Source organism: Bubalus bubalis, chromosome 8, assembly GCF_019923935.1.
Source record: "Bubalus bubalis isolate 160015118507 breed Murrah chromosome 8, NDDB_SH_1, whole genome shotgun sequence".
Taxonomy (NCBI): Eukaryota; Metazoa; Chordata; class Mammalia; order Artiodactyla; family Bovidae; genus Bubalus; species Bubalus bubalis.
Window position 1 is genome coordinate 99,633,516 of NC_059164.1, and position 72,089 is coordinate 99,705,604.

The following is a 72,089-nucleotide window of genomic DNA, read 5'->3' on the forward strand; positions in this document are numbered from 1 at the left end:
TCTATTTCTGCTTCTTATTTCCCACCCCTTAAGTTATAAGATTTTACTGAGCAAGACCATATCTTATTCATCTTTGAGCCCATAGTTCTTATTTCTAGGATATACACATTGCAATTTGCCTAAATCTTTTAGAGTTCCATCTAAAGAATTAAAACAATCTAGGTAATTATTGCAGTGCATTGTAACATTATGAAATAGAGACACTCAGCCATTAACCGCCTTGTAGTGAAGGTACATAAACCATTCTAAGGTGCTCCTAGGATTACCCACGTGGCGCTAGTAGTAATGAACCTGCCTGTCAATGCAGGAGACCTAAGAGATGTGGATTCGATCTTTGGGCCCGGAAGATCCTCTAGAGTAGGAAATGGCAACCCACTCCAGTATTCTTGCTGGGAAAATTCCATGGACAGAGGAGCCTGGTGAGCTACAGTCCATGGAGTCGGACATGACTGAGTACACACACACCCCAAGGTATTCTTTTCAAGAAAGGAACTTGAATCTAATCCATATACATGGGACAGAGAATCATGATGAATGAGCACAGGGATGAAATTTCAAAATCTAGGCTGGGCCAAGTACACAGGAAAAATACTCTCATTCTTTCAACAAACACATTAGAATGAAATAAGATGGAGAGTTGAATTTGTGATTCAGGGAGTCTTAAGAGATGTATCAACCAAGTGCAGAACATTTTGATCCTAATATGAGCAAATACATTAACAAATTGTGAGACAATTTGAGAAATTTGAAGACTAATTGGACATTTGATGGTACTAAACTTTTTTTTTGCTATTTTTGGATAATGTTATTATAGTTATGTTTTAAAAGAGTCATGGTGTTATGACTTTTTGGAGGTACAGTCTGATATGAAAATGATGAAATGATGAAATGATATAATAATTGGGATTTGTTTCAAAACAATTTGAGCTTGATAATTGTTGAAGCTGGTGATGGGTATGTAAGAATTATGGCACTGTTTTCTCAGCTTTTGTATGTGTTCAAAATTTTCTATGGTAAAAATAAAAATGTTTTTGGATATGGATAAATGAATATTAAAATTTACTTTTTAACTTATGTTGAAATGATTTTCTTCATTCTCACCTCTACCTATATTCTCTTCCTGAAGCCTGGCTATGCTAGAAGTGTTTCTAAAGTGAGTTTTAAGCTAGCAAAAATTCAGACACCATTTTAGTATGAGAAATAGGAGATATGTTGGTAGTAGATTCATCTTTTTAGTACAGAAATTCTTACCGGTTTTCAGATATCCAGTTTGAAGTCCAGACAATATGAGGCTTTTTTCCAGCCCCTTCTTACCCTAACTTTAGGATCTAAAATTCCTCCTCCCTCTGTGCCATGTGGAATCAAATGGAGGTATGACTGGTTGATACCCTCCACTGGATCCTGGACTTCAGAGGAGCTGGGGCTTTGGCATGAGAGGAAGAGTGGAATGAAAGCCCATGAGGATGAAGACAGCTGAGGGCTTTGTCATTGAAGAAACACTGTATCCCTGACTTGATCTTTCTCTGGAGGGTTGATCTGTGAAGAGGCTTCTAAGACATTCAGCTTATAAGCATTCTCTGACCCCTGGACGTAGGAGGGACCATTGCTTGCACCAAATTTTACCATGTTATCGGCATTGTACATTCTCCTACTGCAAGGAACTTCTATGAATTCAGGGAACCGTTGGTTCGAGTTTGTTATGTTACTTAGCTGTGCGTCAGTAAAAAGATCTCATTAAAAGCAAATGGAAGAGTAGGTCTTCAGGGAACACCTCTCAAATGCCAAGTATATTTATGTGACATGCAGTTTCCTTGGTAACCCACAGAATAGGGAGCAGCAAGGGCTTGTGAGCTTATTCCCATCACAAAGAGGGTGGCAGTGGTGGGAGTTTATGGTTTCTTCTCCATATGGTTGACTTCAGGGAAGAGTTGCTGCTACAAGCCTACTTTGTACCTGTGGGATACCGAGGATCATTAGGAGATAAGATTCTTTCAGCTGCATATTTCTGTATTAGAATATTTAGTAGAAGAAGTTGTATTAATGTTCACTAGTCAGAAACTAGTTAGAATCTTATTATCAGTTCCAGGAGCTTAGATACATGTGAACATTTTTAAGATTCTCTAAGAGACAAACCAAAATATGTAGTTAGAAAATAATGTTCTGTGTGGAGATTTATTGGGATGGGGATAATTTAACCTGCAAAAAATGGAAGTAGATTTTCTCAGGGTCTGAAGACATATTTGGTTGTTTCTTACTACCTGATGGGCTTCCCTGGTAGCTCAGTTGGTAAATAATCTGCCTGCAGTGCAGGAGACCCAGGTTTGATCCCTGGCTCAGGAAGATCCCCTGGAGAAGGAAATGGCAAAACACTCCAGTATCCTTGCCTGGAAAATCCCATAGACAGAGGAGCCTGGTGGGCTGCAGTCTGATAGGGTTTGAAATGTCATACATAATAAGATATTAAGTCAGGGTCACATGGTGTATACATATTGATACTAAATAATGAGAAAGAAATATTGATAATAAAGAGAAAAAAACTGAGGGTTTTTGAAGACCCAAAGAACCATAGAAAACTTATCATACTAGTTAGCTATAACTAGAAGGTCAGGATTGGTGCCTTGAAGATTTTCTTTCAAATCTCTAGTTTCCTTTATGATACAAGTGGAGAACTGCTAGATTTATCCCTTACCTGATGGAGTTAACATCTCAATTTTGGCTTAAATTTGAGAACTAGATAAAAAAAGAAAACCCTAACCTGAAAAGTTCCATGAGGTGGGAGATGCACAATATATTTTGCATTGAATCTCACCTTATGAATCACTGTTCATCAATATCATGCCTGCCTCAACTGACTGGTCACTGCAGAATTTCTAAAACTTAAGTGGTATTTCTTGTAAAATATCCACTTGTTGAGCATAATGCTGCCTCTTGTATTGACACTTGCTAGATTATACAGCACTTCAAAATTAATTTTGTTCGCTTCTGAGATTTTGTCCATTCTCTCCCGTCTGCCTTCCTTCCCACTCCTCCTGAATTAAATTCCTTCTTTGGCTAGCCAAATAGTTATATTAAAAGGCAGAAAGAAGAAATAAGAACTAGAGAGAATATTTCATGAAATCAGTGCCTGATTTAAGACATTCATTAACGAAAGTTATTTTCACAATGAAGAGCCATCATCAAAGGATATGGTGGATCTGAAGACTCCTGAAGCAATTTGTTTGGAAGTACTGAATCAGTACTTTTGCAAAGCCTTACAAATGCTTCTTCTACTGAGCCACTTAACTGAGCACAACAAAAACATTTCTCCCAGGGACATTAAATTCCCTTATTTAAAAAAAAATTAAAACTAATTTTATTTATTTATTTATTTTGGCTGTGCTGGGTCTTTGTTGCTACTCAGATTTTTCTCTAGTTGTGGAGAGCAGGAGCTACTCTCTAGTTGCAGGGCACAGGCTTCTTTCTCATTGTGGTATCTTTTGCTGTTCCAGAGCACGGCTCTGGGCACAATGGCTTCAGTAGTTGTGGCACATGGGCTCAATAGTTGTGGCTTCTGGGCTTTTGAGCACAAGCTCAATAGTTGTGGTGCACGGGCTTAGATGCTCTGAAGAGCATATGGGATCTTCCTGGATCGGGGATCCAACCTGGTGTCTCTGCATTGGCAGGTGGATTTTTAATCACTGAGCCACTGCGGCTGCTAAGTCGCTTCAGTCGTGTCCGACTCTGTGCGACCCCATAGACGGCAGCCCACCAGTCTCCCCCATCCCTGGGATTCTCCAGGCAAGAACACTGGAGTGGGTTGCCATTTCCTTCTCCAATGCAGGAAAGTGAAAAGTGAAAGTGAAGTCACTCAGTCGTGTCCAACTCTCAGCGACCCCATGGACTGCAGCCTTCCAGGCTCCTCCATCCATGGGATTTTCCAGGCAAGGGTACTGGAGTGGGGTGCCATTGCCTTCTCCGCACTGAGCCACTAGGGAAACCTTAAATTCCTTTGTTACAGGATGGTTTCACATATGGATTGAGTGGTGATTTTTATTAGAGACTGAAAAGCAGGGGGAAATGAAATCAAAATATGATACTATAGGTAGAATGACTTTTACTGAGAGGATAATGAAATATATCCTTTTGGTTTTGGGAGAAACAGTATAACACCATTACAAAGATGTGGACATTTTTGATGAAAATTCTCTTTTTGGTGGGAAGACACTCGGGGTGTTTTCAATGTAGGAGTTTTAAATTACTGCCGTATGTGCTAATGGGAGCATGTAAATGGGAGACCATCATTTTCACTTGAAAGATCTAGAATAGAAGAATAATAAATATTTGAGTGCTTGATTTGAAAATTGAGAACCATGAGTAAAGAAGAAGAAGAATATATTTTCAGAATTCTTAAAACATTGGGAATTATTAGATTAATTATTCCTTAATTAGGAGAGCTAGGCAAGGGGTGGCAGCCAGTTGGGGCCAGAAAGGAAATTGGGAGAAGGGGCCTTTTCAGTGGAGAGGAGGGCTGAGAAAGACTCTGTTTGAAAACAAGATGAGAAGTTGGTAGAACAAGCAAGATAATGTTTACTGTCTTAGGTAGAGAAGCAATTGATCGGGAATGTAACAAATTTAGGAAAGGAGAGAAAGATAGGGCTTTCCAGGAGGCACTAGTGGTAAAGAACCCACCTGCCACTGCAGGAGAGGTAAGAGACGTGTGTTCAATCCCTGCACTGGGAAGATCCCCTGGAGTAGGGCATGGCAACCCACTCCAGTATTGTTGCCTGGAGAATCCCATGGACAATGGAGCCTGGCAGGCTACAGTGTATAGGGTTGCAAAGAGTCGGACGCGGCTGAAGCTGCTTAGCAGAGAAAGATAAGCAGAGTTGAAAGATTGTTACATGCTATGGTTTAGAGATTATTTAGAGTTTAGAAACTGTTAAGTGCTGTGGTAAACTGTATGTCTGCATTAAACCCTCATAGCTGATTCTCTGCTTATTGTAGACTATGGTGAAAAAGAGACACTGATGTATAGAACAGTCTATGGACTCTGTGGGAGAGGGAGAGGGTGGGAAGATTTGGGAGAATGGCATTGAAACATATATACTATCATGTATGAAACAAGTCGCCAGTCCAGGTTTGATGCACGATACTGGATGCTTGGGGCTGGTGCACTGGGACGACCCAGAGGGATGGTATGGGGAGGGAGAAGGGAGGAGGGTTCAGGATGGGGAACACATGTATACCTGTGGCGGATTCATTTCGATATTTGGCAAAACCAATACAATATTGTAAAGTTAAAAAAAAAAAAAAGTGTTATTACCTAAATGGCTGGCATTAGAATTGCTCATACATAGTGAACTGTTTTTGGCTGGAATTTTATCTAAATGTTTGTAGAAGGCATACTGGCACCAAGACATCCAAGAAAAGGGCAAATATGTCAGTGGAAAAGATTTTTTTTTTGGCTCTTCATGAAGTGCAAAGAGAGCTGTGAAGGCAGAGAAGGGAGAAAGGTGGAAGAAGAAGGAGGCATAACATGATGTGTGCTGGATGCTATGTCATCAGGAAAGGTCCAGGGCACTCATTTAATAGCAGGCTGACCAGAAAGTTCTTTCCTGTAAAGACATTTCTTAGATCCAAATGCCTTCCTGATCCCTCAAAGAAAAATACAATCTAAACCAAAATAGTGAGCTGATCTGCAAAAGCATCTTCAAAACATGCCCCTACCTACCTCTTCTCCCAACCTGATTGCTGAATGTTCATATTTTCCTTCTAGGTAGAAATTTGAAGCTTCCCAGATGGCATTAGTGGTAAAGAACCCACCTTCCAATGCAAGAGACATAAGAGACGTGACTTTCATCCCTGGGTCAGGAAGATCCCCTGGAGGAGGGCATGGTAACCTGCTCCAGTATTTTTGCCTGGAGAATCCCAATGGACAGAGAAGCCTGGCAGGCTACAGTCCATAGGGTCGCAAAGAGTCAGACATGACTGAAGTGACTTAATATACATACATGCCGGTAGAAACTTGAAGCTGCAGCAGCCTCCAGCTTTTTAACAAGATCTACTATACACCCAAATTGTTTGTGTGGGTTGGGTTTGGTATAAGTGATATAGGGACTAAGTTCCATGTTTAGTTTGATGTTGTGCAGAAAAAAGTCATTCATTAAATCACTAACTCTAGTTAAGCTCATTAAAAAAAAAAATAAAGGCACTGAAATAGATTCATTTTAAAATTATGCCAGAAACATCATTATGGCAGGCTCAATCTATGGCTGTTTATCTAGCACTTACTAAATGGGATAGAGCCTAATTGTTTTTTCAGAGTTTGAAACTATCAAGCAAAAACCAATGTGGGTTTAACGTATACCTCCCACTCTAATGGGTTGACATCCTGGTCAGAGAAAATTTAATATTTTTCTGAAGTTGACATGTAAATGTCAATCTGAATATAAAAATGTGTTGTTTGTCATAATTTCTTTTTCCAATTTGGGAAAAAATTGTATGATGGAAAAATCCATATAAGTCAGTAAAAAAGACCCAGGATATTTGGGTTCAAATCTTAGATTTACCAATAACTTTCTCTGTAATATTGGTAAATCAGTTTTCCTTTCTGGATATTGGTTGTCAGATTTACAAAAAAGGAGTGTTGGATTTGACTCTCTCTCTCTCCTCCAATTATATCTGTAAGTGTTTATAGCTACAACTGAATCAAATGACCATTTTGAAGTTTTATAAAAATATTCTACCCCTAAAATAGCTGATGCTATCATTTAGTTCAGTTCAGTTGTGTCTGACTCTTTGCGACCCCATGAACCGCAGCACTCCAGGCCTCCCTGTCCATCACCAACTCCGGAGTCCACCCAAACCCATGTCCATTGAGTCGGTGATGCCATCCAACCATCTCATCCTCTGTTGTCCCCTTCTCCTCCTACCCTCAATCTTTCCCAGCATCAGGGTCTTTTCAAATGAGTCAGCTCTTCGCATCAGGTGGCCAAAGTATTGGAGTTTCAGCTTCAACATCAGTCCTTCCAATGAACACCCAGGACTGATCTCCTTTAGGATGGACTGGTTGGATCTCCTTGCAGTCCAAGGGACTCTCAAGAGTCTTCTCCAACACCACAGTTCAAAGGCATCATTTATTTGGCACTCAGCTTTCTTTATATAGTCCAACTCTCACATCCATACATGACTACTGGAAAAACCATAGCCTTGACTAGATGGACCTTTGTTGACAAAGTAATGTCTCTGCTTTTTAATGTGCTATCTAGGTTGGTCATAACTTTCCTTCCAAGGAGTACTGCTAAGTCACTTCGGTCGTGTCTGACTCTTGTGCGACCCCATAGACGGCAGCCCACCAGGCTCCCCTGTCCCTGGGATTCTCCAGGCAAGAACACTGGAGTGGGCTGCCATTTCCTTTTCCAATGCATGAAAGTGAAAAGTGAAAGGGAAGTCGCTCAGTCGTGTCCGACCCTCAGCGACCTCATGGACTGCAGCCTTCCAGGCTCCTCCATCCATGGGATTTTCCAGGCAAGAGTACTGGAGTAGGGTGCCATTGCCTTCTCCTCCAAGGAGTAAGCGTCTTTTAATTTCATGGCTACAATCACCATCTTCAGTGATTTTGGAGCCCTAGAAAATAAAATCAGCCACTGTTTCCACTGTTTCCCCATCTATTTGCCATGAAATGATGGGACCGGATGCCATCATTCAGGTACTTCAAATCATTCAGTTTATTTAGTTTGATCCCTAGATAATTAAAACAAATTAGCTAGAAAGAAACCATAAAAGAATTTGAGAAGCAAGGCACAAGGAATTAGATCTAATCACTTTGGAAAATAATCACATCATAGAAGTCAGTCAAAAAGCTGATAATATGAAAACTGGTAGTTAATTATTAAGTTAACCATAAACTGGCTGTAAGTCTGAAAAATAAGGTACATTTGAAAGGAGAATGACTTTTTGCTGGAATATCTTAGTCAGCTCTTCTAAGAACACAGATGAAATATTCAACAGCACTAGTCATAAAAATGTAAGTTAAAACAAGAATTTTTTTTTGCCTATTTAATTTGAAAAGCCTAAATAGAACAAAAATAACTAAAACCAATGTAAGTGTAAAGAGGAAGGGAAATACGAATTAGAGCAACCAGGTGCAGAATTACTTGAAAACAAAGGAAAATAATTATGACTCAAGCATATTTAATATCTTATACTATATATATGTATGTTTAATATCATATACTGTACATATTGAAGAAGGAAATGGCAACCCACTCCAGTATTCTTGCCTGGGAAATCCCACGGACAGAGAAGCCTGGAGGGCTAGAATCTATGGTATCACAAAGAGTAGGACATGACTTAGAGCCTAAACAACAACTATGCATATTGTACAAGATACTGTATCTTAAGCATATACTGTGTTCCAAGAAACAACTTATTCCTCTACCAGTGGAATGCCTTTACCCTTTTAGGTAAGAAGTTAAACAAAATGGCACAGAAATTTAGAATTTTGAAAGATACAGAAAAAATAACTGATCAAGCAGTATGGATATTATAGTATATAACAGGAAACAGGATTCTGAGACCTTTGAAGCTCTGGCTGTGAGGCTGAGGGAGCAGAGAAGACATGGTGGAGACCAGGCCAGGTGGAGGACCAAGACACGGAGCATCCAGAGTTTCCATTTCATTAAAGAAAGGGTTGTTTTCAATTTTTTAAAAAAGAGAGAAGGTTGTATATGTCCCTGTTAAACCAGGAAACAGCAACTGATGTTTAAAATCTGAGGACTAGTTTTCCATGTTTAAAATTTTGAATTTTGCCATTAGAAAAGACTATTTCGGGTTAGATGTATAAGAGGTATAAGATCTCACTGTGGAAAATTGTCCTTCCAGGGACAGAATCTGTTTTGACTATAAATCTAAAGGTCAGAATTTTTAATAAATTATGATAGACATTTTTCCCAAGCCAGCTTAAGTAAAAGTTGGAAAATTCTGGATGAGACATCTTTTTGTAGCAGAATAATGGGCTAGTAGCTCAGCCGATAAAGAATCTGCCTGCAATGTAGGAGAACTCGGTTCGATTCCTGGGTTGGGAACATCAGCTGAAGAAGGGATGGGCTACCCACTCCTGTATTCTTGGGCTTCACTGGTGGCTCAGCTGGTAAAGAATCTGCCTCCTATGCAGGAGACCTGAGTTCCATCCATGTGTTGGGAAGATCCCCTGGAGAAGGGAATGGCTACCCACTCCAGTATTCTGGCCTGGAGAATTCCATGGACTGTATGTCCATGGGGTCACAAAGACTTGGACATGACTGAGTGGCTTTCACTTCACTTCAATGGGCTACATAATCTAAGGGATTTTTTTTTGTTAAAATATAATGTGTAATTGGTAAATTACCAGTAATGTATTTAATTTATCACTGGGTTTGCTATAAAATAAGAGAAATATCCAATGGCAAAAATAAACAAACAAACAATAAACCCTAACAAAAATAAAAACTAAGTGATCTGAAAACTCACAGAGGGGGTAAGTTATGAAAAAGAAAGCCAACTACATGAAGGAAAACACCTATGAAGGCACAGAATACCTGGAGACTTTGGCTCCTGGCAAAGTGTTGAAGCCAAACCTGCTAATCCTGCATTAAGATCTAACCAAAGGGATTTTACACATTTTTTTCTCTATAGAAATCTGATGAGCTTATAGGTTCCTTCACATAATAGTAATTCCAAGGCAATGGCACCCCACTCCAGTACTCTTGCCTGGAAAATCCCATGGACGGAGGAACCTGGAAGGCTGCAGTCCACGGGGTCACTGAGGGTCGGACACGACTGAGCGACTTCACTTTCACTTTTCACTTTCATGCATTGGAGAAGGAAATGGCAACCCACTCCAGAGTTCTTGCCTGGAGAATTCCAGGGACGGCGGAGCTGGTGGGCTGCCGTCTATGGGGTCGCACAGAGTCGGACACGACTGAAGCGACTTAGCAGCAACAGCAACAGCAATGTATAAAATAAAATATGTAAAAGTATAATAAAATCCATTACATAAGAATAGTTATCAAAGTCTTTTTAAAAATGTATGATTTAGTAACAGACATGCCTTTATTAGTAGTAAGATTTAGTGGTGGTTCTAGTAACTGTAACTTTAATTATAAATGTAAATGATATTTTGAGATTTCAGCAACTATAAAAATACAATATAAAAACATCTGTTATTGTTAGTCACAAATACTTACTTGGTTTCTATTACAACTGTGAAAGGATTTAAAATTACTGAGCTAACTATCTTAAGAAGAGAGTAGAACAGCAGAATATACCCAAGAAAATATAGAAGAAAGATAATAATTATACCAGGAACCGAAACTAACAAAATAAGAAGTCAAAGATAAATAGTGAGAATGGCAAAACCAAAACTTGTTCTTTGACAAGATTAATAAAATAAATATCTGATGAGACCCATCCAAAGCCAAGGAGAAGGCAAAAATATCCCATGTTAGATAGAGAAAAGGGTCATAATTACAAATATGAAAGAGATTGACAAGGTAATCAGAAGCTACTACATACATTTATGTGAACAGATTTAAAAGCATCAATGAAACACAAATTCTGAGAAACACATAATTGGTCCAAACTGACTCCAGAAGAAATAGAAGGCAGGACAATTTCTGTAACATTTAAAAAACTGAGTAATCTCAGTTCTTCCCACAGTGAAAAAGGCTAGTTGCACAAAAGAACCCTATCAAACTTTCAAGCGGTAGTCCTAATGTTATACATTTTCCAAGAAATAGAAAAACAAAAGAATATTCTTGGAACACAGTTTTAGAAAGTGAATGTTATCCTACTTCTAAAATCACACAAGAAATCCTGAGCAAAATGCTCTGAACTAAATCTGCTATGAACAGTAAGATCATATATCCTTAATAAATAGTGCTTTTTCCAAAGAAATTTAAGATTATTTTATTTTCTATCTTCATTACATTAAGGGCAGCCAAGATATTACAAAAGAAAAATAATAAAAGATACAAAGCAGGAAGAAAGAAAATTATTATTTATAAAAAAATGATTACCTAAATAAAACCTTCAAAATGTTTTTAGACTTACTATTAGAATTAATTAGCAATGTTTCTGACTGTAAGATATAAAAAAGTTAATTGAATTTTTATGCACTATCAACAAACATACTTCAAAAATAATCTTTGCAATAGCACAAAAGTATAACAGTATATAAGAATAAATCTAACAAAAACTGCATAAGATTTTGTAGAGAAGATTATAAAACTTCTTCAAAGACATTAAGGAAGAATAGAATAAATAAAGATATTTAATTAGTGAATTAGAAAATTTAGCATCAGAAGATGCCTGTTCTCTACAAATTAAGCTAGAGATTCAACACAATTTTAATAAAAGTACCAGTAGAGATTTTTGAGAAGCTTGACAAGCTGATTCTAAAAATTTGAGGAAAAGAAAAATGGCCAAAACTTCCCTGAAGAAGAATGTGGTGTGGGAACTTACTCTCTATGATATTGACTTAGTCTGCATTTGCAGCATTTAATGAAGTGGTATTTATGCTTCATAGAGAAAGTAACTCCTGAATAAGGATCGAGAGCCCAGAGCAGAATCTACATTTATGACATGTTGATAATGCAACTGATATGGCATCATCAGTCAGTGAGAATATAGGTCTGACAATTTGTTATCATTCTTACAGAAATAGAATTTGAGTCTTACCTCACATGAGGCTTATTTCTGAAAGGCAAAGCTGTAAATGTTTTAGGAGAAAAATATCAAACGCTATTTTAAACGTTAGGATGGAAAATATTTCTTAAACAAATACATAAGAAACAAAATGTACAAGAAAAGATTAATAAAACTGAATGCATCAAATTAAGTGCTTATTTTTCGTGTAAATTAACCATGAAAGAAAGTGAAAGGATAAGACACTAATTGGAAGATATTTTAATAATATGTAACTGTCCAAAGATTAATAGCTGTGTTATGGATACAAATAGGGAAAATGAAGACAGCTAGCTTCCAAAACATTATTTTAAGAGCCCTAGAAACCACAGATACCCTTACTATTGGAAATTCGACAGCACATTAAATCAATATTTTAAAATGTCCAACTTCCATAGCAAATATATTTTTTCTCTAAAAATTGAAACAATTTATTTTGGTTTGAAATAAATGGGCATAATACATTCATTTGACTTATGATGGTAATATATCTTCGACACAGATTCAAGCATTTCAGACCAATTCTATAAAGACCAGTGATCTGTTCTTCTTTAAGGGGACCAAAAGGCCAGCAAACTGGAAAGGTGGTCTGCCTTTCTGTTTTCTTTTTTTTTTTTTAGCCTTTCTGTTTTCCACACAGGTTTCTGTTTCCTGTTTCGGCCACATTAGTACCACAGATTTGGGGGTTTCAGTGAAACTGTGTCGTTTTGACTGCTGACGTGGGCACTGATTATTTCTGACTTGGCCTGTCAGTGGGCAGGACCCACCAACTGCTCACCACACCAGCTAAACACAGCAGCTGCCTCTCAGGAGAGGTGCCAAATGTGATATTTCACTGCTTTAAATAATCAGATACTTGTGAGTCACGAATGATGCTTGGGACGCCAGCCCATTGGGTGTTTGTTGGTGCTGAGGATTACTAAGGAGAGAGCAGAACATGATAGCGAGAGTTAATAGCAGGGATGGGGTGAGAGATGCATTCCAAGCCACAGTTTTGCCATTCTGCATACAAGCCCAAATCCTTCTTGTTGTTTAGTTGCTAAGTCATGTCCGACCCTTTGCAACCCCATGGACTATAGTCCTCTGTCCATGGGATTTCCCAGGCAAACATATTGGAGTGGGTTGCCATTTCCTTCTCCAGAAGATCTTCTTGACCCAGGGATAGAACGCGTATCTCCTGCATTGGCAGACAGTTTCTTTACCACTGAGCCTCCAGGGAAACCAGGATCTTTCACTTTGTTATGTGTGAACTTGAGATGGGGGAAGAGAAAGCATTCCAGGTCATAGTTTTACTATTCTGCATGGGAGCCTAAATCCTTAGAGATTGGTTCAGTTTCACCAGTTACTTAAGCAGAGACCACTCGTCATTTGTTGAGGTTCTATAGCATGAATTCCCCACTGAATCAGAGGTTTGACCTGAATGACCTCCAGTGTGTTTTGCAACTGTAAATTCCCTCATTCTAAAAAAATCATATTTGCAGAAATGGGGTTGTGAGAGGCAGGGTGATTTTTTTTTTAATATATAGAAAAAATTTTTTTCAGATTAAAAATAGCTATTGCCTTTGAAAAGAGATAGAAATACAGTTAATACTCTTCTGGGAGCTGTAAAATATCAACTCCAATCTGTGCTCTCAAAATACACTAGGCTGACCTTGCAGGTAATGTTTTCTATCTGTGCAGTCACAAAATATTTGATCATCTCAGTCAGAAGATTAATCAACTGATTATTGGAAGGTATGGGTCTTTTCAGAGGGCTGTGTCAGCACCTTTGATTGCATGAAATGCCTAGTCAGTGTACCATTTTCATTAGCAAGATGAAAAAGTCTTGAATTGCAGCACTAAAAACCAGTTTGAAATTTGGGAAGTGATAGTCCTATTTCAGCTTTGTTTTTTTTTTTTTTTTTTTTTTACAAAGTAAAAGATATTTGAAGTTATTTTGAGTGAACATTGTTAAGTTGGGATGTCACAAAGCTTGTGCAATTCAAAGGTAAATAAGAATTATTTATTGCCCTTAAAAAATAGATGGTTTCTCCCTGTAATGTTCATTGTTTCTGAGCTTCTCTCATTCCTTTTGGGAGAAGAGGATGGTAAGGCCCAGTAGCCTGAGGAAAATTACAGAGATAGAAAATTAGGGCCCTGAGGACATGTTTTGATTGGCTTATACATAATTTTTTTAAAACTTAAAAAATTGTGTGGGTAACATAATGGTTTAATTTCTTCACACAAATGTTTTCTAGCTTTTCCTGAAAAAAATCAGACAGTATGGCAATGTGCATGTGGGCTAAGTCGCTTCAGTCGTGTCCAACTCTTTGCTACCCCATGGACTGTAGCCTGCCAGGCTCCTCTGTCCATGGGATTCTCCAGGCAAGAATACCAGAATGGGTTGCCATGCCCTTCTCTGGGGAATCATCCATATCCAGTGGTCGAACCCGTATCTCTTAAGTCTCCCGCATAGGCAGATGATTCTTTACCACTGCTGCCACCTGGGACGCCCCATGAGGGAAGCCCTGCAGCATGGCAATACTGGACCCAAATTCCTTAGAGGCAACTATTAGCTAAGCCAGCATGGCCCCTGCTGTCTTTAGGTGGGAGAACACCCTTAGCGCCTCAGTGTACTCACCATTCCTATCATCTGGTTGGCTTCAGGCAATGATGTCTTGTGTTTGGCTCTATAAGACTGTCAATAAAACATTTAATTGATAGTCAATCTAAGAAAGAAATGGAAAAACTTACCTGTGCCAACCTGGGGATCATAACCCAGAGAGCTCTGAAAACTGTTCCAAAGAGGTAAGGGAGAGGCCAGTATATATGTGATATTGGCCAAGGGGTGGATGCAATTCAAGCATACATCTTGATAGAAGGTCCTGCTATTTGTAGGAAATGGTATATCTGAGTTAATGGCTTTAGTGCTTCTCTGAATATAGGAAGATGCAAGAAACAGGATTCACAGAATTTTCTCCTGAGCATATTCTATCTAAAGTCAGTTCTACCAGTTTTACCAGAGCACAAAATGCCTCATCCTGATCCTCACCCTGAATTCCTTTCAGGGTGGGTGTGCTATAGGTCAGTGCCTGCTGTGGCTAATGACTTGATTCTTGTAGAGCTGGATGGTAGGCCATGTTCTTCATTTTATCGTCCCTCCCTTTCAGTCTTAATTTCGACCAGGGTTTGGGATGCATTTCATCATCAGTGTGTCCCATGATACTCAGAATGCTCATTCTCAGGTCAGGCAAGGATTTCATTGATAGGCCACTTATTGTGCTATTACTGAACCATCTCTGTTAACAGCATCCAGAAGCCTCTGGACTATCTGTCTTGCTAGTCTGTTATGGTCCTGCAAATGACCCCCTTGTTGCTTCTTCCCATATCCAGAGTTACACCATAACAACCATTGACCTTATAAGACTATATATTTGATCAGTCATTTCAAGTTGCCTAGTCATCAGTCATCATTATTTTTGTTAGAGGCTCAGTCACACATTTGGCAAGGCAAGAAATAATAACCTGGTAAAATAGGATACAAGTAATACAACTAGTAACATTAATAACGTCCTGTGTATTTAAGCTCAGAACTTCCATTAGGTGTGGACCAGTATCTCCTTAGGTCATCTGACTGAGTCTGTCCTGTACCAATTGCTATCTTTAAGGGAAAAAATACACTGGAATTACTCATAAAGTTCACCAAAGATATCTGCAGGTATATGGCAAGTGGTGGATCATCATGATCCCTTACACGATTGAGAAAGCAATATTATCTTCTAAGGAGTTATATGGCTGGCTCTGAAAGAAGAAAGATTAATCTTTATGGTTGAGCAGGTATTTATGCATTTGGGGAGGTCTGGTTGATGCATAATGCAGCCGCACAACACGCATGGGAGGGGAGGGAGGCAGCCCAAAGTGGCAGAGAGAAACTGGATGTTTACATTTTTCTTGTCTTGCCTTAAAATATGAATTATTATTTCATTAAGATATTTGAGTTTACTGATTAGGGTGGAGAGTCTTTATTGCTAGAATCTCCACCTGCCAGAAGTATTTGTTCCATTCAATGGAGCTCTGCTTACAGCCTATTTTCTCATATTGTCTATCTTCTCTGTCCCCAACACCACCTCATATTTTATTCCTTTAATTGTACTTGCTGTGAAGCTCAGATGAGGTCTGTAGCAGAGTTGCTTTCATATCAATATTCTATAAGATGGCTCCTCAGATAGTTTTTTTTGGGATCTTGTGTACCAGTAGTTTCTGTTGGCCAAGAATCTCTGTTCTGTTGAATCTCTCTTTGGTAAACAGTAGCTCTTTTATCTTTATACCAGCTGTTCTCTCAGGCGTTGGCTGATTTGTTTATAGTCTGTCACTGGGTATGTGGTTCCCTAGGTACAAACTAGGTTCATTATGTGTTTCCCTGGTCAGAGTCAAAACATTGACTAGTCATTTCAATTCCTCCAGGGCTTCCTCTACAAATGGCTTTATGTGGAATTCTCGAGTGAATTCCTCTATGCCATATGTTTTCTGAGGGATGCATCTTCAGGGGAAATTATTCAAGGCCTTATGACTGTCTAGAGGAAGGAAGACATCCCAACTCTCTTTCCTTCTTGAATTTCTACACTTGACTCAGAGATGACTTTATCCCTACTGGTGGCGTCTCAATGAGAACAGTGTAGAGTGCATTCATTTTCTTCAGAAAAGTCAAACTTCAGGTTTCTAAGGAACTTGGCAGTAGCTTCAAAGTTTTCTACATTTGTATCACAGGCAAAAGTGCATATGTAAAACAGGGAAAGACATGTCCTTATAACCCAAAGTAAATATTCACATTATATTTCAATAACTACTTAAATTGAAACAATCTCTGAAGATAAAATTCATTTGTATAACACCTTCAATCAAAACTTGCATTTATTTATTTACTCAGTTTGATAGAGCAAACTGTTCTCCATGTTATAGATATAAGAACCCAATGACATTTTTCCATGGTGGAGAATAGATTCATATATTAGAATAGTTTTATTTCTGTTTTAATACAGCCTTTTGATATCTGTAAATTTTGGTGTCTGTAAGATTTGAAAAAACTTTATGTTCAGGATGACAGAATGGTATTACTGAATGGTCAAATTCAGGATTATTCTATAGGCCATTAAATAGGACTTAAATCAATGAAGATAAAACATTAAACAAGTGTAAAAGTTTTAAACCAGAAATTTCACTTCTAGGAGCTTATTCTATAAAATAATTTAGGGTCTCTATCAGATCAGATCAGTCGCTCAGTCGTGTCCGACTCTTTGTGACCCCATGAATCGCAGCACGCCAGGCCTCCCTGTCCATCACCAACTCCTGGAGTTCACTCAGACTCATGTCCATTGAGTCAGTGATGCCATCCAGCCATCTCATCCTCTGTCATCCCCTTCTCCTCTTGCCCCCAATCCCTCCCAGCATCAGAGTCTTTTCCAATGAGTCAACTCTTCGCATGAGGTGGCCAAAGTATTGGAGTTTCAGCTTTAGCATCATTCCTTCCAAAGAACACCCAGGGCTGATCTCCTTTAGGATGGACTGGTTGGATCTCCTTGCAGTCCAAGGGACTCTCAAGAGTCTTCTCCAATACCACAGTTCAAAAGCATCAATTCTTTACCTCTCAGCCTTCTTCACAGTCCAACTCTCACTTCCATACATGACCACAGGCAAAACCATAGCCTTGACTAGACGGACCTTTGTTGGCAAAGTAATGTCTCTGCTTTTGAATATGCTATCTAGGTTGGTCATAACTTTCCTTCCCAGGAGTAAGCGTCTTTTAATTTCATGGCTGCAGTCACCATCTGCAGTGATTTTGGAGCCCCCCAAAATAAAGTCTGACACTGTTTCCACTGTTTCCCCATCTATTTCCCATGAAGTGGTGGGACCAGATGCCAAGATCTTCATTTTCTGAATGTTAAGCTTTAAGCCAACTTTTTCCACTCTCCATTTTCACCTTCATCAAGAGGCTTTTTAGTTCCTCTTCACTTTCTGCTATAAGGGTGGTGTCATCTGCATATCTGAGGTTATTGATATTTCTCCTGGCAATCTTGATTCCAGCTTGTGTTTCTTCCAGTCCAGCGTTTCTCATGATGTACTCTGCATATAAGTTAAATGGTGACAAGTTAAAGGGTGACAATATACAGCCTTGACGTGCTCCTTTTCCTATTTGGAACCAGTCTGTTGTTCCATGTCCAGTTCTAACTGTTGCTTCCTGACCTGCATACAGATTTCTCAAGAGGCAGATCAAGTGGTCTGGTATTCCCATCTCTTTCGGAATTTTCCACAGTTTATTGTGATCCACACAGTCAAAGGCTTTGGCATAGTCAATAAAGCAGAAATAGATGTTTTTCTGGAACTCTCTTGCTTTTTCCATGATCCAGCGGATGTTGGCAATTTGATCTCTGGTTCCTCTGCCTTTTCTAAAACCAGCTTGAACATCAGGAAGTTCACGGTTCACATATTGCTGAAGCCTGGCTTGGAGAATTTTGAGCATTACTTCACTAGCGTGTGAGATGAGTGCAACTGTGCAGTAGTTTGCTAAAGAATTATTGCTTGGAGGATTTTGTTTTTTTGGTAATGGGAAGATATTAGAAATAACTTACATGTTTAGAAATATGATACTAGCTAAATCAGTTCTGTTACATCCATATAATCCAACAATTAAAAATGCTTTATCCCATAAGCTTGGAAATGTTACAGATATCAATTCATAGGGTTCTGGCTGAATGTAAAATAGTTCATTCCTCTGGCTGAACATAAAATAGTTCATTCCCCCAATGGAATACTATGCAGTCCCAAAAAGCAATGAGGACACTATCAGCTGATATGGAGTGATCTTGAGGATGTATTGTTAAGTGAAAAAGGCAATATTCAGGGCTTCCCTGGTGACTCATTGGTCAAGAATTTGCCTGCCAATGCAGGAGACAAGAGTTCGATCCCTGATCTTGGAAGATCCCACATACCATGGGAGCAACTAAGCCCATGCACCACAACTACTGAGCCTGGGTTCTAGAGCCCATGCGCTCCAACTACTGAAGCCTGCGTGCCCTGGAGCCCATGTTCTGTAACAAAAGAGGCCACTGCAATGAGAAGCCCATGTGCCCCAAATAGAGAAAAGCCCACACACAGCATGGGAGACCCTGGACAACCAAATATAAATAGATAAGTTAAAAAGCAAGGTTCAGAAGAGTATATTAGACCCACAACATTTGTGTATATCTATGCAGATGTATTTAAAAAAACACTCAAAAAAGGGAACAAGTATTAAAGCAAGCTTTCTCTGAAAACACCTTTTAAAATAATGTTGACTTTGGAAACATAAATTGTTTACATTTTAAAAATTAAAATGAATTGAAAGGACACAGTAGAGTATCTACAAATTAAAAAGCAAAGTGAATGTACTTAACTATATATATAAAGTTGACGCTATTAACCATAGAGAAAATAAATTATTTCAAGTAGCTTAGAAGCAATCTTTGACTACATATATTTAGTGTAATATATTCTAAGAACAATAGAGTTGCAAACACATTTTAAAGATTATTCAGGCTTCTGGTTATTAGTAATGAAACTGGTATTATCATTTTAAAACTCTTTTACATCTATTGTTGGACAACATAAATATGTAGTTATTTTAACACTGTCAGTAACGGCAGTTTTCAATGTCATAGAAATCTCTATGACAGATGAACTCACTTCTGTAGCAGCTTCATTTCTTTATAACGTCTAAATCTTGCTCAAGCAGCTTCCCTCTTTCCTCTGAAAACATAGTTGACCTGCAGAGTTGACCTTGGTTTCCAAATTGCTGCTTTCGGGTTTTCTCCTTGTCTGTTTTCTGTGCACAAGCTGTAGGTTTCCATGCGTGCAAATGGGACTGCTCCCTGCTAGTCCCACCCGAGCACACTTTTTGAGCTGTAGGCCCTCCCTTCCTCCTCTGGTCTTTCTAAAGCTAGTGCTTCTCCCTTTACCAAGGCTCTCCGGAGGTGCTGGTGCTCAGTCATGCCTGACTGTCTGCAACCCCACAGACTGTAGCCCACCAGGCTCTTCTGTCCATGGGATTCCCCAGGCAAGAATACTGGAGCAGCTTGCCCTTTCCTTCTCCAGGGGATCTCCCAACCCAGGGATCGAACCCATGTCTCTTGTGTCAGAAGTCGGATTCTTTACCACTGCACCCACCGGGAAAACCCTGGCTGTCTGGGTATGGTGTATATTAGGCAACTATTTTAAAAAAAGTGAATGAATTTACCAAGGCTAGCTTTATGGCCCAGGATGTGATCTATCCTGGAGAAGGTTCCATGTGCGCTTGAGAAGAAGGTGAAATTCATTGTTTTGGGATGAAATGTCCTATAGATATCAATTAGGTCTAACTGGTCTATTGTATCGTTTAAAGTTTGTGTTTCCTTGTTAATTTTCTGTTTAGTTGATCTATCCATAGGTGTGAGTGGGGTATTAAAGTCTCCCACTATTATTGTGTTATTGTTAATTTCTTCTTTCATACTTGTTAGCATTTGTCTTACATACTGCGGTGCTCCCGTGTTGGGTGCATATATATTTATAATTGTTATATCTTCTTCTTGGATTGATCCTTTGATCATTATGTAGTGTCCTTCTTTGTCTCTTTTCACAGTCTTTGTTTTAAAGTCTATTTTATCTGATATGAGTATTGCTACTCCTGCTTTCTTTTGGTCCCTATTTGCATGGAAAATCTTTTTCCAGCCCTTCACTTTTAGTCTGTATGTGTCCCCTGGTTTGAGGTGGGTCTCTTGTAGACAACATATGTAGGGGTCTTGTTTTTGTATCCATTCAGCCAGTCTTTGTCTTTTGGTTGGGGCATTCAACCCATTTACGTTTAAGGTAATTACTGATAAGTATGACCCCGTTGCCATTTACTTTATAGTTTTGGGTTGGAATTTATACACCATTTTTGTGTTTCCTGTCTAGAGAATATCCTTTAGTATTTGTTGGAGAGCTGGTTTGGTGGTGCAGAATTCTCTCAGCTTTTGCTTGTCTGAAAAGCTTTTGATTTCTCCTTCATACTTGAATGAGATCCTTGCTGGGTACAATAGTCTGGGCTGTAGGTTATTTTCTTTCATCATTTTAAGTATGTCTTGCCATTCCCTCCTGGCTTGAAGAGTTTCTATTGAAAGATCAGCTGTTATCCTTATGGGTATTCCCTTGTGTGTTATTTGTTGTTTTTCCCTTGCTGCTTTTAATATTTGTTCTTTGTGTTTGATCTTTGTTAATTTGATTACTATGTGTCTTGGGGTGTTTCACCTTGGGTTTATCCTGTTTGGGACTCTCTGGGTTTCTTGGACTTGGATGATTATTTCCTTCCCCATTTTAGGGAAGTTTTCAACTATTATCTCCTCAAGTATTTTCTCATGGTCTTTCTTTTTGTCTTCTTCTTCTGGGACCCCTATGATTCGAATGTTGTAGCGTTTAATATTGTCCTGGAGGTCTCTGAGATTGTCCTCATTTCTTTTAATTCGTTTTTCTTTTGTCCTCTCTGATTCATTTATTTCTACCATTCTATCTTCTAATTCACTAATCCTATATTCTGCCTCTGTTATTCTACTATTTGTTGCCTCCAGAGTGTTTTTAATTTCACTTATTGCATTATTCATTATATATTGACTCTTTTTTATTTCTTCTAAGTCCTTGTTAAACCTTTCTTGCATCTTCTCAATCCTTGCCTCCAGGCTATTTATCTGTGATTCCATTTTAATTTCAAGATTTTGGATCAATTTCACTATCATTATTCGGAATTCTTTATCAGGTAGATTCCCTATCTCTTCCTCTTTGGTTTGGTTTGGTGGGCATTTATCCTGTTCCTTTATCTGCTGGGTATTCCTCTGTCTCTTCATCTTGTTTAAATTGCTGAGTTTGGGGTGTCCTTTCTGTATTCTGGCAGTTTGTGGAGTTCTGTTTATTGTGGCGTTTCCTCACTGTGTGTGGGTTTGTACAGGTGGCTTGTCAAGGTTTCCTGGTTAGGGAAGCTTGTGTCGATGTTCTGGTGGATGGAGCTGTATTTCTTCTCTCTGGAGTGTAATGAAATGTCCAGTAATGAGTTATGAGATGTCTATGGTTTTGGGGTGACTTTGGGCAGCCTGTATCTTGAAGCTCAGGGCTGTGTTCCTTTGTTGCTGGAGAATTTGCTTGTTATGTCTTTCCCTGGAACTTGTTGGCCCTTGTGTGGTGCTTGGTTTCAGTGTCGGTATGGAGGCGTTTGATGAGCTCCTGTCAATTAATGTTCCTTGGAGTCAGGAGTTCCCTGGAGTCAGGGTTTGGACTTAAGCCTCCTACTTCCAGTTATCGGTCTTAATTTTACAGTAGTTTCAAAACTTCTCCTTCTATACAGCACCACTGATAAAACATCTACGTTAAAGATGAAAAGTTTCTCTATTGTGAGGGTCACTCAGAGAGGTTCACAGCGTTACATGGAGAAGAGAAGAGGGAGGAGGGAGTTAGCCGTGACCCAAATGAGATGAGGTGGAATCAATAGTGGAGAGAATGGGCTAGCCAGTAGTCACTTCCTTATGTGCACTCCACAACTGGACTGCTCAGAGATGTTCACGGAGTTATACAGAGAAGAGAAGAAGGAGGCAGGAGACAGAGGTGGCCAGAAGGATAAAAGGGGGAAATGAAAAGGAGGCAGACAGATCCAGCCAGTAATCAGTTCCTTAAGTGTTCTCCACCGTCTGGAACACATAGAAATTCACAGAGTTGGGTAGAGTAGAGAGGGGTTAGGGAGGAGATACAGGTGACCTGGTGGAGAAAATGGAGAGTCCAAAGGGAGAGAGAGCAGTCAAGCCAGTAATCTCGTACACTAGTGAAAAATGGGTCCTGAAGATTGGGTTCTTAAAGGTACAAAACTGGTAACAAATACATAAAAGCAAAAATTAGAAATCTAGAGTAGAGTTTGGAATTTCAAAAATGCGATGTTAATGAAAAGAAGGAGGAAAAGAAAGAGAGAAAAAACGAACAAAGAAAAACAAACAAGGTCGTGAAAATTATAAAGAAACTACAGGTACAAAATTGATAACTAATACCAAAAAGCAAAAATTAAAAATCTAGAGTAGAGTTTGGAATTTCAAAAATACAACGTTAAAAAAAAAAAAAAGAAGAAGAAGAAAAATAAAGAGAGAAAACAAACAAACCAACAAAAACAATGTCGCAAAAATTATAAAGAAAATACAGGTACAAAATTGATATCAAATATCAAAAAGCATAAATTAAAAATCTTGAGTAGAGTTTGGAATTGCAGATATACGGCATCTTTTCTGACCACAATGCAGTAAGATTAGATCTCAATTACAGGAGAAAAACTATTAAAAAATCCAACATATGGAGGCTGAACAACACGCTGCTGAATAACCAACAAATCACAGAAGAAATCAAAAAAGAAATCAAAATTTGCATAGAAACGAATGAAAATGAAAACACAACAACCCAAAACCTGTGGGACACGGTAAAAGCAGTCCTAAGGGGAAAGTTCATAGCAATACAGGCACACCTCAAGAAACAAGAAAAAAGTCAAATAAATAACCTAACTCTACACCTAAAGCAACTAGAAAAGGAAGAAATGAAGAACCCCAGGGTTAGTAGACGGAAAGAAATCTTAAAAATTAGAGCAGAAATAAATGCAAAAGAAACAAAAGAGACCATAGCAAAAATCAACAAAACCAAAAGCTGGTTCTTTGAAAGGATAAATAAAATTGACAAACCATTAGCCAGACTCATCAAGAAACAAAGGGAGAAAAATCAAATCAATAAAATTAGAAATGAAAATGGAGAGATCACAACAGACAACACAGAAATACAAAGGATCATAAGAGACTACTATCAACAATTATATGCCAATAAAATGGACAACAAGGAAGAAATGGACAAATTCTTAGAAAAGTACAACTTTCCAAAACTCGACCAGGAAGAAATAGAAAATCTTAACAGACCCATCACAAGCACGGAAATTGAAACTGTAATAAAAAATCTTCCGGCAAACAAAAGCCTAGGTCCAGATGGCTTCACAGCTGAATTCTACCAAAAATTTAGAGAAGAGCTAACACCTATCCTGCTCAAACTCTTCCAGAAAATTGCAGAGGATGGTAAACTTCCCAACTCATTCTATGAGGCCACCATCACCCTAATACCAAAACCTGACAAAGATCCCACAAAAAAAGAAAACTACAGGCCAATATCACTGATGAACATAGATGCAAAAATCCTTAACAAAATTCTAGCAATCAGAATCCAACAACACATTAAAAAGATCATACACCATGACCAAGTGGGCTTTATCCCAGGGATGCAAGGATTCTTCAATATCCGCAAATCAATCAATGTAATACACCACATTAACAAATTGAAAAATAAAAACCATATGATTATCTCAATAGATGCAGAGAAAGCCTTTGACAAAATTCAACATCTATTTATGATCAAAACTCTCCAGAAAGCAGGAATAGAAGGAACATACCTCAACATAATCAAAGCTATATATGACAAACCCACAGCAAACATTATCCTCAATGGTGAAAAATTGAAAGCATTTCCTCTAAAGTCAGGAACAAGACAAGGGTGCCCACTTTCACCATTACTATTCAACATAGTTTTGGAAGTTTTGGCCACAGCAATCAGAACAGAAAAAGAAATAAAAGGAATCCAAATTGGAAAAGAAGAAGTAAAGCTCTCACTGTTTGCAGATGACATGATCCTCTACATAGAAAACCCTAAAGACTCCACCAGAAAATTACTAGAACTAATCAATGACTATAGTAAAGTTGCAGGATATAAAATCAACACACAGAAATCCCTTGCATTCATATACACTAATAATGAGAAAACAGAAAGAGAAATTAAGGAAACAATTCCATTCACCATTGCAACGGAAAGAATAAAATACTTAGGAATATATCTACCTAAAGAATCTAAAGACCTATATATAGAAAACTATAAAACACTGGTGAAAGAAATCAAAGAGGACACTAACAGATGGAGAAATATACCATGTTCATGGATTGGAAGAATCAATATAGTGAAAATGAGTATACTACCCAAAGCAATCTATAGATTCAATGCAATCCCTATCAAGCTACCAACAGCATTCTTCACAGAGCTAGAACAAATAATTTCACAATTTGTATGGAAAAACAAAAAACCTCGAATAGCCAAAGCGATCTTGAGAAAGAAGAATGGAACTGGAGGAATCAACCTACCTGACTTCAGGCTCTACTACAAAGCCACAGTTATCAAGACAGTATGGTACTGGCACAAAGACAGAAATATAGATCAATGGAACAGAATAGAAAGCCCAGAGATAAATCCACGCACATATGGACACCTTATCTTTGACAAAGGAGGCAAGAATATACAATGGATTAAAGACAATCTCTTTAACAAGTGGTGCTGGGAACTCTGGTCAACCACTTGTAAAAGAATGAAACTAGAACACTTTCTAACACCATACACAAAAATAAACTCAAAATGGATTAAAGATCTAAATGTAAGACCAGAAACTATAAAACTCCTAGAGGAGAACATAGGCAAAACACTCTCTGACATACATCACAGCAGGATCCTCTATGACCCACCTCCCAGAATATTGGAAATAAAAGCAAAAATAAACAAATGGGACCTAATTAACCTTAAAACCTTCTGCACATCAAAGGAAACTATTAGCAAGGTGAAAAGACAGCCTTCAGAATGGGAGAAGATAATAGCAAATGAAGCAACTGACAAACAACTAATCTTGCGAATATACAAGCAACTCCTACAGCTCAACTCCAGAAAAATAAATGACCCAATTAAAAAATGGGCCAAAGAAATAAATAGACATTTCTCCAAAGAAGACATACAGATGGCTAACAAACACATGAAAAGATGCTCAACATCACTCATTATCAGAGAAATGCAAATCAAAACCACTATGAGGTACCATTTCACACCAGTCAGAATGGCTGCGATCCAAAAGTCTACAAGTAATAAATGCTGGAGAGGGTGTGGAGAAAAGGGAACCCTCTTACACTGTTGGTGGGAATGCAAACTAGTACAGCCACTATGGAGAACAGTGTGGAGATTCCTTAAAAAACTGGAAATAGACCTGCCTTATGACCAGCAATCCCACTGCTGGGCATACACACTGAGGAAACCAGAAGGGAAAGAGACACGAGTACCCCAATGCTCATTGCAGCACTGTTTATAATAGCCAGGACATGGAAGCAACCTAGATGTCCATCAGCAGATGAATGGATAAGAAAGCAGTGGTACATATACACAACGGAGTATTATTCAGCCATTAAAAAGAATACATTTGAATCAGTTCTAATGAGGTGGATGAAACTGGAGCCTATTATACAGAGTGAAGTAAGCCAGAAAGAAAAACACCAATACAGTATACTAACGCATATATATGGAATTTAGAAAGATGGTAACAATAACCCTGTGTACGAGACAGCAAAAGAGACACTGATATAGAACAGTCTTATGGACTCTGTGGGAGAGGGAGAGGGTGGGAAGATTTGGGAGAATGGCATTGAAACATGTAAAATATCATGTATGAAATGAGTTGCCAGTCCAGGTTCAATGCACGATACTGGATGCTTGGGGCTGGTGCACTGGGATGACCCAGAGGGATGGAATGGGGAGGGAGGAGGGAGGAGGGTTCAGGATGGGGAACACATGTATACCTGTGGCGGATTCATTTTGATATTTGGCAAAACTAATACAGTTATGTAAAGTTTAAAAATAAAATAAAAAAAAAATAAAATAAAAAAATAAAAAAAGTGAATGAAGGAACATATGATATATAAACGGGATTTTTAAAATATTTCTCACAGCATTTCAGATCCAATGTTAAAATCATTGGTTAAGCCGGTCCTAGTGCTATGAATTGCCTTTCCGTAAAGAACCCCTTAAAATACAGTAGAATTCTAAAATAGACAAGCTATAGAGTAATCCTTTTCAAGACGGGCCTAATGTTTCAGAAATAAGTTCATTCAATACGTTTAAACTGGAACGTGACCAAATGTTGTTTAATGCAGTAGAAGTTGAAGTGACAAGCCATGCATAGAGTTAAATATCCAAGCTAGAATGGATTCCCTCATGGCTCAGACAGTAAGGAATCTGCTTGTAGTGCAGAGGACCTGGGTTTGATTCCTGGTTTGGGATAATCCCCTGGAGAAGGGAATGGCTACCCACTCCAGTATTCTTGCCTGCAAAATCCCATGGACAGAGGAGCCTGGCGAGTTACAGTCCATGGGGTTGAAAACAGTCACACACGACTAAGCGACCAACACTAGAATGGATTAATGGGAAAAGAATATCAAGGGATGATGAGTTAACGAATATATTGTCAGACAATTATTTTATTAAAAATCAGTGTTATGTGCTATTTTGAAGATTAAATTAATAGAGAGAGATATGTATACATCAGAGCGTGTCCTATATATCCTCAGCCTTACACATATAAACAAACATGTACTTTCTGGGAGGATTCAGGAGAAATAAAAGTGGCTAAAACTCAGAAGAGGTATTGAAAATGGGGTGAACTGAGTCAAATTAATATCCTTTTATGTTATTTGAAATGTTAATATGTGTATGTTTTATTCTTCTGATAAGAAAACAATGCATTAAAACTTTTGCTGAGCCTACCCAGAGCCTAACATAAAACTAAGTGTGTAAGAGGTACCTAATGAATATTCGATATCTTGCTACACACGTGAAATAACATTTAAAATGTTAAATAGGATAATGATAAGCTCAAATTAAAACCATACAGAATAAGAATAGAGTGAAGGATGAGTAGGAGAAGCTGATTAAATGGCAAGAGTTGCTTCAGTTGCAAGATCCTGGTGATAGTTTTTGTTTTGGCAAGGAGGGTATTGCAGATAAACAAATTTGTAAACCCGTTTTGTAAATGCTTCCCTAGGGGCTTTGGTGTGCCTGTCAGCAAGAGTGTGGATCCTGTGGAGAACTCCAGAGAAGAAAGCTAAACAGCAATTCACTTTAATCTTGTGCTTTGCATTCAGATGAATATGCAAATAGGTTCAGTGAAGTGAACCTGGTTACAATATCACTTTGAAACTCATGTTAAATTATTTTAAATGGGCAGAATACAGACCAGCTCATGAGTTTAATTTATCTCCTTTTTGAATCATGTGGTTTTTGCCTTCATTTTAAAGTGTTCCTGATTAGTCCCTTCTAAGGACATGCATGAGGGATAAAAATATTTGCTTTCTTACACGTATTTCCTATGATATATACATATATATTTACATGCATATACATATATTTATGGGCTTCTCTGGTGGCTCAGATGGTAAAGAATCTGCCTGCAATGCAGGGGTCCTCGGTTCCATCTCTGGGTAGGGAAGATTCCCTGGAGAAGGCTATGGCAACCCACTCCAGTATTCTTGCCTGAAGAATTCCATGGACAGAGAAGCCTGAGGAGCTGCAGTCCATGGGAGTCACAGAGTCAGATAAGACAGAGTGACTCTTTCACACATACATGCACATTTATATACATATATTAGTTCATCTATATACATCTATATGTGTATATCAGTTCAGTTCAGTTGCTCAGTCGTGTCCGACTCTTTGTGACCCCATGAATCGCAGCACGCCAGGCCTCCCTGTCCATCACCAGCTCCTGGAGTCCACCCAAACTCATGTCCATGGAGTCAGTGATGCCATCCAGCCATCTCATCCTCTGTCATCCCCTTCTCCTCTTGCCCCCAGTCCCTCCCAGCATCAGGGTCTTTTCCAGTGAGTCAACTCTTCGCATGAGGTGGCCAAAGTACTGGAGTTTCAGCCTCAGCATCAGTCCTTCCAATGAACACCCAGGACTGGTCTCCTTTAGGATGGACTGGTTGGATCTCCTTGCAGTCCAAGGGACTCTCAAGAGTCTTCTCCAGCACCACAGTTCAAAAATCATCAGTTCTTCGGCACTCAGCTTTCTTCACAATCCAACTCTCATATCCATACATGACCACTGGAAAAACCATAGCCTTGACTAGATGGACCTTTGTTGGCAAAGTAAAGTATCTGCTTTTGAATATGCTATCTAGGTTGGTCATAACTTTCCTTCCAAGGAGTAAGCATCTTTTAATTTCATGGCTACAATCACCATCTGCAGTGATTTTGGAGCCCTAAAAAATAAATTCTGACACTGTTTCCACTGTTTCCCCATCTATTTCCCATGAAGTGATGGGACCAGACACCATGAGCTTAGTTTTCTGAATGTTGAGCTTTAAGCCAACTTTTTCACTCTCCTCTTTCACTTTCTTTTCTTTTTTTTTTTTTAAATTTTATTTTATTTTTAAACTTTACATAATTGTATTAGTTTTGCCAAATATCAAAATGAATCCGCCACAGGTATACATGTGTTCCCCACCCTGAACCCTCCTCCCTCCTCCCTCCCCATACCATCCCTCTGGGTCGTCCCAGTGCACTAGCCCCAAGCATCCAGTATGGCTTTTTAGATCCTCTTCACTTTCTACATACATACATATGTACATCTGTATTTCCTATGTTATATACATATCTATTATATACATTTCACACAAATTTAAACGTAAACATATGATACTGAATAGTAAGAAACATATTTGTATGTGTGTATATGTATGCATATATATGCGTGTTTCTTCTGCTGGGTTTCACAGAGGAGGATAACATTATTCAACCTTTGGACCTCACATGGGAATCTCATTTATTTATCTATACTTTATTCATTCTTTTATCCTTTTCTTTTATGCATGAGGTGCCAAGGGGTTTATGAAAAATAAGAAGAAAGAAAAACATAAAAAGTTACACAAGTACCAGGCTGGTGGCTGCCTAGTCGTTTGTCAAGTTAACTGTAGCTGCCGTCTACTAAAGTATAGCAATGCAGGTCTGGTGGCTCAGATGGTCAAGAATCTGCCTGCAGTGAAGGAAACCTGGGTTCGATCCCTGGGTCAGGAAGATCCCCTGGAGAAGGGAATGGCTGCCCACTGCAGTATTCTTGCTTGGAGAATTCATGAACAGAGGAGCCTGGCAAGCTACAGTTCCTTGGCTCACAAAAATTCGGACGTGACTGAACAACCAAAAGGCACACACACAGGTCTGAGAAAGACAGTGAATTGATTGGTGAGTTGTCATTCACATCAAAGTCCAGGATCCTTCTACATAGTTTCCCAGAATTCACTTCTATAATCATATGGTGAGTTATAATCTTTCAGGATAAAGTCAGCAAATCTGTAGAGAAAGAGAACAAACTTCTATATAGCTTGCTTTGCCAATCCAAAGAAGCGCATAAATGCAAGATCAGAGAAGATACTGAGACTGGACACAAAGTGTTCCTTCATAGGGAAGTGTGGGGAGAGTTGAATATTCATACCCTCTCCAGCAACACAGGCAACGATGGTTACCTGTGTCAGAAATAAGACCAAGTACAAATAATTTGCTTCACTTTGTGCCACTCAAATGAGATTTTAGCAAAAGATGCATTAAATAAGTCATTATTTATTATAGAAATGAAGTGAGGTAGCTAGCTTATAGAAAAAAGAATTTTGTGGTATCTCACAGTGCCGGGGACCAGCCCCAGCTGATCCAGGGTATTCGAAGGAGAGACGGCTAGGCGAGGGTCAGGGAACAACTGCTTAATTAAACGTTAATTAAGGAATAGAATAAGGATAGCTCAGTAGGAAAATTCAGTGGAGAAAAGAGGCTGAGTAGCTTGGTTTACGCGGGGGACCAATAAAACTTCAAGACAAGAAGCTTGCACCACTTACGTAGGCCGCAGGCGTCCTTCCATTCTCCCGAAGGAGAGGAGACACTGAGGCCTCCCCGGTTGGATCTTAGAAGCCCAGGCATAATTAGTAAGCATGGTGGGTTCCGCGCTCCAGATGGAGACTCAACCAGAGTGAGAGAGAGAGAGAGAGACATGGGGAGACCAGTCTTTCGAGGAACTGATCCCCATTCTTTATTTTCCATGGTCTACTTTTATACACTGAGGTGTTATGCAAAAGTCACGCGGGGTCAGCAGTCCTGAGTTTATCAAAGTCAGGTGCTTCATACAAATGTATACAGAGGTCTTAGGGGTGTTACATCATCTTCTGGCCAGGGGGCCTGCTGACAATTTACGACCCTCTCCTTGTGACAGCGGTCAGTCAGCCAGGACACTTATTTCTCCAGGGGTGATTATTCTTAAAACAGACGCCACCCAAATAAAGTTACATTCCTATAGGGTGAGGGTGTAGTGGGTTTTAGTTAAGGAAAGAATTTACTTAGCCTAAGGTCTAACGTGATTAATATCAAAGGTTAATACTTATTTCTTCTATATATTCATTAATGTGTATAAGGGCAGGGGATGTGGAGACTTAGCAGTAAACATTGGCTCAACAAATGAAAAACCCTTCACCAATATGATTTCTAATCAGCCCATTATACTTATACTAATAATTTTCTAACTTTTCTAAGGAACCTGTTTTTAGAAGGTTTAAAGCATCTTGTGCCTCTCATGGTTGGGAGGCTGTGAGCAATCACATGTGGCCAGACAAGCCTGTCAGGCAGGCTAGAGAACCTTCAGAGGAGTTTGTAGGTTAAAACACTCTTGTCACGCCCAGGGGTTTTTATCAACTGGAGCTTTAAGTTAACTCCTTCTCCGAAAGAGGTGGTGGGGGACAGCCCCCCGTAAAGTCAGAGGTGTAGGTGAGAGCACAAAGTAGTAAAGTAGGTAGGCTCTGGTTATGGGGGTAGATGCTCGAGGATTTCCAGGGGGACTCCTGAGGCTCGATCCCGCCTTTGCGTATGTCGAGCCTCCTTCCTCATGACCTTTGCCATGGGCGGAGTGCCTCATGCCGGCCCCAGGCAGTGATAGAATTCCAGTTGAGCTATTACAGATCCTCACTCAATATGCAATATGCCGGCTCCCGGCATCGGAGCTGGGAAAAAATGAAGAGCTGTGCTTTGAGATGACTGGGAACTAGGGATAGTTAATGGGTTTCTGCAGTAGAAGCTTGGAGGCCTCCCTTCTGGATTGTGGACACTACAATGTTTCTACTCCCACCATTATCCATCACAACCCAGGAACTGACTGGACATCTCAGAACTCCGCCCAGATTTCTGAAGGTGCACACTTACTTGATCCAGCTTCCTTCAGATACCAACTTCTGGCCAATCAGTTATAGCCACATCACAGCACTATGACAATGTTGTCATTACAGGGGAAAAAAGAAAAAAGATACTCTCAGGGGAGTGTCCCAAAGAAAGCAGGATCATTGTGAGTGAACAGACCGTAAAATGCATAGAGTGTACTACAAACACCTTTTAGTCTCTTTTCTTTTTGGTGAGTCATGACAAGAGTAGTTTTTGTTTTAGTTTCCCCAGGATGTAAAGCTTTTAGCGAAATGGGGATTATCTTCATAAAGAAGCTTGTTCATCATAAGGTTTCAGCCTCATGACCTACTTAATGGTATCGATCTCTTTAGTACTTCACAGTGGGAATGAGGATGAACAGTGGGAGAAGGGATGAAAGTGCCTGTGGGGAGATCCTTTCAAAGAACAGGTGGTTAAGCTTCCCTATGAAGTGAGGCAGAGTAAACAAGGGGTTGTCTACAGGGGCCGCTCACCCCTTCAGGGAGACCCTCAAAGCTCGCCTTTCCTACCCTTGTGTGCTCTATTGACAGAGATGACGATGGAATGAAAACCAATGCTCCATGATAAACATTTTGGGTAAGGACACTCCTTCGGGGTAAATACTTCTTTCTCTCTTTTTCAAGATTTGCTTTTTTGAAAGAGTACTTTTAGATTTACGGGAAAATTGAGAGAGAGGTACAGAAGTTTTCTATATACTCGCTGCCCCTCACATGCACAATTCCCGCATTATCAACATTCCTCATCAGAGTGGTGCATTTGTTACAACTGGTGAACCTCCCTTGACAGGTCGGAATCACCCAAGGTCCATCGTTTACTTAGGTTCGCTCTTAGTGTCATGAGGACTTGGACAAATGTATAAGGACATGTATCTGCCATTATAATATCATACATTGTATTTTTATCTTATTTATTTCATCAAAGTATAGTTGACTTACAATATTATATTAGTTTCAGGTGTAACAATATAGTGATTTGATTTTTTTATGTGTCGTATACCGTACACATCATTACTGACTATATTCCCTGTGCTGTATGTTACAACCCTGTGACTTATTTATTTTATATCTAGTGTTTTGAAACTCTCAATCCATTCACCTACTTTGTCCATCACCCCCACCCCTTCTGGCGATCACTAGTTTGTTCTGTGTATCTGTGGATCTATTTCTGTTTTGTTAGATTTGTTCATTTGTTTTTTGTTTTTTTTTTTTTTTTGGCTTCACAGTACTGTATGTTTTCACTTATATGGGGTTCTTTTTAAAGGCATTCTTGACTTAAATTCTCTTCTAAAAGAAGGAGCATAACCTGCTTTGGTTTCTAGGACCAAAAATACTTCATAAGAATAAAAGTTGTTGGAAAACAGAAGAGGGCTGATCAAGGTATTAGACCAAAGGAGCAATTCCTCACAGCCTGTGCACACACTTCTGGTAGGAGCCCCGTTAAGGCTTTGGTGATGGATTAGCACAAGTCAGAAATTCATTTTGATATCTTTAGAGAGAAATCCTATTTTCGAGACTCCTGAGAGATTAACTGATTTTTTTTTTAACAATCACCTCTCTGTTCTTTATTTTTTCTTTAACTCATAATTAGATTGGTCGGGAGGGTTCTATCTAGCTACTGTTTTGATTGCTGGAAGCTGAACTCAGATGGGCCATCAAAGGGACATTCAGATGTTTGAGGAGGAAGAGCAAATTGAGAAGAAGCATACAGTTTTAGGACAGTTGCTTTATGGTTCTCATGGTGAGTGAGACTGTGTGCTGAATAGATTAGTTGGTTAATGCTGTGAGGATTAAGGGTTAAAGTGGGCCCATTTATAGTTAGATAATTAGTTTCCAGTTCACAGATTATGCAGAGCAGACAGAATAGCGTTGACTGAGCAGTGCAGGTCCACTCCTACAAGTAATTTCATTATTTTTGATTATGGGGTTGCTCTAGATCCATAATCAAAGGTATTTAATAAGGAGAAATATGTCTTCTCTCTTATGCTCTGCTTTGTTTCTTGTGGTTCAGGGCACTAATTATAAAATCTATTATAAAAGTTAAAGAGGTTGATGAGATGATTTACAGTAATTCTGAACCTGAATGATAATAACTGAGACTTGTGAGATTTTACACATACTTGTCCAATCCAGGACTGACTTTTGGAGAGGTTTGGAAATGCTAACCAGGCTAGCAGTTTTGAGGGTCTATCCACAGAGTCCTTCTGAGTTTGGTGATCATCTATAAATTGGGACCATTTTAACCCTTCTATCAGAATCCTATTGATTATAAGGTTCACTACTCACAAAAATAAATTTATGCTTAAATTGTTGTAAGTCCTGTGAAGGAAAGTTCAGGGTGTTCTGAGAAAAGTAGAACTAAAAGCCTTGATTTGGCTGGTAGGGGTTTCAGGAAAACAATCCAGTGTCTTCAGGAAACTAGAACTTTCCCGTGGCTCACAGCATAGCAGTTCTGTAGTCTAGGGTTTCCCGGAGGTTTAAGTTGGCCTCAGAACCTACGCAGGAGGACAGAGTGCGCTTGGAGGGGCCGGGCTGAACACTAATTCCTCCCTCTCCTTCCCACATTGTACTTTGCTTCTGCCTCCTGATTCAGACTCTCACATCTGCCCCAGTTAAGCCCTACCTTCCCGCTTTTAGTGTCATTGCCCTGCTCCTGGCATCTCCTCTCCATCTGTCTTCCTGGCTAATCTTGAACATGGCTTTTCTCTCTGATTCTGTGGTATTACCATAGAGGCAGACCTGGAAAGATCAATTACTTTGCTTAGTTATAGTAGAATTTTAATTGATTAGTTTCAGACAAAAAAGTGTTATATTACATAATTACTGACTGTGCTTTTAATTTTAAAAGTTCTTAGTCTTAAAACCATGTGATGGAGAGCAGGAGGAAGGACAGATAGAGTGTGTGGACTGGGGTGATACATAAAGACATCTGGGAAAACAGGAGGAACGCTTTGCCAGTGCATAGCCTGCCGCTGTCTGCATGAAACAAGGGACATGTGTGCTACCTGGAGACAGCACCAGGGAGCGAGGAAGGGCGGTTTCCACCCTCTTAGGTAGTTAAAATGGTAAACATCTATGTCAATTTCACGTCCCACAGAATTACCTGTTACTTTGAATTCATTTAAGATAGTGCTTTTACCCCTAAAAAAGATAATTTTGGTGATATGTTGTTAACATATACAAGAATAAAAAGAAGGAAAAAATGACAGATAATCTTACCACCCATAGATAATCACTCATACATTTTAGGTGCTTCTGCTGTAGAGAAGTAGCTTGTTGAAAAGCTCTTTGGGAAGGAATTTCATCTTCAACTGGACTAATGTTAAAGTGTCATATTCCTATCATACTTTTACTCTCTATATATTTATTTAAAGTGGGATTTCTGAGAAGTGAAAGTGCAAGTCACTCGGTCATGTCCAACTCTTTGCAACCCCATGGACTATACAGTTCATGGAAGTCTACAGGCCAGAATACTGGAGTGGCTAGCCTTTCCCTTCCCTAGGGGATCGTCCCAACCCAGGGATCAAACCCAGGTCTCCTGCATTGCAGGTGGATTCTTTACCAACTGAGCCACAAGGGAAGCCTGGGATTTCTATAGGTGACATTTTTAGTTAAATTATTTGATTTTGTTAACTTATAATTTTTGTGTTTATTTAAGTCTAGGAACTTGGCAGATCTCTTATTAACTCTTCAGTTGATTTGAGATAATTCTTAAATAAATTATTTAAATTTCATAAAAGATTTTTTTACTTGAATAATGCAATTATGAGTTCAGAGAAGATGCTGGGTAAGTATGAGAGGAGATTCAAAAAGATGATAAATATGAAAAAAACAATTCAAATATATGCTGATTTCCTAGTATTCAGAGATGTACTTTATTAATATTGATTTAATCATTGAAAGGTCTCAGTATTATTTTTAACTTTACTTATAATAAAAATGGATACTTTACATTTTAAAAAGCACATGTGGATATATTACTTCATTTAATTAATACTACAACCCATCTTGGAAGGTAACACTCACATAACTGATGGAAACTCTGGGACTTTCAGAAATTAACTCCGAAATTTACATAGTTATGTGATGGGCAACCCAGGACTCAGACTTGGGACTCTTTAACCAAGTCTTGTGTGCTCTTTATACAGTATCACAGATAAGAATAAAGACATAAATCACTTGAAATGGTGCCCCCATCACACAAAAAATCCCAAATGGTTGTAGCTGTGATGATTCTCCTCCCAGGAAAAGGAACTTGCAACCGAGTGTTTCTCCACTAGAGGGCACCACTCTGAATTCACCGTTGTGCAGTAGAGCCCAGGGAGATAAAAATGTAAAGTGTCATCTAACGCTCTAAGCTCTCTTTCATCAGCTTTATAGCACCTGGTTGAAACTCTAAAGAAGTAGGCATAAAATGCAATGAAAAACACTTTTAATTCCAAGTGGAAAAAATTAAAGTTTTGCTTTTCCCTGCTTGGCAGTGCTTTCCCTGTGATGTATATTGTACATTGTGGTGCCAGTTAGAACATGTTGTTTCACTCTAAAGCAAAGCTTTTCCCTGTCTCTGATGTTTGTTAAATTGGCACGAAGAAGGAACACATCAGTTCTATTTTTTAACCACATTATTTTTGTTGACCTAGCAGACTCCAGGCGAATTAATATACCTTGAATGAGTCAATGGTTCTCATTTACTAGTGAAAGTGAAAAGTGAAAGAAGTCGCTCAGTCGTTTCCGACTCTTTTCGACCCCATGGACTGTAGCCCACCAGGCTTCTCCATCCATGGGATTTTCCAGGCAAGAGTACAGGAGTGGGTTGCCATTTTCTTCTACAGAGGATCTTTCCGACCCAGGGATCGAACCCAGGTCTCCCCCATTGTAAGCAAGATGCTTTACCATCTGAGCCACCAGGGATGCAAATTAAAGCATGAAATAATAATTTATAGAAATTCCCTGAGGCACAGAAGATCAACCCTGGAAAAGACAAATTCCTCACTTTATAGGTAATTAAACCAAGTCACAGAATAGGAAATGACATGCGCTTAATTACCCAGCTAACCTGAACCGAGGCCAACCGGGAACCCAGATCCTAGGTTTTCAGGGTCCCAGCCTATTAACACACCTGAGCATGAAGTGTTTCGGTGACACTCGTCCCAGAATGCTTTGGTGCTCTGATTCTGTCAGAATACGTCCTTCTCCTCTTCCCCTTCTCATTTGCTTTCCCACCTGGGAAACTTCCTCTCTGACTTTCCCTTGCTGAAATTAAATTTCTTTGTGGTAAGAGAGTTTAGAAGCTGAGGAAGGATTTCAGGAAGGAACTTTGCCTTAGCTTCATGAAGCCAAAAAAAAAAAAAGTGGTATTTTAAGTTACAGCAGCAGAGGCCTGCACAACATAGCGAATCAAAAGATTCTAAAAGATTACACCTCCAAGAGAAAAACAGTGTGCATACACTGGCATATGTGTATGTATCTGTACTGAACAGCCACGAAGCTCCTGATGTGACTTGACCCATATTCCTCGTCCCCTGGGGAACCGGCCAGTCTTGTGCAGCGTCCTTTCTCACCTCGTCTTGTCAGGCTGCGTTGCCTCTGAACATTTATATTCCACCTCCTTTTATTTGTGGTTATTTTATACGTGACAGCTACTAACAAACTAAGGGAAAATGATAGAGGGTCTTATTTAAATGAAAAATGCCAGACTGTTGTATAAACAAGTAAGCAGTATAGCATTCTCAGCTAAAAATTTAAGGTAGGAGGTATTTAATAATAAGGATTTTTAAAACATAAGAAACTGGACTTCATCTCATTTTGGATTCCTCACGAACACCGCTTAGAGATTCATTCAGTCACATTTTTAAATTCATATCCCAGACATTTCCTCCACCCTCTACCATATATAAGAGATGATGAGAGAATTTTTCTGATTTTCCTCTAGTGCAGAAATTTGCAACAATTCTGAGGTCATGCACTAATGCATTCATTCAATGCAGAGGTATTACATCGCTCCCAGAGTACAACACCTTGGTAGGTTTTGTGGCTGGAGATCCACAGATGGTTGATAATAGAGTCCTGTTCTCTATAACCTTGCATTGAGGGGAGGGTGTTTTTCTGGGAAACTGACATGCAAAAAAATATGCCCATGGTGTGTTATATGTTATAATTTAGAAGCACATGGAAAGTGCTATTGGACCAGGGTGAGAGAAAACTGAACACTGCATATGACAAGTGAAGCAGACTTCCTGGAGAAGATGAGCCTCGCACTCGCAGAGACTCCAATGTGAAGGAGGCAGGCGATGCCACTCAGGAAGAGGGGTAGCATGGCCTAGAGTACTGGCCTTGGCCACCATGTGGAGTCCCTGAGGGTGGGATCTGATTGGCCGTGGTTTTTTAAGGGGAAATTTTGGAAACTGATGCACTTCAGGAAGCTGATCAGACAGGTACTTTAATGTTATCGAGGTCACATTCTCTTTGCAAATTATTTATTAGGCTCTTTTAAAGTATTTGCTATTGTTATGTTATTTGATCTTAATTATTAAATATAAAGTGGCAGGGGATCAGTCTATTTGGTCAGGTAACAGATCATTGTTGTATCCAGTTGACAGAATATCTACCTTAGCATTATGCTGGGTCTCCGCCTTATGTGATATCAGGACTGGTTGAAGGTAGAGATGTGAAAGAAAAGAAGGTTCAACAAAATTTAAATGTCCCTTATATGTACTTGCATCATCAGCTGTGATGAAACATTAAAGCTAAAATATTTCTCGTGTGATAAAGATCTTGACCACAGAAGTATGAGTTCAAGAAAACACAGAACACTCCTTTTGTCAGTCAATTCTAGAGTCATGTGTGTGCTGCTGCTGCTGCTAAGTCACTTTAGTCGTGTCCGACTCTGTGCGACCCCATAGATGGCAGCCTACCAGGCTCCGCCGTCCCTGGGATTCTCCAAGCAAGAATACTGGAGTGGGTTGCCATTTCCTTCTCCAATGCATGAAAGTGAAAAGTGAAAGTGAAGTCACTCAGTCTGAAGCTCCCTAAAGGCTACTTCATGTCCAAGCAGAGCAAGACTGCTTGGAACACCTTTGGTGAAATACCATGACCTAATGTCAGTTTGTGACTTGCAACTCAGGAAGTAGACATTTATTTGGATATCTGTTAAATAGAAGTCTGCTTATGAGTTTTTGTTGTTGTTTTGTTTGTTTTTTGTTTACTAAAATAGTTTACCACATGCCAGAGAGTTTTTGATGATACAGTGGCACTAAAATAAGACTTGTTTCTTGACATAATCATACTGATTAAAGAGGAAATAAGTTTTGCTATGGAAGTTGATGCTATTTAACAGAAGTAGAAGATATTAAGAAGAGGTGGCAAGAATACACAGAAGAACTGTAAAAAAAAGATCTTCACAATCCAGATAATCATGATGGTGTGATCACTCACCTAAAGCCAGACGTCCTGGAATGTGAAGTCAAGTGGGCCTTAGAAAGCATCACTACGAACAAAGCTAGTGGAGGTGATGGAATTCCAGTTGAGCTATTCCAAATCCTGAAAGATGATGCTGTGAAAGTGCTGCACTCAATATGCCAGCAAATTTGGAAAACTCAGCAGTGGCCACAGGACTGGAAAAGGTCCGTTTTCATTCCAATCCCAAAGAAAGGCAATGCCAAAGAATGCTCAAACTAGCGCACAATTGCACTCATCTCACACGCTAGTAAAGTAATGCTCAAAATTCTCCAAGCCAAGCTTCAACAATACGTGGACCATGAACTTCCAGATGTTCAAGCTGGTTTTAGAAAAGGCAGAGGAACCAGAGATCAAATTGCCAACATCCGCTGGATCATGGAAAAAACAAGAGTTCCAGAAAAACATCTATTTCTGCTTTATTGACTATGCCAAAGCCTTTGACTGTGTGGATCACAATAAACTGTGGAAAATTCCAAAAGAGATGGGAGATATATATACCAGACCACCTGACCTGCCTCTTGAGAAACCTATATGCAGGTCAGGAAGCAACAGTTAGAACTGGACATGGAGCAATACACTGGTTCCAAAAGGAAAAGGAATATGTCAAGGCTGTATATTATTACCCTGCTTATTTAACTTAAATGCAGAGTACATCATGAGAAACACTGGGCTGGAAGAAGCACAAGATAGAATCAAGATTGCCGGGAGAAATCTCAATAACCTCAGATATGCAGATGACACCACCCTTATGGCAGAAAGTGAAGAGGAACTAAAAAGCCTCTTGATGAAAGTGAAAGAGGAGAGTGGAAAAGTTGGCTTAAATCTCAACATTCAGAAAACAAAGATCATGGCATCTGGTCCCATCACTTCATGGCAAATAGATGGGGAAACAGTGGAAACACTGTCAGACTTTATTTTTGGGGGCTCCAAAATCACTGCAGATGGTGACTGCAGCCATGAAATTAAAAGATGCTTACTCCTTGGAAGGAAAGTTATGACCAACCTAGATAGCATATTCAAAAGCAGATACTTTACTTTGCCAACAAAGGTCCATCTAGTCAAAGCTATGGTTTTTCCAGTGGTCATGTATGGATGTGAGAGTTGGACTGTGAAGAAAGCTGAGCACCAAAGAATTGATGCTTTTGAACTGTGGTGTTGGATAAGACTCTTGAGAGTCCCTTGGACTGCAAGGAGATCCAACCAGTCCATTCTGAAGGAGATCAGCCCTGGGTGTTCATTGGAAGGACTGATGCTGAAGCTGAAATTCCAGTACTTTGGCCACCTCATGCAAAGAGTTGACTCACTGGAAAAGACCTTGATGCTGGGAGGGATTGGGGGCAGGAGGAGAAGGGGATGACAGAGGATGAGATGGCTGGTTGGCATCACTGACTCCATGGACATGAGTTTGAGTAAACTCCGGGAGTTGGTGATGAACAGGGAGGCCTGGCGTGCTGCAATTCATGGGGTCGCAAAGAGTTGGACACGACTGAGCGACTGAACTGAACTGAATGTCTATATGCCTTTTGAAACCATTTGTGGAACCTTTGAAAGTATGCACTGTGTTCTTCAGGAGACATTGGCCCTATGTATATGTAGTATGTACCCAGTCCAATTTAGGAATCTTATTGATTCCAAATATTTATGCTGGATCCTTCTCTTAGAGCTGCCCCAAAATACATGCCAAAGGTCAATTTTATAATGAGATTTTCAGGTGTCAGTATCAGATTAATCTTTTCACAAGGATTGTGAAATGCCTTATGTTGATACTTGTTGAGCCCTATCTATCTATCTATCTATCTGTAAATCAGTTTATTGATTTACAGTGAATTGACTTGCAAGATTTACCTTGTCTTTCTGTATATTGTTGGGAGCCACTCACCCTTCCTTCCACCTGCTTCTATTCATTGTATTCTCTTATGGGTAGATCTATGAGTTTAAAAAAAAAAAAACTAGCTTATTTCTTTGTTTAAAATATGACATATAGAAGTTGGTGGCAGATTTAAAATATTAGAAATTTAGCATTTAAAGCCCTTTAAAGACTGTAGTCGTCTACCATTGCAAAGTGGTTTAACTAATGCTTTTCCAGCAAAAATAAAAAAAGGAAAAAGGGGGGAAAGGTATAAATATGACTGTTTAATTGAATCTTTAAAAACCTCTAAAAGACTTTCCCTTTTTTCACTATTTGCACCCTCATATTCCTGTCATTACAGATAATTTAAAAAATAAAACTATGAAATTTAAGTATTTGACATTTGAAGAATTAACATTTAAATAATTAAAATACTAGAATTTACAAAATAGGTTTAATAAGAATTTTAAGTCATTATGAATGTTTACATTACATAGTGCATTCTGGTTTTCTCCTTTCTTGGAGGCCAATGATTGTTTATTGCCCTGTAAGTGACTACACATTTTTTTTTTTTCATTTAAAATGGAAGCAGTTTACAATGGCCAACTGGTTCATTTTGGAGTGGGCATTGTGTTATATTTTGATTGCTGTTACTGTAGTTTATATGCATGGTGCAGAATTCTAGGTGGGTGTAAAATACCTGAAAAATAAAACTTAAATAGCTGGATACTTACTAATACATTGTATCATGGAAGCATAATGAACACTTTACATTTTTCAGTGGGGCCTTGCAAAATGAAAACATTTATTTATTTGCATATATACAAGACAGTATTCCTTGATAAAAACATCTCTCTCCCTCTCTTTTCCTCTCCCATGGTAGAGCAGTTTGTAAGCTGGTGAAATGGTTGCTCTGTAGACTTTTGGCAGCAAATCGATCCACTGTGTATAAAAATTGGAAAAATAACATATGTCCATGACAGATACATTCAGATATTATTTATATAGCACACCTAAGACAACTATTCTGTCATTAATTTCTGTTTCAGCTATCATGATTGACAGTGGACAAATAATGAAGCAGATAACTGCCCAGTGTATCTGACTCTGCTTTTACAATGAGAGGAATAATTCTCTCAGATATCTTATGGTTTAGCTTTTTCAGTAACCCTCAAGAACAAATCAAATCCTCCATATTTCAATCCAAGTGATGTTGCAAGAAGCAGTGATTATTTAAGTTAAGAAAATGAATTGACTGTGACTCAGGACTGTCACTCTTTACCTATCATTCTAGAATAATTTAGCTGTTCCTCCATGGATTGTCATGAAATCAAAGAGAAGACAAGTATAATTAAGTGTAGAAGATTTGGAAAATGATCCAAGGCAGATTCAATGACTGAATCATTGATACCTCTCAGCCTGCTACTGGACCCATAGGGGAGTGATTTTGATTTGCTCCTCCAAGGATTTGAGGAAGTTTTGGAGTAGGATAAAATGTTTATCCATTTTGAATGATGAAATACAAGCGAATGCCAAGGAAGTACAATAGAGTGAAAATGTCTCTGCAAAGTTGTCTTGTTCACACCCCCAAATAAGAGCTTCTGGCATTTCAGAGCTCTTCAGCCAAACTCAACCCATTGGAGCCATTTTGTTGCTGAAGAAGGACATTTTTGTCCAAATGGGCTAACAACTGATCCAGAATAATTGAGTTACCATTCCCCCATTGAATATGTAATGAACAACTAATAATCTAAGGATATTTTTCCTTCCCACCCTTTTAATTTCTAATTGTGCTCTCCTGAGATACTGATTTGAGAAAGATGAAGGTATCTCAAATGAGGGTGACTGGCAGTGTCTTCAGTAATTCAGTTTAAAGTAATATAGCCATACATATGGTCTTCCCTTGTGGCTCAGCTGGTAAAGAATCCACCTGCATTGTGGGAGACCCGGATACCTGGGTTGGGAGGATTCCTCTGGAGAAGGAAAGGCTACCCACTCCAGTATTCTGGACTGGAGAATTCCCAGCCCTGGGATTGAACCCATGTCTCCTGCATTGGCAGGTGTTTTTTTTTTTTTTTTTTTTTTTTTTTTTTTTTTTTTTTAATTTTAATCACTGAGCCACCTGGGAAGCCCCACAAAAAAAGGTAAATAGTATAGTAAAAATTAATACCTCTATCAGTTTAACTGAGACTTCTACCCTGTTCCATGGTTAAAATACCACTCTACGCTGTGCTCTGACTTCTCATAGGTTAATTCTCATATCCATATCCAGGGGAAGGAATGCATAAACTGATTTTAGTTTTAAACTAATGGTGGGTAGTGGTAGGCACGGAAGGAGGAGTGAAAGAAGAGGTGTAGGCAAGTTCATTGATAGAATTTTCTGAGCAGGTGTGTGATGACTGTCCATATGGCTCACCCCAGGGTATTTTCTCAAGGGAGGTAAAGAGGTTATGTGCCTTCTCTCAGCTCAGCATGCTCACTGTCCCTAGGAGGAATAGGTTCGTGAAAAAGTAATTGCAGTTTTGGACCATGAATTTTAAATCATTGTGACTAGGCTCAGCTACATCTTTACTAATCAAAATAGGAACCATCACAAACTACACATTTTTTTCCAATGAGAAATAAGTTTGCTTATTCCTGTAGTGTTAAAATCCATGGTTCGGGATTCGACGAAGTCTTGGGAAGCATTTTCTGCCTCCTGCTGGCTGTGGAAGCATTTTTCCTGCAAAAAGTCGAGATGCTTGAAGAAGTAGTAGTCAGGTGGTGAGAAGTTAGGTGAATATGGCAGATGAGGCAGAACTTTGTAGCCCAGTTCCTTGAACTTTTGAAGCACTGGTTGTGCTGTGTGTGGTTGGGCGTTGTCATAGAGAAGAATTGGGCCCTTTCTGTTGATGAGTGCTGGCATCTTATCAATTTGCTGAGCATATATGTCACATGTAATGAGTTCACCAGGATTCAGGAAGCTATAGTGGATCAGATGGGCAGCAGACCATCAAACAGTGACCATGACCTTTTTTTGGTGCAAATTTGGCTTTCAGAAGTGCTATGGAGCTTTTAGGTATAACCACTGAGCTGGTTGTCACTGGTTATTGTATAAAATCCACTTTTTGTCATACGTCACAATCCGATAGAGAAATGGTTCATTGTTGTTCTGCAGAATAAGAGAAGATGACTTCAAAACAGCAGTTTTTTTGATTTGCTGTCAGCTTATGGGGCACCCATTTATCAAGTCTTTTCACCTCTCCAATTTGCTTCAAATGTTGAACGACTGTAGAATGGTTGACATTGAGTTCTTTGGCAACTTCTTGTGTAGCTGTAAGAGGACCAGCTTCGTTGATCCTCTCAAATGGTCGTTATCAAGTTCCGATGGCTGAACACTGCACTTCTCATCTTCAAGGCTCTTGTCTCTTTTGCAAAACTTCTTGAACTGCCACTGCACTGTATGTTCGTTAGCAGTTCCTGGGCCAAATGCATTGTTGATGTGAGTGGTCTCTGCTGCTTTACAACTCATTTTGAACTCGAATAAGAAAATCGCTCAAATTTGCTTTTTGTCTAACATCATTTCTCTAGTCTGAAATAAATGTAAAATGAACAGCTAGGAATAAGTCACTAGCAAAAAAAAAAAAAAAAATGAAGCAAGAAATATGTGTTAAAATGATGTATAACATAACCACATTTATTTAAGAATGTGTTCCAGTATCAAACAGCAAAGTTCAACAATGCAAAACCAAAATTATGTTTGCACCAACCTTTTAGATTCTCCCAAACCTTTCTCTGTAAAGGCAATGCCTTAGTAGAAGGTAGAAGAAAGGGGAGCTTGCTTTTGAATGGTTGGAGCCCCACTTCTCTCTTGCAATGGCAGGACTACTAGCCTCTCCTCCCACCTGAGAGGGTGCTTCTTCAAAAGTTGGCTCCTCCAAGGCTGGGTCTCTCTCCCTGCCCCACAGCTGGGGTTGCTTCCTGTGGGCTAAGGCTGAATCTCTGACAGACTCTTATGGACCCCCTAGAAACTGAGGTGAATTCCAGCCCTGCTTCTGCCCCTGCTGGCCACCCTCATTACCCAGGCTAATTTTTTTTTTTTTTTTGGTAATACAATTATAAATTATATCTTGGCCTGAGTCTGGGGGAGTATAAAGCAGACTTTTATCATTATGGTCATAATGTCACCATCAGGCAGCTGGGCCACCCACCTTTTCTGGTGCTGTCCTCCTCCCTGGACCAGCACGTTCACTTATCCTGTGCTCTCCGTCTCCTGGTGTGTAAAGGTGCTGGCAGAGGCAGAGGCCAGCCTGCATACAGTCTCAGTACACGTTTACATTTCTCTACAGAGCAGAATTCTCTCTTCAATAGGATGTAAATCCTCATGGCTGTCTTAACAACTTGCCATCAATCTTAGGCACCAATGTCTCCCAGAGCATACAGTCATGGGTTTGCAAATCTATTTTTCTGGAATTGTCTTTTACAACCATCCTCTCCCCCCTTTATCTAAATAAACTCAGGAAAAAAAGCTTCACCAGCCTTACACTCTCACCAGTAAATAGCCCAGTAGATGACTGCATAGACACAACAGAATATAGATTTATGCCTGATTCCTGCTATCCTAGTTGTAATGCATGTGTGCTCAATCGTGTCCAACTCTTTTGTGACCCCATGGACTGTATGTAGTCTGCCAGGTTCCTCTGTCCATGGGAATTTTCCAAGCAAGAATACTGGAGTGGGTTGCCATTTCCTACTTCAGGGGATCTTCCCAGCACAGGGATTGAACCTGCATCTCCTGCATTGGCAGGCGAATTCTTTACCACTGAGCCACCTGGGAGGCCCATCCTAGCTGTAAAGCCACCTCTAATCCCACCAGTTATGTTTGTGTAATCTCTGTTGAAAATCTATGTTGTAGAGCAGTATTTCTCAAACTTTAATATAATTATGAATCACCTAGGGGAACTTGTTAAAATGTAACTTATGATTCAGTAAGTAAGTTTCAGATTTATCTTTCAAGAAAGCTCCCAGGTGATGCTAAGGCTGATGGCCCATATGCCAAACTCTGAGTAGCAAGAGTTTAGAGGATGATAAAGTCTTATCCTTAATCTGGCATTTCTGGCTTTTAGGATGTATTCATGTATTGACATTTACATCTTTATATATTTAGTATTTGGGCATATTCAAAACTGCCATTCATATTTCATTGTTCCTAATTTCTGCAGGCTAGCCCTTATAATAGGAACCTTATTGTCATCAGTATCCTTGGTTACCATCCAGAAGAAAACATCCATACAAGCTATCTGGTCATGAACTTTTATCTCCATTTCACTATCTGCTTTTTTCTTCATTCAGTAAAGACCTTTCCCGCTGTGTTTTCTATAAGCATTAAATTATTATTTAAGAACAAATGCACTAACTGGCATGTAGTTGTTGTTCAGTCACTAAATCGTGTCCGACTCTTTGCAACCGCATGGATTACAGCATGCCAGGTTTCCCTGTCTGTCACTGTCTCCCAGAGTTTGCTCAAACTCATGTCCAAGGAGTCAGTGATGCTATTCAGCCATCTCATCACCATTCTCATCCTCCTTTTCCTCCTGCACTCAGTCTTTCCCAGCAACAGGGTCTTTTCCAATGAGTCAGCTCTTCACATCAGGTGGCCAAAGTATTGGAGCTTCAGCATCAGTCCTCCTAATGAATTCAGGGTTGATTTCCTTTAGGATTGACTGGTTTAATACTTTGCAGACCAAGGGACTCTCAAGAGTCTTTTCCAGTACCACAACTTGAAAGCATCAATTCTTTGGCACTAAGCCTTCCTTATGGTCCAACTTTCACATCCGAATATGACTACTGGAAAAACCATAGTTTGACTATATGGACCTTTGTTGGCAAAGCTATGTCTCTGTTTATAAAATGCTGTCTAGGTTTATCATAGCTTTCCTTCCAAGGAGCAAGTGTCTTGATTTTGGGCAGCAGTAACTGTCCTCAGTGATTTTGGAGCCCAAGAAAATAAAATCTGTCACTTTTTTCACTTTTTCCACTTTTCCCCCTTCTATTTACCATGAAGTGATGGGACTGGATGCCATAATCTTCATGTTTTGAATGTTGAGTTTTAGGTGAACTTCTTTACTCTCCTCTTTCAACCCTCATCAAGAGGCTCTTTAGTTCCTCTTCACTTTCTGCCATTAGGGTGATATGATCTGTGTGTATATCTGAGGTTGCAGATATTTCTCCTGGAAATCTTGATTCCAGTTGTACTTCATCCGGCCCAGCATTTAGTATGATGTACTCTGCATATAAGTTAAATAAAGAGGATGACAATATATAGCCTTGACGTACTCTTTACCCAGTTTTGAACCGATCCATTGTTTCATGTCTGGTTCTAACTGTTGCTTCTTGACTTGTATGTAGGTTTCCCAGGAGACAGGTAATGTGGTCTGGCATTTCCATCTCTTTAATAAGTTTTCATAGTTTGTTGTAATCTGCACAGTCAAAGGCTTTAGCATAGTTAATAAAGCAGAAGTAGATGTTTCTCTGGAAATCCCTTGCTTTTTCTATGATCCAATGGATGTTGACAATTTGATCTCTGGTTCCTGTGCCTTTTCTAAATCCAGCTTATACATCTAGAAGTTCTTGTTTCATGTACTGTTGAAGCCTAGCTTGAAGGATTTTGAGCATTACCTTGTGAAATGAGTGCAACTGTATGGTAGTTTGAATGTTCTTTGGCACTGCCCTTCTTTAGGATTGGAATAAAAATTGCCTTTTTCCAGCCCTGTGGCCATTGCTGAGTTTTACAAATTTGTTGACATATTAAGTGTAGCTTTTTAACAGCATCATCTTTTAGGATTTGAAATAGCTCAGCTGGAATTCCATCACCTCCACTAGCTTTGTTCATAGTAATGCTTCGTAAGGCCCACTTGACTTCACACTCCAGAATATCTGGCTCTAGGTGAGTGACCACACCATCATGGTTATCTGGGTCATTAAGATCTTTTTTGTATAGTTCTGTGTATTCTTGCCACCTCTTCTTAATTAATGACTTCTGTTTCTATTAGGTCATCACTGTTTCTGTCCTTTATCTTGCCCACGCTTGCATGAAATGTTCCCTTGATATCTCCAATTTTCTTGAAAAGATATCTAGTCTTTCCCATTCTATTGTTTTCCTCTGTTTCTTTGCATTGTTCACTTAAGAAGTCTTTCTTATAACTTCTTGCTATTCTCTGGAACTCTGCATTCAGTTGCGTAAATCTTTCCCTTTCTCCCTTGCCTTTCACTTCTCTTCTTTTCTCAGATATTTGTAAAGCCTCCTCAGATAACCACTTTGCCTTCTTTCATTTATTTTTCTTTAGGATGGTTTTGTTCACCACCTCCTGTACAATGTTACAAACCTCTGCCCATAGTTCTTCAGCACTCTGTCTACCAGATCTAATCCCTTGAATCTATTTATCACCTCCATTATAAAATCATAGAGGATACCTGAATGGCTTAGTGGTTTTCCCTACTTTCTTCAATTTACACCTGAATTTTTCAATGAAAGCTCATGATCTGAGCCACAGTCAGCTCCATGTCTTGTTTTTGCTGACAATATAGAGCTTCTCTATCTTCAGCTGCAAAGAATATAATCAGTCTGGTGATGTCCATGTGTAGAGTCATCCCTTGTGTTGTTGGAAGAGAGTGTTTGCTATGATCTGTGCGTTCTCTTGAAAGAACTCTATTAGCCTTTGCCCTTCTTCATTTTGTACTCTAAGGCCATACTTACCTGTTACTTCAGGTGTCTCTTGAATTCCTACTTTTACATTCCAATCCCCTATGATGAAAAGGACATTTTTTTTTTTTTTGGTGTTAGTTCTAGGTCTTATTGATCTTCATAGAACTGGTCAACTTCAGCTTCTTCATTGGCAATAGTGGCTGAGGCATAGTTTAGGATCACTGTGATGTTGAATGGTTTGCCTTGGAAATGAACAGATCATTCTGTTGTTTTTGAGACTGCACCCAAGTACTGCATTTCAGACTCTTTTATTGACTCTGAGGGCTACTCCATTTCTTCTAAGAGACTTTGGCTCATGGTAGTAGATATAATGGTCATATGGATTAAGTTCGCGCATTCCCATCCATTTTAGTTCACTGATTCCTAAGATGCCGATGTTCACTCTTGTCATCTCCTACTTGACCATGTCCAATTTACCTTGATTTGTGAACCTTAACATTATAGGTGCCTAGGTGATATTCCTTATGTAAGGAATATTGCATAGGACCTTGGTTTCACCACCAAACATATCCACAACTGAGTGTCATTTCTACTTTGGCCCAGCCTCTTCATTCTATCTGGAGCTAGTAGTAAAAGAAATGAAAACTTCTATAGAATGCTAGCTAGATGTAATTAATAGTTAAAAACACACCCTTCTAGACTTTTTCATAGATTTTTTTATGTACCTAAATGAAAACATATTATAAGAATAGTATAGCATAGCGTTTTTTGTTTGTTTTTAGCAGTGGTACGTGGCTTGTGGGGTCCGAACTCCCTAACCAAAAATCAAATCCTGGCTCATGGCAGTGAAGCACCGAGTCCTAACCACTGGACTACAGAGGAATCCCCTGCATAGCATATTGTACATATATTTCAATCTGATTTTCACCTAGCAATATATAATGGCATATTAATGAATTATGATGCATTCATCCTTTTAAGCAGTTACCTAGTATTTCATTTTATGAATAAGTTTATTATTTATTTACCTCAGTTTCCTCTTAGCAGGCATTCAAATTGTCTGTACTATAGTACACATTTTCATACTTGCTTCTTTGTACTCTTACCTTATCTCCTTAGAATATTTTTCTAGAAGTGAAATTACTGAACTGATAGACAACATTATTAACTTAATTTCACTAGATCTGAAGTTTTACAGATTTTCTTACATATACTGGCCATTTGAATATAAATGTTTTTGACTAAAACCATATCTTCCTTTATAAAAATGACAAGAGCTTGGGCTCTTTGACCTCCTGCCCCAAGCTTTAGGGATATACAGATTCTTTGGCCTTTGTAGGTAAGTCTAGCTTCTGGAATTTTAAGTTCATAGGGTGTAATATGCAGGCTAAAATGAAAGTGTCATGTCTATGACTTTACAAACATCTAACCCATTATAAAGGTATTTAAAAGCCACATTTCTGTATACATAAATATTTAATGAATCCCTTGCTCCTTACTTTTTGATTCTCTCTCTCAGTGCTGCGTTTGAATTTATATTTTAATCAGACTGAGTCAACATTTAATTTTCATTCACTTTAACTATTGTGCTCAGTGAAGCAGAGAATCCATCCATCTTAACAAATACAGAGAAACACAAAGAGAGCAAATAAAAGAACCTCAGATGTGCTTGTGCTGTCTCTCTCTCGCTCAGAACAAACATCAGCTTGCAGTTTCTTGAGTGCCTTGCGTTTCTTCTGTGGGTAGAGAAGGATCAACTCAAAAGATCAACCCTTCCTCAGACATTTTCTTTTCTCTTCCAGTTGTTGCTATGTTTGTTGATAGTATTCCGTTGTCCACAAATTCTTTATTAGCCCATCAGTTGCTGCATTCTCTTAATTTCCCCCTGCACATACAAATAAGAGTTCAACACTGAATTTATCAAACTTGAGCTAAAATTTGTTTGATGATAACTCTACTTTATCTTAAGGGTTGACTCATTGGAAAAGACTTTGATGCTGGGAGGGATTGGGGGCAGGAGGAGAAGGGGACGACAGAGGATGAGATATCTGGATGGCATCACCGACTCAATGGACATGAGTTTGAGTGAACTCCGGGTGATGGTGATGGACAGGGAGGCCTGGCATGCTGCGATTCATGGGGTCACAAAGAGTCGGACACAACTGAGTGACTGAACTGAACTACTTTATCTTTTTGGTCTTTTTCTTTCAATACTCTCCCCACTTTTGTTTCTTCCTTCTCTTTTCCTTCTTAATCTCATGGGCAGTATCTGCCCACGAATTACCTCCTTTTATTAATGATGTAAACAAGGAAGCAAGGCGTTCAACTCTAAAACATATTTGAAAGCAACACCTTCTAGCTTTTGGCTCAGAATAGTCAAGTGTCAAATCACCTGCCATAATTTTAAGGTTTTCCTTAATTACCCAGGCTGTTTAGGGCACTATTTCTTAATGAGAACACTGCATTTTAGCCAGGTTAGTGTCTTGTGGCATGCTACACTATTTTATTCTCCTTTTTTAAATGTTGGCAGCATCATTGCATCAATACATACACTGTCTTTTCCTTCCTACTTTCCACCATCCCCTCCACCCTTTTTGCTTTGCCTCTCCAGACATTTTCCATCAGTAAGGTTGCACTGAATTCTGCCTATGGCATTTTCTAATCACTGGCATCAGTCTTACTTTTCACTTAATGGTAGGGTTCTTATTATAATATCTCTGTAATTTGATTGTGCATCCTTTGCACAATTACAATTACACCTTGCATGGTACATCAAGAGATAGTCCAGACTTTTGAACTAGCTGCCATATTTGACTTCTTTTTTATTTTAAGGTATTCCTACCTCTTTGTAACTTACATTGAACTTTAATTTTTTATTTGAGTTTTGTTGCTTTACAATGTTGTGTTAATTTCTGATGTATGATCTTAAATTTTTAAAGCACACATTTTCTGTTCCTCTTCCTCTTGCATGTTGTGATGCTTCAAATATTTGGAAACTACTATTACTCTTTTCACTTTAGTCTTGTAATTCGTGATATGTTTTGGAGAATTTCCCATCAGAATGTCTTTCATAGGCAACTTCTTTATAACCTGATACTCATGATTGAATATATTTTAGATACGGTTTGACCAGTACAAAACTCAATGAGGCTCTTATTTACAATGTTCTGGATCTTTACTTCCCTTCATGTAGTCTAATATTGCATGAAAATTTTAGTAGTTGTTTGACAATCTGGTTTGATCATTTTAAAATAAGTTATAATATTCCCTAACTCCAAAGTTCCCAAATGCTCTTTTGCTGTTAATAGCATCTCTACCTCTGGCCCCAGGCAACCAGTGATCTTTATGTCACTATAAATTAGTTTGCATTTTCTGAAGCTTTGTATAAATGAAATCATACACACTTAGATAATACATTATAAAGGATTTTTCTCCTTCGGATAATTTTTTTCTTTAAGGGAAGCCAGATTATCCAAAATCTGTTTGCAGAATTGAATTTTTAAACCTAACTTTGAGATATTTGCCCTTTTAAATTTCTTCTTGTTGGTTTCAGTCCAGTGTTTCTGTAAATCAAGATGATTTTGAATCCTGAAGCTGTCATCCAAAGTATTAGATAGCTGTCCTTTCTAGCTGTAAGGTTTCTGTATATTTGACAAATGAATTTCAATACATTATCGCAGAACAAAGAATCATAAAATATTAGCGCTGAAAGAATATAAAGTCATGAATTTTACAGTTGATCGGAACAACCAACATGCACTGGAGATGTTTTGTCCACTTGATTCAGAGCTAAAGGACCGACTTTGACCTTTCCTTTCTACTTTACCTAAAGTGCTATGGCAATTATTGCATCTACCACTAACTCTGACATGTTTTCAAAGACAAATAGCATATTATTTTTCAAAGGCAAATATAGCTGATTCTAATTCCCTCACCATCCTCTTCATTTTTCTTAAATACTTTCTGTGTGTATATGTGTTTAGAAACCTTTAAATTTTTTTTGAGGTATAATTCATATTCAAAAAAATTCACCCAATTTGAATGTAAACTTTGGTGAGTTGTGGTAAGTGTAAACATTTTTGTCAGTATTATACCAATCATTGTGCAGAATATTTTCATCACTCCAAAATCCCCTAATGCTTTTTCTCTTTCCATTTTTCTTCATGTCTGACTCCAGGCAACCACCAATCTACTTCATATCTCTATAGACTAGTTTGCATTTCCTGGAGTGTCATATGAATGTAGTCATGCAGTATGTACTCTTAGTATCTAGCTCCTAGAATCTTTTTGAGATATATCCATGATTTCTTGCCTGTTCCACTAGTTTATTTCTTTTTATTAATGTGTATTTTGTTTATTCATTCCTCTGTTCCTGGCTATGTGAGTTGTTCCTGGCTATTTGAGTTGTTCCCATTTTAAGCTATTATGAATAAGGTGCTATGAACATTAGTGTACAAGTCTTTCTGTGGCAGTATATTTTCATTTCTCTTGGGTACATACCTATGGGTGGAACTCCTGAGTCATACGTTTAATTTTGTATGAAACTGTCAAAGCACTTTTCAATGACTGTACCATTCTCCAGTCCCATCACCAGTGTATAAGAGATCTAGGTAAACATTCTCACCAACACTTAGTTTTCCTTTAAGTCATTCTGTGGCTATATAGAAGTAACTTATTGTGGTCTCTATTAGCATTTCCTGATGACTAAAATGGGGAGAATCTCTTGATGTGTGTGTGTGTGTGTGTGTGTGTGTGTTTTCCTTGCCATCCATTTTCTTCCTTGGTGAAGTATCTGTTCAAATTTCTTCCCAGGAACAATCAATAATCTCTTTCTCTCTCCCTCCTTCCCGTCTATTCTCTTTCACCAAGTTGCTGTTCCATCTTGCTCTCAATTCCTTTTTTTCTTGGGGTGTGTGGGTGTGTTTAGAATGGCATCCACCCACTCAAAAATGTCTTTGCTGAACATCAGAATAGTCCCAGTTGTTCCCACAACAGTAACTGCAAGTCAGGGGTGCTACCAGGTGAAAATATTTACTGCTGGGAGAGAAGAAACATTCTATGAAAATGTGTACAAAAAGCTTACTCATTGAACCACCTTCTTAGCATAATTTCTCATATAAAACCAAATAAACCAAATTTTAAGAAGCAATTGAAAATTTCTGCCACATAAATATTGGTGCTTTGAATCAAAGTAAGTCAATAAAGCTGAATTAAGGGGAAAAAAATCTCTCCTGTGATTTCTTGAGCTGATTTCATTAAACTTGTTAATAAAATGCAGTGTTCAATGTAGAGATTCTCAGCCTCTTTTAATGAATTCATCCTTTTGTTCCTAAAAGCTGAAACTCATCTTGACAGTAAACCATATTCGATATTTTCTTTGATCAGATTAAGAAGTTTAAATTTGTTAGAGATTTGTTTTGCCAACTATCTCAACTACTTGAAACAATCTAAAACATATTTCTCTCGGGATTTGCAGTATTAAAGCATAGCAGAAAGATAAGGAGGTTGGATAGTGAGGAAAATGGTTAACCCGTTCAAGATCAAATCATTGCATTCCATATCTATAAACTTGCCAGATGACAGGATAGTAATCTCCCACTGAGTCATATGGTCTAATTTTGTTGTTGTTCAGTCACTAAGTTATGTCTGATTCTTTGTGACCCCATGGACTGCAACACTCCAGGCTTCCCAGTTCGTCACTATCTCCTGGAGTTTGCTCAAACTCATGTTCTTAGAGTCAGTGATGCCATCTAATCATCTTATCCTCTGCTACTCCCTTCTCCTTTTGCCTTCAATCCCTCCGGGCATCAGAGCCTTTTCTGATGAGTCAGCTCTTCGCATTAGGTGGCCAAAGTATTGGAGCTTCAGCTTTAGCATCAGTCCTTCCAATGAATATCAGGGTTGATTTCCTTTAGGATTGACTGGTTTGATCTCCTTGCAGACCAGGGGACTCTCAAGAGTCTTTTCCAGTACCACAGTTCAAAAGCATCAATTCTTTTTTGCTCAGCCTTCTTTATGATCCAACTCTCACATCTGTGAGACATCACATCTCACATCTTAAAGACTCTGATGCTGGGAAAGATTGAAGGCAGGAGAAGGGAACAACAGAGGATGAGATGCTTGGATGGCATCACCGACCTGATGAACATGTGTTTGAGCAAACTCTGGGAGTTGGTGATAGACAGGGAAGCCTGGCGTGCTGCAGTTCATGGGGCTGCAAAGAGTCAGACATGACTGAGCAAATGACCTGAACTGAACTGAACTGAACTTACATCTGTACATAACTACTGGAGAAACCTTAGCTTTGAGTATACGGATCTTTGTTGGCAAAGTGATATCTCTGCTTTTCAATACTCTGTCTAGATTTGTCACAGCTTTCCTTCCAAGGAGCAAACGTCTTTTGATTTCACGGGTGCAATAACAGTTCACAGTGGTTTTGGAGCCCAAGAAAATAAAATCTGTCACTGTTTCCACTTATCACCCTTTTATTTGCCATGAAGTGATGGGACTGGATGCTGTGGTCTTAGTTTTATGAATGCTGAGTTTTAAGCCCCCTTTTCACTCTTCTCTTTCACCTTCATCAAGATGCTCTTTTGTTGCTCTTCACTTTCTATCATTAGAGTGGTATCATCTGATTATCTGAGATTATTTGTATTTCTCCTGACACTCTTGATTCCAGCTTGTGATTTATGCAGCTGACATTATGCATGATGTTCTCTGCATCAAGTTGAATAAGCAGGGTGACAATATAAAACCTTATACTACTTTCCCAATTTTCAACTAGTCTGTTGTTCCATGTCCAGTTTTAACTGTTCGTTCTGTAGTCTGATGATTGAACATTATCTAAGAGTTGCCCAAATTCTGTATTGAGCATGTTCCCTTCAATGGCTTTTCTCTCCTTATCTGGAGCCCTACTGCCTCCCTGGCCATCTTTTGTCTTACTACTTCTCCTGAGATACTTGGGCCTCACAAAAATGTAATTCCATTCAGTGCTGCTCTTTCAGTGATTCTGGTCTGAATAATCACATGTCTAGATTTAGGAGTAAGGGGACTAATACCACCCCCTCTTTCACTAGACTTAAAATTTATTAAAATATATAAGCTCAGCTTTTCTCAGTTTTTCTTTGTTTCTTATTTTAAATGTAAGCAAATTATATTCTTTTTTATTCCCTTTGTTATATTCCATATAGACAACATTAAATTGAGTATCTGTATTAGTTTGGTTTGCAGTTTGTATCTTTGTATTTTTGTCTATTTTGTTAACTTCTTTTTTTCCCCTAAATCCAAACCCTGTTTAAGTCCATCCAGACTGCTATACTACATTGGACTGGGTGGCTAATAAACAACAGATATTTATTTCTTTTAGTTCTGGAGGCTGGAAGTTCAGGATCAAGGCACCAGCATGGTAGCCTTCTGATGATGGTTCCCTTCCTGGTTCATAGCTGGTGCCTTGTTGCTATGTTCTCATGTGGTGGAAGGAGCAAGGGATCTCTTAGAAGCCTGTTTTATAAAGACATGAATCCTATTCATGAAGGGTGAAACCCTCATAGCCAAATCTCTACTCAGAGATCTTAGCTACTAATACCATCATCTCTGGAAGTTGGGATTTCAACATATGAATTTGGTGGGGCAAGTCAGACACAGACATTCAGACTAGAGCAGTTCCTTTCCTCCTACTATATTTGGTGTTTATTCTGTTATTTTAACTTTTTAAATTGAATTAATAGTTCAGTACTTTTTCAGTTTTTTTTTTTTAATTTCAAAAATGGGTTCAAAGACTAAATTTTTCCTTTAAGGACAATTTTAACTACCTTAATACATTTTAAAATATGCAGTTTTAAAATTGTTATTCACTTTTAGGTTCTTTATAGTTTCTATTATGATTACTTCTTTAATTTTTTTTTAAATTTGATCAATCTGAAGTTTTTTTCTGGTGTATTTTAAGTTAATTTCATTGTGCTTAGAAAATTTTTTTCCAGTTCTTAGGCTCTTTGTGTGTGTGTGTGTGAGAGAGAGAGAGAGAGAGAGGGAGAGAGTCTTGTTTCATAAATCATAGCTTAGCATATGGACAATTTCCATAGAAACCCCTTTATGCTAAAGAAAAATGTAGTTTACAACATTGAATATGTGGTTCTATACAAATCCATTGATCAATCTGGCTAATGTATGGTTCAGATTTTCTCTATATTAGCTGATCTCTTTTTTATTTGGTCAACCTACTGATTACTGAGATCTGCCCGCCATGATGATAGATTTATCAATTTCCTCCTATATTTATGGTGATATTTGCTTTATTTCAAAGCTATATTATTCTGTAGCAACAAATTTAAAATTGATATACCTTTTTGGTAAACTGGATTCTTTATTAATGCCTTTGGCTTTAAGTTTTATTTGTCTGAAAGAAACTGTAGCTTCATTTTGGATAGTATTTGCCTGGCACATAATTTCTCATCCTTTCTCTTTTTATGATATGTATATGTAACTTGTAAGCAGTATAGAACCAGAAATGTAAAAATTTTTGAGACTAATTTCCTTTTAATGAATAAGCTTAATTCATTTAAATTATTTGGATTACTAAATTTAATTTAACTTTATCCATATCACCATATTTGTGTTCTCCAATTACAGTGCATTTTTTGTTTCATTTTTCTTGTTTAAGATTAAATAACTGCTGTATTTTTCCTTTTTTATTTTCTATGTGTTTGGTAGTTTTATACTTTTATTTTCAAGTTGTTAATGGCACTGTTAAAATCTCAATGTACATATTAATTATAAAACTAATCAATGTCTTGACCCCATCATATATCAAAATGAGTAGCTTAAAAGGCTTTAACTCAAATAATCCATTTCCCAAATATCATTGTACTATCTGGTATTGTAATATGACTTTTATAATCCTACAAATTATATATTATCTATCTATCTGTGTTGACACATTTACCCACATGTTTACAACCACATTTTGCTTGTCAGTGTAACTTTCATGGTAGACCTTTCTTTTAGGACCATTTTCTTTCTTCTCTTAGTACTTCCTTTAGGCTTTCATTTAATGAAGATCTATTAGGTGGTGAAATTCCTCAGGATCATTCTTTCTTTTCTTTTTTTTTAAGCCTGAAGGATTTTTATTTTGCCTTCATTTTGGAAGGACAGCTTTTTCTGGATATACAATTTTAGGCTGACAGTTGTTTTCTGTCAAGTCTTTGAATGTAGTTTGCTGTTAGTTTCTGTTGGTGCTATTGAGAAAGTAGCTGTCAGCGTAAATGTAGTCTTTTTGCAGGTCTTTTCTTTCTTTTCTCTTGGTCTCCTTGGACAACGTTGTCTTTGGTGTCTATAATTTACCATCATTCATCTAGCAAAGAATTTCTTTTGATTAAACTACGTGGTGTCTGTGTACCAACTCTGATGATTCAAATCTTTCATCCCTTTTGAATATTCTCAGCCGTTAACTCTCCAAGTATTGCTTTTTGCCGAGACTCTTCTTGTCTTCTATAACTCTTATCACAAATGTAATCTTCCCATCTGTTCTCCATGTTTTTTATTCATTCTTCCGTATTTTTCATTTCTTTGGTTCTTGTTGTATTCCATAATATTTTATTATTCTTTATCAAAACAGATGTTGAAAAAATGTAAAAAGAAACATGTGCTTTTCACTGACACTTTCACTAAAGCATTGCTGTAATGGTGAAAGAATCAAAACAGACCGAATGCTATCACTAGAGTGCTGGTTGTCTAGCATAAGTTCATATAACAGAGTACCAAGTAGTTTTATAAAAGGATGTCAAACAGCTCTCTATATTGCTATGAAGTTGTAAGTCCAAATAAAAGTGAAAAAATTTTAACAATGGTGAACTTATGTCAGTATAATATTTTAAAGATTATATGTTGCTTCATTAAAAAAAACAAAATTTAGTGTCTTAAACCAAGAATTATGCATTATTTTCTATGTTCTGATGGGCTTACTGGGTGATTCTGTTACTCATTTTGTCTGTGAATTGTTACAAGGCAATGGAGAACTTTGAGCTCACTCCCATGTATTAGCCTCAGCTGGTATGGCTAAAAGCAAGGAAGCTTTACTTTATTTATTTATTTTAGGATTTTAATTTTATTTTATTTTTAAACTTTACAATATTGTATTGGTAGCTTTACTTTATTTTTTTTTATTTTTTTTTTAATTTTATTTTATTTTTAAACTTTACATAACTGTATTGGTTTTGCCAAATATCAAAATGAATCCGCCACAGGTATACATGTGTTCCCCATCCTGAACCCTCCTCCCTCCTCCCTCCCCATTCCATCCCTCTGGGTCGTCCCAGTGCACCAGCCCCAAGCATCCAGTATCGTGCATCGAACCTGGACTGGCAACTCATTTCATACATGATATTTTACATGTTTCAATGCCATTCTCCCAAATCTTCCCACCCTCTCCCTCTCCCACAGAGTCCATAAGACTGTTCTATACATCAGTGTCTCTTTTGCTGTCTCGTACACAGGGTTATTGTTACCATCTTTCTAAATTCCATATATATGCGTTAGTATACTGTATTGGTGTTTTTCTTTCTGGATTACTTCACTCTGTATAATAGGCTCCAGTTTCATCCACCTCATTAGAACTGATTCAAATGTATTCTTTTTAATGGCTGAATAATACTCCATTGTGTATATGTACCACTGCTTTCTTATCCATTCATCTGCTGATGGACATCTAGGTTGCTTCCATGTCCTGGCTATTATAAACAGTGCTGCGATGAACATTGGGGTACACGTGTCTCTTTCCCTTCTGGTTTCCTCAGTGTGTATGCCCAGCAGTGGGACTGCTGGATCATAAGGCAGGTCTATTTCCAGTTTTCTAAGGAATCTCCACACTGTTCTCCATAGGGGCTGTACTAGTTTGAATTCCCACCAACAGTGGAAGAGGGTTCCCTTTTCTCCACACCCTCTCCAGCATTTATTACTTGTAGACTTTTGGATCGCAGCCATTCTGACTGGTGTGAAATGGTACCTCATAGTGGTTTTGATTTGCATTTCTCTGATAATGAGTGATGTTGAGCATCTTTTCATGTGTTTGTTAGCCATCTGGATGTCTTCTTTGGAGAAATGTCTATTTAGTTCTTTGGCCCATTTTTTGATTGGGTCATTTATTTTTCTGGAGTTGAGCTGTAGGAGTTGCTTGTATATTCTCGAGATTAGTTGTTTGTCAGTTGCTTCATTTGCTATTATCTTCTCCCATTCTGAAGGCTGTCTTTTCACCTTGCTAATAGTTTCCTTTGATGTGCAGAAGGTTTTAAGGTTAATTAGGTCCCATTTGTTTATTTTTGCTTTTATTTCCAATATTCTGGGAGGTGGGTCATAGAGGATCCTGCTGTGGTGTATGTCAGAGAGTGTTTTGCCTATGTTCTCCTCTAGGAGTTTTATAGTTTCTAGTCTTATGTTTAGATCTTTAATCCATTTTGAGTTTATTTTTGTGTATGGTGTTAGAAAGTGTTCTAGTTTCATTCTTTTACAAGTGGTTGACCAGATTTCCCAGCACCACTTGTTAAAGAGATTGTCTTTAATCCATTGTATATTCTTGCCTCCTTTGTCAAAGATAAGGTGTCCATATGTGCATGGATTTATCTCTGGGCTTTCTATTTTGTTCCATTGATCTATATTTCTGTCTTTGTGCCAGTACCATACTGTCTTGATAACTGTGGCTTTGTAGTAGAGCCTGAAGTCAGGTAGGTTGATTCCTCCAGTTCCATTCTTCTTTCTCAAGATCGCTTTGGCTATTCGAGGTTTTTTGTATTTCCATACAAATTGTGAAATTATTTGTTCTAGCTCTGTGAAGAATGCTGCTGGTAGCTTGATAGGGATTGCATTGAATCTATAGATTGCTTTGGGTAGTATACTCATTTTCACTATATTGATTCTTCCAATCCATGAACATGGTATATTTCTCCACCTGTTAGTGTCCTCTTTGATTTCTTTCACCAGTGTTTTATAGTTTTCTATATATAGGTCTTTAGTTTCTTTAGGTAGATATATTCCTAAGTATTTTATTCTTTCCATTGCAATGGTGAATGGAATTGTTTCCTTAATTTCTCTTTCTGTTTTCTCATTATTAGTGTATAGGAATGCAAGGGATTTCTGTGTGTTGGTTTTATATCCTGCAACTTTACTATAGTCATTGATTAGTTCTAGTAATTTTCTGGTGGAGTCTTTAGGGTTTTCTATGTAGAGGATCATGTCATCTGCAAACAGTGAGAGCTTTACTTCTTCTTTTCCAACTTGGATTCCTTTTATTTATTTTTCTGTTCTGATTGCTATGGCCAAAACTTCCAAAACTATGTTGAATAGTAATGGTGAAAGTGGGCACCCTTGTGTTGTTCCTGACTTTAGAGGAAATGCTTTCAATTTTTCACCATTGAGGATAATGTTTGCTGTGGGTTTGTCATATATAGCTTTTATTATGCTGAGGTATGTTCCTTCTATTCCTGCTTTCTGGAGAGTTTTGATCATAAATGGATGTTGAATTTTGTCAAAGGCTTTCTCTGCATCTATTGAGATAATCATATGGTTTTTATTTTTCAATTTGTTAATGTGGTATATTACATTGATTGATTTGTGGATATTGAAGAATCCTTGCATCCCTGGGATAAAGCCCACTTGGTCATGGTGTGTGATCTTTTTAATGTGTTGTTGGATTCTGATTGCTAGAATTTTGTTAAGGATTTTTGCATCTATGTTCATCAGTGATATTGGCCTGTAGTTTTCTTTTTTTGTGGGATCTTTGTCAGATTTTGGTATTAGGGTGATGGTGGCCTCATAGAATGAGTTTGGAATTTTACTATCCTCTGCAATTTTCTGGAAGAGTTTGAGTAGGATAGGTGTTAGCTCTTCTTTAAATTTTTGGTAGAATTCAGCTGTGAAGCCGTCTGGACCTGGGCTTTTGTTTGCTGGAAGATTTTTGATTACAGTTTCAATTTCCGTGCTTGTGATGGGTCTGTTAAGATTTTCTATTTCTTCCTGGTCGAGTTTTGGAAAGTTGTACTTTTCTAAGAATTTGTCCATTTTTTCTTCATTGTCCATTTTATTGGCATATAATTGCTGATAGTAGTCTCTTATGATCCTTTGTATTTCTGTGTTGTCTGTTGTGATCTCTCCATTTTCATTTCTAATTTTATTGATTTGATTTTTCTCCCTTTGTTTCTTGATGAGTCTGGCTAATGGTTTGTCAATTTTATTTATCCTTTCAAAGAACCAGCTTTTGGTTTTGTTGATTTTTGCTATGGTCTCTTTTGTTTCTTTTGCATTTATTTCTGCTCTAAGTTTTAAGATTTCTTTCCTTCTACTAACCCTGGGGTTCTTCATTTCTTCCTTTTCTAGTTGCTTTAGGTGTAGAGTTAGGTTATTTATTTGACTTTTTTCTTGTTTCTTGAGGTGTGCCTGTATTGCTATGAACTTTCCCCTTAGGACTGCTTTTACCATGTCCCACAGGTTTTGGGTTGTTGTGTTTTCATTTTCATTCATTTCTATGCAAATTTTGATTTCTTTTGATTTCTTCTGTGATTTGTTGGTTATTCAGCAGCGTGTTGTTCAGCCTCCATATGTTGGATTTTTTAATAGTTTTTCTCCTGTAATTGAGATCTAATCTTACTGCATTGTGGTCAGAAAAGATGCTTGGAATGATTTCTATTTTTTTGAATTTACCAAGGCTAGCTTTATGGCCCAGGATGTGATCTATCCTGGAGAAGGTTCCATGTGCACTTGAGAAGAAGGTGAAATTCATTATTTTGGGATGAAATGTCCTATAGATATCAATTAGGTCTAACTGGTCTATTGTATCATTTAAAGTTTGTGTTTCCTTGTTAATTTTCTGTTTAGTTGATCTATCCATAGGTGTGAGTGGGGTATTAAAGTCTCCCACTATTATTGTGTTATTGTTAATTTCTTCTTTCATACTTGTTAGCATTTGTCTTACATACTGCGGTGCTCCCGTGTTGGGTGCATATATATTTATAATTGTTATATCTTTCTTGGATTGATCCTTTGATCATTATGTAGTGTCCTTCTTTGTCTCTTTTCACAGTCTTTGTTTTAAAGTCTATTTTATCTGATATGAGTATTGCGACTCCTGCTTTCTTTTGGTCCCTATTTGCATGGAAAATCTTTTTCCAGCCCTTCACTTTCAGTCTGTATGTGTCCCCTGTTTTGAGGTGGGTCTCTTGTAGACAACATATGTAGGGGTCTTGTTTTTGTATCCATTCAGCCAGTCTTTGTCTTTTGGTTGGGGCATTCAACCCATTTACGTTTAAGGTAATTACTGATAAGTATGATCCCGTTGCCATTTACTTTATAGTTTTGGGTTCGAATTTATACACCATTTTTGTGTTTCCTGTCTAGAGAATATCCTTTAGTATTTGTTGGAGAGCTGGTTTGGTGGTGCAGAATTCTCTCAGCTTTTGCTTGTCTGAAAAGCTTTTGATTTCTCCTTCATACTTGAATGAGATCCTTGCTGGGTACAATAGTCTGGGCTGTAGGTTATTTTCTTTCATCATTTTAAGTATGTCTTGCCATTCCCTCCTGGCTTGAAGAGTTTCTATTGAAAGATCAGCTGTTATCCTTATGGGTATTCCCTTGTGTGTTATTTGTTGTTTTTCCCTTGCTGCTTTTAATATTTGTTCTTTGTGTTTGATCTTTGTTAATTTGATTACTATGTGTCTTGGGGTGTTTCGCCTTGGGTTTATCCTGTTTGGGACTCTCTGGGTTTCTTGGACTTGGCTGATTATTTCCTTCCCCATTTTAGGGAAGTTTTCAACTATTATCTCATCAAGTATTTTCTCATGGTCTTTCTTTTTGTCTTCTTCTTCTGGGACCCCTATGATTCGAATGTTGTAGCATTTAATATTGTCCTGGAGGTCTCTGAGATTGTCCTCATTTCTTTTAATTCATTTTTCTTTTGTCCTCTCTGATTCATTTATTTCTACCATTCTATCTTCTAATTCACTAATCCTATCTTCTGCCACTGTTATTCTACTATTTGTTGCCTCCAGAGTGTTTTTAATTTCACTTATTGCATTATTCATTATATATTGACTCTTTTTTATTTCTTCTAAGTCCTTGTTAAACCTTTCTTGCATCTTCTCAATCCTTGCCTCCAGGCTATTTATCTGTGATTCCATTTTAATTTCAAGATTTTGGATCAATTTCACTATCATTATTTGGAATTCTTTATCAGGTAGATTCCCTATCTCTTCCTCTTTTGTTTGGTTTGGTGGGCATTTATCCTGTTCCTTTATCTGCTGGGTATTCCTCTGTCTCTTCATCTTGTTTAAATTGCTGAGTTTGGGGTGTCCTTTCTGTATTCTGGCAGTTTGTGGAGTTCTGTTTATTGTGGCGTTTCCTCGCTGTGTGTGGGTTTGTACAGGTGGCTTGTCAAGGTTTCCTGGTTAGGGAAGCTTGTGTCGATGTTCTGGTGGATGGAGCTGTATTTCTTCTCTCTCCTTTCGAAGAGTTGGGCTGCTTTTCTGGGTGCCTGATGTCCTCTGCTGGCATTCAGAAGTTGTTTTGTGGAATTTACTCGACGTTTAAATGTTCTTTTGATGAATTTGTCGGGGAGAAAGTGTTCTCCCCGTCCTACTCCTCCGCCATCTTGGCTCCTCCCCCCAGTAGCTTTACTTTAAAGTGAAGAAATAAAAAAGAAAGAAAAATGAAAAAGTTAAAAATGATTTTCTTTTAAGAAGCAAGAAAGATTTACAAGATTATTAGGACCAAAAAGATTCAAGAGTCAACGTGAAAAAGTTATCACTGGCCAAAATTAGGACAATTTGATAATAAGAAAAATAAATGTATTAAATTAAAATATATCAAATAATAATAATAATTTATAAAATAATAATGTCTTTGGATAGCTTTGGAGATCCAGTGCATTGTTTTGAAAACTGGTGAATAAAGGAATAGAATCAACCTTTTATGCTGCATTTCCTTTGTAGATTACATCTCAAAGTTGATGAGAACATTCTCTTTATAGATGCTTTTTAGCAAATAAATGAAGAAAGAATGATTCAATTGAGAATCATATTTCAACCTCTACTGAAATAAAGTATCCAGGCAATAGTTATTAATTATTCACATCAAGAAAGAGACAAACAGATATTACATATCTCTTGATAGAAGTGTGTGATATCACCCATAAAACATTATTGCCAAAACAAAAAAAAAAACTTTTGAATTGATAGTTTAGATCTAACTACTGATTAACAGCATATACAAGAAATAAAAGAAATATTAAGTAACACCACAGAGGGTCAGTCAATAATATTCAGTTTGTAATAAACTGTATGAGATAAATGGCACAGTTGCTTCAATAAACAGGTTATAAGGAAAAGGAAAAAATGATGAAAGAGCAATCTGTCAATTAAAATTAACTTAACAGATGTAAAAACAAGGGGAGTGTATGGATCTCATTAGAATCCTGATAAAAACAAATCGTAAAACAACATTATTAAACAATTGAAAAAAGAGGAAATATTTTTAATGGTGACAATGATATTGTGGTTATATATTTTAAGGACTATCTTTTAGAGTTAAATACAGAAATGTTTATGGATTAAATGATACCTGAAATCTACTTTAAAATCCAGTAGGAATATTGGGAGTTTTGGGGAGGAGGTGTAGATAAGAGTGGATATCAGTTGATCACTGCTGAATATTATTGCTGGACAAATGGAGATTTATTATTATTTGTCATATTATCCTCTCTACTTTTGTATATGTTTGAAGTTTTGATTTTAAAAAAAGTGACGCTGAGAACAGGAAAATAGTTTTCCATGGTGAATTTGGGCTCTGAACAGAGATATGAATAAAACTACTGTAGAGCAGAAAAGGAAAAAAAAAAACTGATAAATTTTTACGGTTTCATCTCTCTGTTACCAGCTCATATTTTGAGTGCCTATTTCATTTCTTTAAACATATTAAATCTTTTTAAAAATTGCATTCTGTTTTTGATAACTATAATAAATTTAACATTTGGGAATCTAAGTCTACTCTTTTGTTTTGGTGACTTAAGATCTTCAAAACCTCACTTGTTTTTAAAAATCACTTAATCAGGAAAAGAAGTTAGAATTATACCAGTTTATAGAAAAATATTGAAAACAAAATAAGGTGGCTTTAAAGTCAGAAAAAATGAGGCTACAAGTTCATCACTTACCATTTGAACTTGGACATATTAATTTTCTTACACCTGAGTTTCCTCATCTATAAAACATAGTAGTAATGCCTAGTTCAGAGAATTCCTATGAGAGTTAGTAAATAATTCATGGAAAATACCACCATACCTGACATGCTTAAGCACTCTAAACATGGTAGCTCGCTCTTGCGCGCGTGCTCTCTCTCTCTCTCTCTATATATATATGTATGTATATATATGTTTCCTGAATTGAGGAGGAACTTAGATAAACATCATCTTTGGGTGTAAAACCATCAAAGAATTTTTTCTTCATTTATACCCATCTCACACCTAGCATGTAGACTTGAAAATCAAATAATGCTACATTTAAAAGCTGGATTATACAACTGACAACAAATGTTCTTAAAAACCATATCTAACATTGTGAACCAAAAACATTGTGTAGCAGAAATGAAATATACTTGTTCTTCTCATTAACCTTTCTTAAGTAGATCACTTAATTTTGGGGAGAGAACTAGAAGTCATGGGTTTGCAAAAAAGTACTAATGAATTGGCCATGAGTATTTTCATCCTTGCTACAAATGATTTAATTCAGGGCATGGGTAGAGTATATTGTTGGTTTCTGAAAGATCATCTTACTTATGGTCATCAGAAGTTAAATCATTGTGTAGTTTTATTTATTTAAAATTAGAGCTTTATGTTATATTCCTGGGTTGGGAAGATCCCCTGGAGAAGGGAATGGCTATCACTCCAGCATTCTTGTTTGAAGAATTCCATGGACAGAGGAGTCAGAGTAGCTTGACTCAGTCATGTCTGGATATAACTGATATGACTTCATTCTTACACTAAAGGACTACAGAGAAAAATGATTCAGTTATTAACCTTACAGTACACCAGAGTTGGCTCACCAATGCTGCCTTGGCATCTGAAGAAACATTTCTGCATATATTCCACAGAAACAGCACAGGAAGAATTTACTACTTTGAAATGTACTTTGTATGAGACACACCACTGACTCCAAAGACTATTTTTTAGACTCTCAAGGGCAAGTCTCTTATTTTTGGTTAAATCAAAGGTTTCATCTACAAAGAAGAAAATATGAAGAATGGCAGTTCCTTTCCATTTGTCGTGCTCAGTAACAATTTTGCTGAAGGATTCATGCAACAGAATCTAGCAAATTATAAATCAAGTTTTGTCAGAAGACTTGCAAGATATCTTACTCTTGTGAGTAAGAATATTAAAACTGGAATGACTCTAAGTGAAACAGTAATTTGAGTTCAGACATATTGTTGTATGTGTTGCTGCTGCTGCTAAGTCACTTCAGTCGTGTCCGACTCTGTGCGACCCCATAGAAGGCAGCCCACCAGGATCCCCTGTCCCTGGGATTCTCCAGGCAAGAACACTGGAGTGGGTTGCCATTTCCTTCTCCAATGCATGAAAGTGAAAAGTGAAAGTGAAGTTGCTCAGTCATATCTGACTCTTAGCGACCCCATGGACTGCAGCCTATCAGGCTCCTCCATCCATAGGATTTTCCAGGCAAGAGTACTGGAGTGGGGTGCCATTGCCTTTTCTGGTTGTATGTGTTACTAACATGAAATTCATTCTACCCACCAGCTGTTTTGTGCTTTTTTCCTTTAGAAGCCTAAGATTCTGTGCTGTGCTGGGCTTAGTCACTCAGTTGTGTCTGACTCTTCGTCACTCTATGTACTGCAGCCCGCCGACTTCTCTATCCATGGGGATTCTCCAGGCAAGAATACTGGAGAGGGATGCCATGCCCTCCTCCAGGGGAACTTCCTGACCCAGGGGTCGAACCCAGGTCTCCTGCATCGCAGGCAGATTCTTTACCATCTGAGTCACCAGGGAAGCCCAAGAATACTGGAGTGGATAGCCTATCCCTTCTCCAGGGAATCTTCCTGACCCGGGAATTGAACTGGAGTCTCCTGCATTGCAGGTGGATTCTTTATCCCCTGAGCTACCAGGGAAGCCCAAGATTATATTTGGATCCAAATAATTTTTACTATGTCTCCTTTATTTGTTTATGCTGAAACAGACAGGAAAGTCAAATAGTTCAGATATATTTTTCTTGTTATTCATTCAATTCACAATATTGATTATGTACATTAGCTGTGCATAGGACCAGAGAATATTCTAGCAAAATACATGGGGCTACAGTGACATCCAAGTACACAAATGTGAAAAATATAAGCAGTCATGAGTACATGGCATTCCAGGTATAGATGCAGCCTCTTCTGTCTCTCTCCACTAATCCTGATAAGCCAGTTAAAATGAAGCCTAATTTTTAAAAATCTTCCATGTATTTAAAATGACTTTCAAGACTGACCTTTATGTTAATGTTTACTGGAGTTTGCCTGTTTGCTGCTGCTGCTGCTGCTAAGTCACTTCAGTCGTCTCTGATTCTGTGTGACCCCATAGACGGCAGCCCATGAGGCTCCCCCGTCCCTGGGATTCTCCAGGCAAGAGCACTGGAGTGGGTAGCCATTTCCTTCTCCAATGCATGAAAGCGAAAAGCGAAAGTGAAGTCACTCTTTGGGAGACAGACAAATCAGGAAGACCAGATTTTGCAGGGCAGGAGGTCTCTAAGCTATTGGAAGCTACACAGTGATTCATGGATATGGCCTCAGAAAGAGATAGTTTCATCATCTGGGGCTTTTATGAAAAATGTGGTTAAAAAACCAAAACAAATGCTGCTGCTGCTGCTAAGTCGCTTCAGTCGTGTCCAACTCTGTGCGACTCCATAGATGGCAGCCCACCAGGGGCCCTGGTCCCTGGGATTCTCCAGGCAGTGTATGCTTATTTATGTGTGTGTGTGTGTGTGTGTGTGTGTGTGTATAGGCGTGATCCTCTATTCTTTATCCCACCAAGAATAGCTAGGGCAGAATTGTCAAGCTTCTCTCCTATATAGTACTCATCACTTTGAATTACTTCCTTTTCATAACATTTCTCTCTTTTAAAACTATCCTGTTTGAAAATAGAAAATGCCTTTGTCTGGTGACAGAGGGAATAGCTAGGGAATTTGGGATTGAGATGTACACACTACTATATTTAAATTGGGTAACCAAAAAGAACCTGCTGTATAGCACAGGGAATCCTGCTCAATATTATGTAACAACCTAAACCTGAAAAGAATTTGAAAAAAGAATCAGATCAGTTCAGTCACTCAGTCGTGTCTGACTCTTTGCAACTCCATGGAGGAGCACGCCAGGCTTCCCTGTCCTTCACCAAGTCCCAGAGCTTGCTCAAACTCATGTCCATCAGGCCGGTGATGCCATCCAACCATCTCATCCTCTGTTGTTTCCTTCTCCTCCTGCCTTCAATCTTTCCCAGCATCAGGGTCTTTTCCAATGAATCAGTTCTTTGCATCACGTGGCCAAAGTATTGGAGTTTCAGCTTCAGCATCAGTCCTTCCAATGAATATTCAGGACTGATTTCCTTTAGGATTGACTGGTTTGATCTCCTTGTAGCCCAAGGGACTCTCAAGAGTCTTATCCAATACCACAGCTCAAAAGCATCAATTCTTTGGCACTCAGCTTTCTTTATAGTCCAACTCCCACATCCATACATGACTACTGGACAAACCATAGCTTTGACCAGACGGACCTTTGTTGGCAAAGTAATGTCTCTGCTTTTTAATATGCTGTCTAGGATGGGAAGATCCCCTGGAGAAGGGAAAGGCTACCCACTCCAGTATTCTGGCCTGCAGAATTCCAGGGACTGTATATCCATGGGGTCGCAAAGGGTCAGACATGACTGAGCGACTTTCACTTCACTTCATTTCACTTCATAGCTTCTTCTTCCCAGAAGCAAGCATCTTTTAATTTCATGGCTGCAGTCACCATCTGCAGTGATTTTGGAGGCCACCCCCATGGTAATGGACAGGGAGGCCTGGCATGCTGCAATTCATGGTGTTGCAAAGAGTTGGACACGACTGAGGGACTGAACTGAACTGAACCCATCAAAAAAAGGTCTCTCACTGTTTCCATTGTTTCCTCATCTATTTCCCATGAAGTGATGGGACCAGATGCCATGATGCCATTAGTTTTCTTAATGTTGAGTTTTAAGCCAACTTTTTCACTCTCCTCTTTCACTTTCATCAAAAGTCTCTTTAGTTCTTCTTTGCTTTCTGCCATAAGGGTGGTGTCATGTGAATATCTGAGGTTATTGTTATTTCTCCCAGCAATCTTGATTCCAGCTTGTGCTTCATCCAGCCTGGCATTTCACATGAGGTACTCTGCAAAGAAGTTAAATAAGCAGGGTGACAATATATAGTCTTGACGTACTCCTTTCCTGATTTGGAACCAGTCTGCTGAAAAAAGACGAGACACATGTATATGTGTAACTAAATCACTTTGCTATACACCTGAAACTAACACAACATTGTTAATCAACTGTACGCCAATATAAAGTAAATGGTTTTTTAAAGGCTAAGAAAAAAGAAAATACACTTGTAACATGTTCAGGGTGGGAGGAAGAACATAGTGGTTTTTATTGCATTCTTTATCCATTAAATAATTTATGTGAATATGGATTTTTGAGACCCTGTTAAAGGATTTAAAACGCAGTAAAGTTTGAATAGACCCCTTTGCTAGGGAGCAGTGGACTCATCCTATAGCACTGTGTTGGCAAGGCTTGCCTTCTGAGACTATTGAGTTTCTTCTGGATACTTCCACCTTCTCCTAGTTATATGAAACTTTTCAGATTAAGATATTTAAAGACCAGGGTGTACATGATGATAAATTTAGATTCTACACTAAGAGCTAATTCCTGGTTACTTGGAAATAATAACTCTTCAATATTGGGAACTCATTGCTTGCCTATGGAGTTCAGGGGAAAAGCAGCCAGAAGCCAGGCAGTAGGACACACCAGCTGTCTGTCTGAAGTTTTGTATTAATAGCTAATGAGCCATTTGGACAGAAAAGCACAACAGCTAGGGGAGAATGGGACTAAGGAAAACTTATATCAAATATTTCATTGATTTGGTTTGGCATTATATCAAGATTCTGTTGCTGGATTCAGTACATGGGATTTCCCTTCTCTCAATATCTTTTGCCCAATGTTTATATTTATTTAAATGTATCTGAAGTTTCTGCTTGGGGACATAATTTCATATATTTAAGCAAATTCAACTCCTTGGAACTGATAAGAAACCAAAAAATTTCAGCAGTAAAATACAATAAAACATGAGCTTATCAAGTTATATCAGATAAATTTATTGAACCATAGTGTGCATAGTGTTAGCTGCTCAGTTGTGTCTGACTCTTTGCTACCCCACAGACTGTAGTCAGCCAGGCTCCTCTGTGCATGAGATTTGCCAGGCAAGAATACTGCAGTGGTAGTCATTCCCTTCTGCAGGGGATCTTGCAGACCAGGGGATTAAACCTGAATTTCCTGCATTGCAGGCAGATTCTTTACCATCTGAACCACCAGGAAGATAACTGGGCATACAGGTTCCATAGCAAAATTGTCTGTCTTTGTTGATATTAGAGGGTGCACTCATAGTCCAACTGCATTAAAAAATAGCAGAGGACTAACCACGTATCATGAAATAAAATTTTAGATATTAGAAACAGCATTCAACCATCACAGGTTTATGGTTTTTAGAGAAGCCAAGTCATAATATAATTTTAAAGACAAATTTAGTCCGTGTTTTATCTTAGTATATGTTTCACCAGGAAAATAATTGTAAAGTATAATTGTAATTATATTTTTATGCATTTACTGTTTGCAGAATATTGAAGAGAGTCTGAGACTATGAAAAACAATATATTTGTTGTCTTGCTTGCAATATGCTACCTGTCTTTGAGGAAACCAAACAAAGAAAAAAGCACTGAAAAATAAGTATTAGAGAGTGAGCTATCAGAAAGCTGTAAAGAGTCCATATGCTGTGGCAGACCTTATTGATACCTTTCACCCTTCATGGGGAAGCAAATAAGTATCCTAGTTACAACCTCCATCTACTGTGCCTCTAGGCTTCCTGGCTTTGGTCTTGGTAAAGCTCAGGTCACCTTGACTTACTCTTTCATTTTGTTAAAGATAATGGAGCTTGACAGCACAGTTGTCTACAATAGTAAAGATTTGGAT